Source organism: Amborella trichopoda, chromosome 1, assembly GCF_054954075.1.
Source record: "Amborella trichopoda isolate Santa Cruz 75 chromosome 1, AtrichopodaSantaCruz75HAP2 v2.0, whole genome shotgun sequence".
Taxonomy (NCBI): Eukaryota; Viridiplantae; Streptophyta; class Magnoliopsida; order Amborellales; family Amborellaceae; genus Amborella; species Amborella trichopoda.
In genome coordinates this window covers 6,335,343-6,407,431 of record NC_142336.1, presented here as the reverse complement: position 1 = coordinate 6,407,431, position 72,089 = coordinate 6,335,343, and the positions used below count along the sequence as shown (strand labels likewise).

The following is a 72,089-nucleotide window of genomic DNA, read 5'->3' as shown; positions in this document are numbered from 1 at the left end:
ATCTTGAGAGAAATGGAGCAGCAAAATATCTGACTAAACAAAGTACAATGCAAGTGATGTGATTATTATTGGCCCTTCTGCCACCGTCCCCTCTGCCACCGTCCCCTCCTTTGTATTCTTCTCCTTTTTTATCTTTTTGTCCTTTTATTATCTCTTCTTTTTTTTCTTTTTGTCCTTTTATTGTCTCTTCTTTTGCGCTTTTCCTACCCTCTTCTTTTAGTCTCGTTGTACTTTTCATTTCTCATCAATGAAAAGCTCACTAACTATTCAAAAAAAAAAAAAAAATTCCATAAGTGATATTTAAATGGAATATATCAAAAGTACCCAAAAAATGATCTCTTTAACATTTCATTTATTTTTTTTGAGATAATTTTTAAAAAAAATTAATCAAAAGATATATTGTTATGAGCCATGATACTTTAAGTGTATTTTGATAAATTAGCAAATTACTAAATCATATTCTATATGTGGATAAATTTTCCTATCCTTTTTGAGGCATGGAACATGAACATACTGGCTCTTAGATTTTGTAAGGTCCTAAACTCTATCTCTGCTCTCAAACATTTATCATCAAACACCAATATCCATTTTAATTTTGTTGTTTGGTGTTTTAAAAGGGGCAATTTCATTCATTACCTCTCTAAAAACCAAATGGAGTAAGCTCAGATATCCGGTCTTTCAAAAAATTCAAAAATATCTAGTCTTTAAGAAGGTTTTATACAAGGACACAGTCTTTATGAATCCATGAAGAAAAAAAGTCCCCTCTTAAAAATCTATTTTTGAGATGGATTATTTGTAATAATCCTAAAATTTCAAAAAAAAAAAGAGAGAAAAGAAATTTTTAATAAAAAATGGCCCATATGAGCATGATGGTCCCTAGGGACCATCACTACTTTTAAAAGCTTTTAATTTAACCTTTTTCCTTTCTCTTACCACGTCCTTAGTGACGTGGGCCTTAATCGTCTCTCGCATAATATTAAAGTAAGACCTTAGGTCGTCCTTAGTTGACGTGGGCCTTAATCGTCTCTCGCATAATATTAAAGTAACACCTTAAGTATGAGGTGGAGCCTAATAAAATAATATAATAATATGTTATAAAAATTTAAATTCGGAGTGGTGAGGATTCCTATCTTAGAAAGTTTTGAGATCTTTTTCTAGTCGAAACGCAGTGAGCTCTTTCTCTCTTTAACAGAATTTTTATCGGAAGCTCCCTCTCAAATATTTTAGGTAAGTGACTTCATTATCTTGAAAAATAATCCGTTTTTTTTTTAAATGAAATGAAATAATTATTTCTGCTTGTTATATCATGAATTTTAGGCGCGATAAATTTTATGCGGAAGCGACCTCATTATTTTGAAAAATAATATTTTTAATAAAATTATGATATTAGAAATTTTAAATGCTGTACATTCTTAGAAATAAATTTATTTATTTATTTTTCTTGTCTATTGTTAGAAAATTTTTGAAATAAAATTATTAGAAATAAATATGATAGTTCTGCTTTTACTAAAATTGTGAGATTTCTTTCTACTATTTTTGAATATTTAGACATTGTAAAATTCATGTGCAAATGACTGCCTTATTATCTGAAAACTGATATTTTTGCAATTGATCATAGCATTGTCTGTGAAATGTTTATTTGCGAATTGACATCCTATAAATTGTGATAATTCCGTATTTTTTAATTTCTATAAGAGTTTTTCTATACATTGGCAATTATGCTAGAATGTCTTTACGAACTGCTACCTTTCTAAATTTGAGCCCAAAATATTTGATTGGTTATTTTTGAAATGTTATTGAAAGTGACTGTTATTAATGGTTTCAGTGAAATTCATATTAATGATTTCTGTGATATGTTGAGTACATGATATTGTTGCTTTCGAACGTTTAAAGAGATTTAGAAATACTTTAAGTATGCAAGTGGACTCATCCGGTTCGTCGGTGAAGTATAAGTGGAACTATCTGGGACGCCGGTAAGAATTAAGTGGACTCATCCGGTACGCCGGTGAGGTATAAGTAGACCTACAGGGATTAAGTGGACTTATCTAGGACGCCGATAGGGATTAAGTGGACTCATCAGGACGCTGATGGGGTATATAGGTGACCTATTTGGGACGCCAGTAGGGTATTTTGTGAAATCCTTTGAATTATGCACTGTCGTTAAAACATTATATGCATTTCAATTATTCAGATTATACTTAATTATTTATTTTTTTTAAAGTGAAACTGTTAATGCATTTATGTTAATAGATCTCCTTTTTGAAAATATTGATATCTTTAAATCATGATTATTTTTAGGATTATGATTATCACTTATTGAGTAGCTAAACTCATCAAATTATGGTAAACATTTTTTCAGGATACCTGCGGTTTCATTTTGAGTGCTCGTCAGGATCAACTTTGGAAGATACTGTAGTTGTGCTTAAACTTTCTTTTGTTACTTTGTAAGAATTCGCCACTGTAAATTTGTCCTATCAATGAGATGTATAAATGTTTTGACTATCACATCTCAAGAATACCAGTATTGTAAATTCTTGGGGCGTGACATTATTGGACTTAATTTTTAGGGACATATGATATGTAACGTGGAGATCATAAATATGAAAAAATAAACAAATTTTAAAAAATAATTTGTGTAAATATTTGGACCGTTAATTTCCTCCATTTTAGATGGGCCACCCATTTGCATCCATATTTAAGGTGGATGCTTTATACCTTGGTGTACACAAATGCTTAAATTCTTCCCCTGACGCTTGGAATAATTTTCCTGACGTGCGCGAGAGAGAGAGAGAGAGAGAGAGAGAGAGAGAGAGAGATTTGTGAGCTTTTTGGCCTACAGAATATTATAGGTCTAATGATCTAGATTCAATCTCCATGATTTAAATTCTTCTCCTGACGAGAGAGAGAGAGAGAGAGAGAGAGAGAGAGAGAGAGAGAGAGAGAGAGAGAGAGAGAGAGAGAGAGAGAGAGAGAGAGAGAGAGAGAGAGAGAGATTTGTGAGCCTTTCGGCCTACAGAATATTATAGGTCTAACGATCTAGATTCAATCTCCATGATTTAGATAGCCAACATGTATGTACACTACTTCACTTTCAAATTTTTCTACAAATCAATTTGACTTGAAATTTTGAGAGATTCATATGGCCCAGTATGCAAAAAATAATATAAAAGAATTAAAGTACTTAAAATTTTTAACTAAAATGTCCATGCACCTATTGGTGAAAGAAAGTTGTTTGATGGTTAAGTTTTGATTGTCTTACTCATAACTATTCTATAGGGCCCTTCTGCTTTCTCTCTCTTTAGCATGTGCGCGCACACACACACAAACACAAATATAGGGTTTGTCTAAAGTTAACAACCATTTAAAATACAAAGGTTAATTTCAATAGGGGTTGTGATGGGTGTATTTATAATTTGAAATTTTTATGAAAGTATGATCACATTTTAGAAGATACTGTTATCGAATTTTATTTGTGAAATGCCTTTGTCTTTTAGTGAAAATATCAATTTTACCCCTTATAGAGAGGACAAAAGTATCCATTGCTTTGTAGTGATATTTACAAAAGTACTTTTACTTAATGATGAAGATATAAGTAACTTTTTTAAAAAAAATAAACCACAAAGCTTCTAAATCCATTCTTCATAACTCACTATATCATTAATCTTTGTAATTTGAAAAGTTGTGGACTTTAAATTATCCCACACACATATATATATATATATATATATATATATATATATATATATATATATATATATATATATATATATATATATATATATATATATATATATAAGAGATTATTTAGGTTGAAAAGTCAAAGATAACCAATAGTTACAATTTACAACATAAAGGGGATTGGTTGGCAACTTATAGTGAAAGTGCTCCAGCTCAAAGTGAGTTTTATTTATAAGATGCATGTTGGCATACGTATGCATTCGTATGTGTAGAGGTAAGGCGCACCTTCAAATTTTATCATGGTATATAATTTTAATGTAAAATATTTTTAGGATTATCTCAAAATCTATTTTTATTTTTAATTATAAAATTTAAATTTAAAAAATGATTAAAATCAAGTAGATCTATAAACATATTAAAATCTTGAAAATAGATCTATAAACATATTATCTTAAAATCCATTTTACAAATGGATGTTGTAAAATGTACTATTTCTGAAACTTAAAATCTTTTTATTTTTATAGTCATACACCTCGATATCGAGATAATCAAGATATCGAGATGATCAATTAAGGGGTTTTTCAACATTAAAACTACCTTTTTTAATGGATTTTTGAGGGATATGTAGTTCTACATTATAAAGTAGCATCCTTATATAAACTTTTTCCTTATTTATAAGAGGATAACTTGGTAGAGAGAGAAAGATGAGAGATCCTTTCCTTGAAGAGAGAGATCAGTAAGTCATATTTGCCATAATATATAAGGGGGCAAGACTGGCATGTCAGGAAGGAAAGATTGATAAGGAGGGGGATGGACAAGTGACATGACTTAATCTCTTTTTGGGTGGTCTCGCAAATTGACAATAACAAGAGGACTACCAATTACCATAAGGTCCAGCATGGTAAAAGTTGATTGGGTGGTCTCGCAAATTGACAATATCAAGAGGACTACAAAGTACTGAAGATCCAGCATGATAAAAGTTGACAAAAGCCTTGAACCAGACTGAGATAGCACGTGATCTGTACTCCCCATTTTTGGCCGTAGTAACATGCAAGAAGCCAACCATACGGCATAGTTTTTTGGCCATGAATATACAGATCCGGGTCCACCAAAATCCATCTCATTTAAGTTTCCTATTTAACATAAGGGTGCGGTTTCTATAAGGTTGCAATTTAAACAATCCAATTAAGGTTGACCTCTAATTTTATCATAATATGTAATTTTGTTGTAAAAAACTCTTAAGATTATCTTAAAATCTATTTTTATATCTAATTAGAAAATTTTAAATTCTAAAAATGGTTAAAATGAAGGAGATCTATAAACATATAAAAATCTTGAATATGGACGGTCTAGATAATGTGTTGCAAAATGCACTATTTCTAAGACTCAATTTTTTTATTTATTTATATTTATACATCTTAATGTCAAGATGATCAAATAGAGGGTTTTCTAATATTAAAACAACCATTCCGGTAGAGTTTTAAGGTGCATTTGTAAGTCTACATTTTAAGGTTGCAACCACACAAACTTTTCCCTTAACATAATACAAAAAAAAAAAAAAATGATTGTATATTACTGCAGAGTACATTATCCATTTACCCCATGAATAAAATGCATATAGTAGTGATTTTAGGACCCTAAATTTTCGGGGATGTCTTCATCCAAACTAATAGAAAAAATTCTAAATTGAATTCTCTATGTACCGGAAAAAGATAATGTCTCAGATTAAACAGATATTGTCCAATTTTTGAAAAGTGAGATTTAAGAGTAAAAGACTCTAGCTTCAAAATTTCTTTTGAAAATAATCATATTCTCGAGTGGTTCCGAAAATTTCATGTTAATAAATCGTCCCAAATAGGTTTTTTAACTCGGGGATTAGCTAGGAAAAATCGGATGGTTCAAATTTTAGTTTCAGCTGGTTTTGGTGAACGAATAGGATTATTTAAAAAAAATAAAAAAATTATTTAAAATCTCAAAAATAAAAGATTTTATTTGTAATACATTTTTTAAAGCTTTTCATCATTTTGACAAAGAATAGAAATTATTTTGGCCCCATATCCGATTAACCATTCGGAATCGATTTCCCTATATGGGATAGATACATAACATGCTTACATGAGAGCCTAGCATAGATGCTCAAAATAAAAATGGAAATTTTACTACAAGATTTCTAGTTTTCTATTAATTTCTCCTCTTGTATATGACAATAATGCCCTTGCTACAATTTTGTTTCTTTTTATTTGTCTTTTTGGGGTGAGGAAATAAATTCCCTTCTTCAGTTGGAATGACAATAAATATTAAAGCATGGAGAAAAGGTTTGAGGATTGTGTTTGGATACGTCTCGACATGCATTTTATCCCTCAGAAATTTGTTTTACATTTATTGTTAAAAAAAAAAAAAAAATAGAGTTAAAATAAGACTAAACAATTTTATTAATCTGTAATTTTTTTTTTTTGACAAATGTTTCTACTAACTAAAAAAAATAAAATTACATCATTACAAACAAAAAGAAATGGTAAAGAAAGTCCACCTTCAACTAATAAGTTAGTTACATTATTAGCTTCACAATAAACATGAGAAAAAAAGACCGATTTTAAACTTGAAAATTAAATTACATAAAAAGACAAATACCCTTGGTATTTTGGAAATGAGAACAAAGATTAAAGCGAGGAGAAAAGGTGTAGGGTTTGGTTTTGATAAGTCAGCTGACACACTTATTCAAATGCCGTCCCTTAATAAATTTATTTTCCAGAATTTTAGACAAAAAAAGAATTTGTATATCAATAATCTCAATTACGATGATTATTCAATCTAAAATAAAAATAGATTTTAAACCTTAAAAATAGGCAACTTAGATTTTAAATTTTTTTACTACTCTTTTTTATTTTCGTGTATCATTACGCTATTTTATTTGAGCTACAAATCATGATCTTAAGGGGAGATGCACCTAGAGTGACTCAAAATATTTTTCGTATCCCAAATACGTCTCAAACTCAAATTCACTAGATCCGCACCCAGACGAGGATCCGACCGGACCCGACCTAAAAATTAAAATATCTATTATGCATTTAACTTTAGTTAACTATATTTCATATATTCAGACTCAAAAAATAATACCAAACCCGGATCTGAACCCAAACCCGAATAGTTTTCGGTCCAAGATTTGGACTCGAACCCAATCGACTGGCTTCAATTTTTGGACCCGTACCTGGACCCAGATTGGGTGTTCCCCTCGATCCCTAGTCAAGTCGGGTCCATTGCAACCTCGACATCTTTAGAAGAAGAATATATAATATGCCATTTTCATGAAACGCAAAAGTAAAAGAATGATATTTATGATCCATGTGACCACATGAAATATGTGGTCCTAAGTGGGTCATGCGTTCGAATCAATGGCTCGGAGCCTTGGAGGGTAGGAGACAAAGAGTGAGAGTCAAAAAATGGCATTAATGTTATTTTGTCGTGGAAATCTTTATCCATCTACATTCAAACCCATTAATTGGGCGGTGATTAAGACCGCAAGTTTCATGAGATAGAAAGGATCATGTTTTCTTGGTACGAATTGTATAGCATTTATGTGAGGGAGTTGTCATTTGGAAACCATTCCAACAAAAAATTCTTAGGCTTTGATGGTTTCTAGACTGTTTTACGCATATTTAATGCGTTCGTCTTTATGCACCTTAAAAATCCATCAGAAAAAATCTGACATTACGAAAAGAAAAAATTATTCTGACATTTCGAAAACCTAGCAATTGATATACAAGTCTCCTCTCTTTATGTGGAAAGAAATAAAGACTCGTGGCATTATGCAAGCATCTCAATTTGTTTATAGAGCCATGGCAAACCATGTAATTTTCTAAAAAATAAGGGTCAAAATCCACTTCTACTCACTTAAAAAAGGGAGAAATACTCAAATTTTATTATGGACATTAAAATATGGCCTAGGCTTTATGAATAAATAAATTAAGCATTTATAGCTTTAGAAATAAAATTTATATATATATATATTTTGAAGATACTGTAAAACATTTATAAGCGAAAATGTATAGTGATTTCGCCTATCCTCATCACCATCTAAAGTCTGGTAGTATTTTATTTTTCATTGTTTTTCTACGAATCAGAATCAGTTGAAATCTGGAGTGTGTGTTCATAAAAAATAGGCTAATCTGTAAAAAATATCAAAAAAATATTTTACATTAAAAAATTGATCAAAATACCCCTGAAAATTTTTGGAAGTATTTTGGTCAATTTTGTTTTCGGGATTTATTATTTATATATATTTATTAGGTGCTCCTCACTAAGATGTCAATATGCTCCAAATTTCAGATTATTCCGATTTGTAGAAAAAACATGAAAAATAAAATACTACCGGACTATCGTGGCCGTACGATGAACTTTGGACGGTGATGAGAGTAGGCAAAATCACTATTCATTTTCGTCAATAGGCATTGGGAAGACTTTTCCTATATATATATATATATATATATATATATATATATATATATATATATATATATATATATATATAGCCTAAAATTTCAAATGATTTGGATTTGTAAAAAAAAAAAAAAAAAAATTTAAACACTACCAAACATCCGTGTTTGTCAGATCGGCCCAGATTCAATCTGAACCGTTAGGCTTATACTATTCTATGAGCTAGTAGGCTTACCCAAGCTTTTTTCTATATATATATATATATATATATATATATATATATATATATATATATATATATATATATATATATATATATATATTGTAACACATTATCTAGACTTACTATCTCAAATGTTCATCAATCTCCTAGTTGTGTACCATTTTTTAAGCTACAAAATTTATAATCAATGATGAAATGAGATTTTAGAATTATCAAAAAGATTTCCTATGCCTAAATCGCTTTGTTTTAAGATCATGCTTTACTCATTTCCATAAGGCCTAGGCTTAGGCCTCATAAAAAATGCATCATTTTATTAAACATGTAACCCTTATTTTCTCATCAAGAAGAAGAAGAAGGATGAGGAATACAAGGAGGAGGAGGAGAAAGGAAAAGAAGGAGAAAATTTTTATCCACCTCACATAAATCTCAAATGGACGATCAAGATACCTCGAGGAAGCTCGCCGTCCTAGTTCTGGAATATCCATCGAAAACAAAGACTAAATCTGAACCATCGATTCACGGTCAACTTGTACATGACACATGCCGCTTTCATCCACCTCACATAAATCGCAAATGGATGATCATGATACCTTGAGGGAGCTTGCCTTCCTAGCTCTGGACTGTCTATCGAAAACAAAGACTAATCTGAACCGTCGATTCACCGCCAACCTGTAGATCACACATGCCGCTTTCTTTTATCATGTTTGCTTTGTATTGTTTCAATTAAAAATTTGCAATAAGTCACAATAAGCCAAACAAATCAATGTTTGCTTTGTATTGTTTCAATTAAAAATTTGCAATAACTCACAATAAGCCAAACAAAACAATGTACCTTTGAGATAAACGAGAATCATAAAATCCATTACGCCCTGTGATAGATGGAGTGACATGTAATTTTGAAAAATGTTTTGCATTTTGTAAACCCTCTCTTCATAATAACTACGTTCGCGTGCGTTTTTTGTTACCTTATTGCAGATTAAGAAAATATTCTCTTGTAAACCCTCTCTTCATAATAACTAGCATATAGATGATCCCTCCCTTTTTAATGATCCCTCCCTTTTTAATCTCGTCTCCTCATCTGAAAGCATCAGCTGTCATATAAAAATAAAAATAATAAAAATAAAAATCAATAATTAAAGATAAATTATACAACACAATCATAATAAAAAATTTCACATAACATAATCCTCATGAGAGATTACTAAAATCTCAATTGAAATAACATACCTCTTTAATCTTCTCCAATACCTCAAAATTTTATAATGCAATTACAAAACCATCTACTTTACTAATCAAACTTCTTCTTTTTTTTAACTCATACCATAGAGATTTTGAATTTAGTATCATAAATTTAGGGAGACATTGGAAAGACTTCTATAATAAATAAATAAAAATAAGGCTTATCATGGTAAAATTATGTTATTCCAATCATATTGTTCTAATGACTTATCATGTTGAAACCAATGTCATGTTAGAAGACATGTGATCCCATGTAAGTGCTAAAGGCATGTAAAGTAAGTAGGAAATTGTGTCATGATGATTGTAAAATGATACAAGTTATTATTAGAAAATCTTTTTGAATGGTGATGATGTTATTATTAGAAATCCTTTTATAATGGTGTGATGACGATTTTAATTCCATATTTTAGTAGAATTTTGTAACAAAAAAGAAAGAAATGATAATTCTGCATTTTAGTTTGTGAACAAAAAGAAAGAAATGATAGTTCATAGGCACGTGCTGGTAAACAATTAGTAATGCATTTCCTATATTTCTTCCAGACATAGCCAAACGATAACAATGCATTTCTCAGGTTGCATCTAAATACTACTCAAACAGCAACAATTCATTTACAGGAAATGTATTACGCAGTAATGTATTACGCAGTAATGTATTACGCCAGTAATATATTTCACAGATAATATATTTCCAGGTATCCAAATGGCCCCCAAATAAAGTTGAAAATTAATGAGAAAATTGGATATTAAATAATCGATTTGTGCCTAGAGGTATTTTTTTAAAAAATAAAAATAAAAATTATAAAAATTAGTATTAATAGCCAAAACAATTTCCAATCTTTGTCAAAAATGATGAAAAACATTTTTAAAAAAAGCATTAAAAACAAAATCCCTTATTTTTGGGATTTTATATAACGTTTTAAATACCCAACCGGTTCACCAAAATTGACCAAAACTAGAACTGGCTAGTGATCGGTTTCGATTTAACCGGGCAACTAGAATTTTAACGGCTCGATTTTTCTTGCATGGGTGAGATATACATATAAAAGTTCAAATGATTTTTGTGAGGATCATGGCATCGTCAGATTTCGTTGCTCAGAATACCTTTTTTTTTTTCTAGTGTCTTCTCCCCAATAGTTTTTTATTTGGTATTTCTTTTTGAAATATATTTTTAGATAAATGCATTGGCAAAGCTTGATTATTTGTCTTCGGTATAACAAAGTCACAATCATTTTGTAGTTTTAAGATTAAGCTGTACCACGTATTATGCAAAGTCATAATTTATTCCGAAGAAATAATATATTCAATTTTATATTTGACAACTTGAGGTGTTTGTACTTATAAGATCTGCATGCTAAAAGCAACATTCTCATTGTAAATTTATAATTACATAAAATGTTTCTTAAAATTTTGAACTTTTCTATATCTTGCTTAGTAGACCGACATAAGGATCTCATTCCTAGAAATTAAGGTTTTGAGGTAAGATCTTGTTGATATTCTTAAAATGCAGCTGGGGCATTTTTGTCTTTCTAGGAAACTACAACATATTTATAGCGCATTTATGTGCAATTTTCTCCATATGCTATCAATAATTTATTGTGGTGTTATTTTCGCCGTATGGATTGGTATTTTGGTTTTCATTAAGCCCAAGAATTTATTGTGGGGTTCTTTTGGTCGTGTGGATTGATACGTTGGTTTTCATGAAGCCCAAACATGTGTATGTAAAGAGTAGGCTTGATGCCTTACTTATGATGAGCATTGTGCACTTGAGCACCGCACCCTTGAGAGTTGGTGGGCCTTAAACTCAAAGCCCACCCAATGGTTCCATGAGGAGCTTGAATCCAAATTTTTTGATGATGCAATTTCCATAAGGTTTAGGTTTCATGGAAAAAGTAAATCCGTACTTCAAAATCTCACTGGAAAAATGTAATTCTCACATTTGAAGCCCTATGATAGCTAGGAAATCTATTTCTACTTTTGATTTATAAAATTTGAAGTTAAAACAATAGTATAAATCTTGTAGATGTGGGCACTAGAAAATAGACGGTCTAGATAATTCATTACAAGATACAATTTTGTTAGAGTTTAAAATACTTATTTTTTCTCAAATCCATGATGGTTAAGCTTGAGATGATTAACTTGAGGGCTTTCCACCACTGGAGCTATAAATTTCGGTGGGGTTTATAGTATGATTTTACCTTCTTTTTTTTTTTAGAAAATTATTGTTAATATACTTTAATTTTAAGAAAAGCACAAAAAAATCCCAAACTTTCTAAAACCTCGCCCGCACCCTTTTTTCTAATTTTCGGCATTTTTTGGATGAACAGTAGTCTTTATACCATAATGCATTGCGACCATTAAGGTAATTAAAATACCGTTATAAATAGAGATAGAATTACGATACTAGAAGTACGGTAATAACATAAACATCTTATACTTTAATTACTGTAATATTGACCAACTCAACATGAAAGATTTTTCACCCTCTCGAGCCTACTATTTATTTACTCCCTCGATAAAAATCTACACTAACTGTACTTTTTTAAATCTCAAATTTTTATGATATAATATCTACTTAATTTTTATATGGTTCTCAAAATTTTAAAACGAAAACATGCTTAAATAAGTGTTTTTGAGTAAGAGAGTAGATCCACATCGTGGTTGCATGGGAACATAGAGTTTTTAAAAAGGGTAGCCCTGATATTAGGTTTGGTTGGAAGCTATTAAAGTATTACGGTACTTCTGTTACAATAATACTTTAAAAGCTTCAAACCAAAGCTAATATCAGGGCTACCATTTTCAAAAAATCGATATTCCCATGAGAGCACGATGTTGATCTATTCCCTTGCTCAAAAACACCTATTTAAGTGTTTTTTCGTTCTAAAATTTGGAGAACCATATAAAAATTAAGTAAAGATTATATCCTCAAAATTTGAGATTTGAAAAATTACAACTAGTGTGGATTTTTATCGAGCGAGTAAATAAATAGTAGGCTCGAGAGAGTAAAAAATATTTCGTGTTGAGTTAGGCAATATTAGAGTACTTAAATTCCCGTAATACTACTTTAAAGTATTACGGTATTTTAATTACCGTGATACTCTATGTTATTACGGTAATTAAAGTACTGTAATAGATGTTTACGTTATTAGGGTACTAAATTTTATTTCTATTTACAACGGTATTTTAATTACCGTAATTGTCAGTAGAAAGATTACTGTAAAAGGTATTTTCGTCTAGAAAATGCAGAAAATTAGAAAAAAAGTTGTGGGCGAGGTTTTGGGAAGGTTTTTTTTTTTAATCATGTGATGGTATGTCATGTCTTAATACTAACGCCAGACCTACGAGTTAAGCTAACAAGCCTCAGCAACGGCTTGATAGGCCCCAAGTATAGGCTATGTAGGGTGCTCACACACTATATATATATATATATATATATATATATATATATATATATATATATATATATATATGGATTATGCTAGGGTGTTTATACTATAAGACATCGTATAATTGTATTCTATAAATTTTAGACATTTATAATTATGTATAAAAATATATAATATAAAAATTTTTGGATACACCTTTTAAATAAGTTTAAAATTTAGATTTATTATTATTATTTTTATGTATAATCCGTATGGTTCTGTGTGTGTTCCTCCATATAAATCCCGGGACCAAGTTTGGTCGCCGTCCGGGTCCCGGGAAGAAAAAGACCCACAAAAAAAAGCATGAAAGATTTGGATATGGATAATTAACAAGACGTTAGAAGAAATCATGATTTTTTGCCGGCCTACCAAAAGAGAATAATTTTGTTTATTTATTATTTTGAAAGGAAACATTGGGCGTAGTTTTGAAATTTCTACAAAATGAGAGGTACATAAAGTGTACGGCACTATAGACAAATGACGAATATTGCAAAACGTAAGCATATTCCAGATATGTGCGCACAAATGACGAAAACACCCTGGACTTAATCAACCAAACCGACGAAGGAAAAGTTTATATAGAGACTCTAAACAATTAAATTAGAGCCTATATAAAAAATTTCGGTTATTTTGATGTTTAAATGTAAACATCAAGATATATGGACATGAGAAAAAAATAGATTTCAAGTTTTGAAAATAGTGTATTTTGTAACATATTTTTGAACCGTCAATTTTAAAGATTTTCAAGTTTTCATAAATCTGTCAATCTATACTATTTTTGAAGCTTTGAAATTTTTTTAAAAAATAAAAATATATTTTAAAGCTATCACAAAGATTTCCAATATTAAAACCACATTTCTCGATACTATTTGAAGGTAGGTTCTAATTTGATTGCTTAGAACCTGAGCTTTATACAAACCGCACCCTTTTATGAAAGCATTCTCAGCCCCTGGATTCCCTCCGGCTCATTTGTGGAAGAAGTATTCAGCCCTTTTGATCGACCCTGAATTCTTAAGATCTTAAATATGACAGAGGATACTTTTTGAAAAATAAAAATAAAACAAGAGGCCTTAACATAACAAAAAGCAAGTTTCAATTATATGGTTATTGTCCAACCTACATATTCATGTCAGCACACCTCTAAAAAACTAATAAAAAATAATTTTTTTAAAAATAGAAGGTTTATTTTTTTTAGAGGTACTATTTTCTATCTTGAATTAGTTTGGTCCCCGCTAATTCCTGGTCCTATTGATGATTTTCCAATCCAGATTGTTGTGTTTCCCAAGACCATGATAAATTAACTAATTTTAATGATATATCAGTATTCTATCTAAGTACTTTTTCAATTGTTTTTAAAAAAGAGCAAGCTTTCTGTACTTTTTTCATTGTGTAAAATTTATATACTTCCCTCTATCCAACCGTCTATTCTTAATGGACGGCTAAGATGTTGTCAATCACATTTTCATGCCTCTATACTATTTTACTTTAAATTTTTTTGACATAATATTTTGACACTAGGTGTCCACTCCTATTTTAAACTCGTACCTATAAAAAATATAAAACAAATATTCTCAATGAAATAAAATGATAAGGATTTCCTTGAAAATTTCATAGGTAATTTAATCATTGTATTTTATCAAAATATTTTTGAAAAATTATTAAAAATGTACATTTATTTTTACATAATTGCGAAAAAATCCTAAACTTTCATAAACCTTATCCACATACTTTTTTTGACATTTTTTTGACCAAAATAAACATTCACAGTAATAGTATTATCGTGAAACTTTAGCATTACGGTAATTTAAGTGATGTAATGACTACCCTATTTTATACGGCATTTTAAATGCGTGATAATTCGAAGTATTTTAAATACCAAAATCGAGGAAAAAAGATGTGGACGAGGCTCATGAGAGTTGAGGTTTTTTTTTTTTTTAATTTGTCAAAAATTAAAGTATATTTCTAATAATTTTCTAATTTTTTTTTAATATTTTATTAGATGTGGCCCATTGAGATGATAACATGTACCAAATTTGACATTCATATAATATGGAAAAAAAAATGAAAATAAAAAAACTCAAAAGCATCATATCTAAATCCAAGAGTCAGTGGCTCACTTGATCTAAATTGAATGGCTGTATCGCAAGAAGTATATATATTCTATACAATAAGGGAAGCATAAAAACTTTTCCCTCTAAAAAATACCCAAATCACATGTCATTTTAGTGTCGTAGTCAAATGATGTTAATGCCTTTACGAGTTTAAATGATGTTAATGCCTTTTACGAAGTTTAAAAAACTTTACACATATCAAGTTAAAATATCTCTCCTTGAGGATTACTAATTTGCTTTTACGAGGTTTAAAAAACTTTACACAAAGTTAAAATATCTCTCCTTGTTGAGGATTACTATCGTGAATCATGGAATCATTTGCTCAAAACTTTTAAGTTTCCAAATAAAAGATTTTCTAAATTAAGTAATCTACAACTAAAAATTATTAAATTTACAACAAAAAATTATTAATTTAGCCACCTCATTGTTGAAAAATTGTGGTTAAGATTTTCTAAATTAAGTGCTCTACAACTAAAAATTATTAACTTTACAACTAAAAATTATTAATTTAGCCACCTTATTGTGGAAAATAATTTGACCAGAAGAGTCAAAATATCTACACTGCCGTATCAGGCCTATACCAAACTCGTACGAAATCAAAGTCAAATTTGTCCTCCATAAATTAATAAAATATGCGTCATTCTCGCAAATACACCTAATATTAGGGTCATTACAGTAATTTTGATTTCGAGGGCAAATTAGCCAATGTCAGTGTTATTCATACTAATTTCAAGGGGCAGATTAGTCTTTCATAGAAAACTAAATGAGGAATTAGTTCATGGGAACACACTCGAAAATTTCATCCAATATTGGGGGCAATATGGTAAATTTAACCTTTGGACAGGTGACTGATAGCGCCAATTCTGCAGTGCATTGCTCATTTCTGGGGGCGCCATGTGCATGAAAACGATCAGTGTACAGTCGAAATGACGATCTTGCCCCCTGCACCGAACAGATGGACCAGATTCTCCGACTACTGTTTTGCACCATGCATGGTTGATTGTCCTTTCTCGCTCTTTTTACACAGTGGCCCCCTTAAAATCCCCTCCGTTTTACCTTCTTGGCCAAGCCTTGCATCAGGAGCCACAGAAGAGAGGGGGAGGTTCAGTATATTATCAGGTTTTACAGTGCTATCTGGTGGTCTCAGTTTCTGATCATTTGGTTTGATTTTGAGTGGTGTTGATGGTGTTTTGAGAGTTATAAGGTGGAGTTTTGAGTTGGCTTTTTGTTTACATTGAGGATTTTTCAGAGTTTAGAGCGTTTTGAGTGTTACAAGGTGGAGCTTTGAGTGGGGTTTTTGTTTACATTGAGGTTTTTTCAGAGTTTAGAGCGCTGGGCCTGCAATTCCTTCGGGTTAAGGTGATTGGGCCGTGTTCTAAGGTGCTTTTATCTAATTTGAGAGTGATAGGAGTGAGATTTGGGGTTGAGATTGTTTTTTAAGTCAGGAATTCTTCGATTTTGCACCACTGAAGTTACACTTCTCTAGTTCTGGTAATTTTTTTTAATTTCAGGGATTTTCATTGGGATTTTATGATTTTAAGGTGGATTGTGATTGGGTTTCGGGTCCATTTTGGTGATTTTTATTGGGATTTTAAATATGTTTGAGGAACGTCGAAATTGGAGATTTCTCATGGTTTAATGCAATCAAGAATCAAGACCTCTCAGTTTTTTGTTCTTGGTTTGATATTACTGTTTTTTGCTGGGTTTATATTCAGTTCATGATTTAAATTTGGCTGTTTTTTTTTTTTTGGTGGGGATTTTTCCAAAGGGTTCCAAATTCAAAGCATTCCATTTCTACAATCCCTGGTAATTTGGTTTAAGTTTTTGGAAAAATGCATTGTGTTTATGAGTTATTAAGATGGTTTTAACTTGTTTTTGGTTTTATAATGGAGATTTCTAATGAGTTGAAGCATTCCACTCCTGGCGCTATGGTATTTTCGTTGAGTTTTTCCTGAATTGTTTTGGCTTTGATTGCTCGCTTTGGGTTTGATTGCTCGCTTTGGGTTTGATTGCTATATTTATAAAGAGAAATGCGAAGTCTTGCTGTTTGTTTCCAAATGAGAGTTTCTCAGTATTTGAATCATTCCAGTTCTTTCAGTATCTAGTTAATGACTTTAATTGGTATTCTTATTTTTTTAGTAGGTCTTTTTTTTACTGTTTTTGTTTTTTGTGGGTGTGGGCGGTTGGGGTGGGGGGTTGTGGTTAGTGTTAAACCAGAGGGTTGAGCTTGGCTTCTTGTTTTAATCATGCATTCTCAAGGCTGGTTATAACTGTTTTTCCCAAATTTTCATTTCAGTTGGATATTCTCAGGGTTCAAAGCTTTCCAGCTAGCTATATCCGCTTCTGGTAAGTGTTCTTTATTTTGACTATATTCGTTAGGTGTTTATATTAGATCTTATATTTATTTTTTACTTTGTTTTATTTTTTTAGATTGGCTTTGTTGTTCTTTATATTTCATCAAATTTTTGTATGTAATGGATCACAAAGTACAAATCTTGATTTGGTTTGTTTTAAAATGGGTCCTCACAGAATTACCTCAAAAAAAACAAAAAAAACAAAAAAATAGGTAGGTTTTACTTATTTTTCTTTACTTTTCTGGAGGAATATGTGGAAATGATTGTCTGCCTTAGCTTGCTTATAAATTTTCCGAGGGAGGATCTTTACTAAGGACTATGGAGAATTGGAAATTTTTTTCCCCTTCTTTTGTGTGTTATGTAGTCAAATCTGATATTTTCTGAGGGCAAACTGAAGGAATGATTTTTCTGTGTATTACTCTATGCTGGAGGATTTGCTATTGTTCAGATTTTAAAAAAGGAAAAAAAAAACTGTCTTTTTTCTAACTGTAGTCTTTCTGGGGCCTTTATAGGTAAGGACTTTGGTAGTATGGGGGTTCTTTCTGTACAAAATTTTCATCTTAACTTGTGCATATACTTGCTTTTTGAAACTAAACTCTATGGGATTTGGGTTGTTGAAATTCTTGTCATATGTTGTGAACCATGATTCTGAAATCTCTCTCTCTTTCCCTTTGTGTGTATGTGCATGGCCAGGCACCTAAGAAGTTTGTGAGGCAACGATGAGTATGCCTAAGGCAAAGCGGAGAGTAGGTAAATATGAATTGGGAAGGACCATTGGAGAGGGAACCTTTGCTAAGGTTAAGTTTGCGAGGAATTCTGAGACTGGGGAAGCAGTGGCCATCAAAATTCTTGATAAAGAGAAGGTTCTCAAGCACAAAATGGTTGAGCAGGTCTTATTCCGAGCACCGTTCGGTTTTTGTTGAATGTCACTTCTCGTTGAAATATACCATATTCTAAGGGAGTGAGGTATATGATAGATACCCCATAGGGGTAGCCACTGTCTATTCCTGATGATGGTTGGTGGAGATTAACTATACTCAGTGAATGTCCTTGTGTGGCTCACTATGCTTAATCTTCACCTTTCATTATCAGGAATGAAATTTTGGAGCCCCTTACCGGGATGGAAACCACACTCCAGTGAAATATGATATCCTTTTCCTTCTCTGAATCCCATTGTTCATTTCTTCTCTAGAATTTATGTACAATGTTTGTTTGTTAGAATAATCATCCTAGAAGGAAAAGCAACAAACGTACGCACACACACACACATGTCCTCTGTCCATTCCCTCAAAGAGATGGTGGAGATGCAGTGTACCTGTTAATGTCCATCATTGGGAACTACGTTTCATCTTAATCATCCATTGAAGGGAATGAATGGTGGTTGTCCAGTTTTTGTACCATAATTATAGATCAATGGCGCCTGGTTTATACTTTTGTTTAACTTTTTCCTTTTTATTGGGTGATCAGTATTTCAGTGTAGTAGGAGCCTTTTCTCTATGCAGCATTCTATGGAATTGCCTCCCAATTGGCTTTTTAGATACCAATCTGTGATCTTTTCCTTGATATTTAGATTTTAATGGGTTTTCATATTGGGATGGATTTGTTCTTATTTCCTGTATTAGGTCTTAATAACGTGATATTATTAGTTCAGTTGTGCTCCTGAAGTGCGTAATATTTTTTTGTTGTTGAAGTATTACGTACAAAGACTAAGTCTGATAATGTTATGCTAAATGGAGCAATACAATGCAATTCGGACGAGCACTATGTTGATCGCTTAGACCAACTCCGCCTTCCATAAATATCCTTGGTCAGTGAAGTTGTTGTCCACTTTTGAAGTTGGCCCTTTTTTATGTGGGAAGGGTTTCTCAACTACACCTCCAAGGATGAATTTGGAAAGTGGATGTTGGGTATGGGCAACCAAAACAATACTTTTACGAAGTATAGTATCTGATCCCGTTCTAAATTGCAGATCATTTTTGATATGCATGGGTAAGTCTTGTGGATTCTCAATGTTATTTTGTCAACTTGCTTGTGGACTTCGGTGTTACTTCAAAATTTCGTCCATATGTTACTCGTTTCCAGTGTTCAAAACTTGCCAAGTCAGACTTCGCTCAGCCAGGTCACTTGGACCCTACGAGGTGCCGAGTCATAGCAAAAATTCCTCGTGGACCAGCCGATTCTCACCGGTTCCCGGGGGTTATTTGTATTTTTTTAAAGACTTGACCGGGGCTGATTTAGACTCGGACCCTGCCCCTGAGCCCGAGTTTTACAAATATTGCTTGTTTCTTTCATCCGCATTATTTATGCTACCATCATTACTATACCTTATTGTCTGAAGGGTTTTACAAATATTGCTTGTTTCTTTACATCTGCATTATTTATTCTACCAGCATTACTATACCTTATTGTCTGAAGTGTTTCAAATACTTGTGCAGATAAAACGGGAAGTTGCGACAATGAAATTGATAAAGCATCCCAATGTTGTCTGCCTGTATGAGGTGAGTCCATTTGAAATTTCTAGAAATGTTGGCATATCTTGGAAGAAAGTAATTGCTATAAGGTCTCTTCCCAGCGGACAGTATAAATTGTTGACTGAGTGTCTAGATTATATGGTTCAATCTACATGAGTAGTGTGTTCTTTGCTGCTCGCGTCCTCCCATAGTTTTCCCTTTGTCATTGCAGCTGCCGATTGTTTTTCATAATTGTCAGATGGACATTTCCATCTGAAACATGATGACTCAACCATGTGACTTGAGCTTTTCATATAATCAATTGTCTAGGAATTTACCTTAATTAATGGTTTTCCAATAAATAACTTTTTATTCATGGTATAAACTTGTGCAATTTGATTAAAAGAGTAAAAGACCAAATATTTGTGTGGGTGTTGGGATCTATTAGTTGGTTTAACGGTTGCTGCTAAGTATTGGTGTAAACAAAAATTAGTTGGCTCAGTAATTGCTGCTAAGGATCCTTGTAAAATGCAGTGACTTTCTATGGAGCAGTAATCCAAGTTGAAGAACGAATTATTGAAAATGGAATTTAGTCATTAAATGCAGGTTTGTGCGGTGTTCTCGAGTTTGTATAGCATTCTCTTTGATCAGATGGGCATTGGCCATTCTTAACTTAATTGCTAAATATTGATGTAAAATGAACTGCTTTCTGTATGCATGTAATCACTATTGAGAGAACTTTTCAACTTAAAAAAAAAAGAATCTTTAATTACCATCTATGATTGGGCCTTCTGTGGCATCTCTTTTGTACATATGTGATTGGACCATTCAGGATATACTTATTTCCATGTTAATTCTTCGTTTTACAAGCATATAGAGGGTGTTTAACTAGTAATAAGACCCTTGGTGCAGAAAAGACTCAACATATAAGAACAAACTAAGAATTACAAATATAGCTTTCAGCATTTTCATCATGTAAATTTTCATTTTAGCAATTTAGTTTTCTAATTACTTATTTATTTTTCTTTGTGATCAACTTCTGTGCATTCAGGTTATGGGAAGCAAAACCAAAATTTTTATTGTTCTTGAGTTTGTCAATGGTGGAGAGCTTTTTGACAAAATTGTAAGTGACAGAATTTTCCCAACTTTATTCATATTATGTACATTCTCATAAAAAAAATAAAAACAGAATACACATTATGTGTTTTGATAGTGAGGCTGTACGTGCTACTCTTCTCATTATGTGGTTTGATGCTTTTAACTACCAATACATTAGGGAAGTAGACCGTAAAACCTTGCCTTTCATCTAAATGATGGATGGTGATGATGTGAGAGGGTGGGCTTGTGATTGGGTTCATGTCTTGTTCTGCATGATCTCCAACCATTACACACTCTCTCCCTCTCCCCCGAAATGAAATAATTCTCTGGACTATAGTTACTCTTCCAATGAAATGATAGTTGATGATATATGAACATGAATCTTTTGATTTGGAAGGTCAATCATGGGCGTATGAGAGAGGATGAAGCAAGAAGATACTTTCAGCAACTTATCAATGCTGTAGATTATTGCCACAGCAGAGGGGTATATCATAGAGACTTGAAGGTACATGAATTGAGTTTTTATCACGTAAATGTTCTGTGGAGGAAATATAACATCAATGGTTAGTGCATTTGGATAATCCTTGCAAGTGCTCTAGAAACTCGAATTTTTGAAATCCTTCTCTAACAACTTTCCAAAATGATTATTTTACCCTCATTTAGTACTTCAGAAAAACACTTATCTGGTAATTATTGTACTGAGGTTAAAAGTATCCAAAAGAAAAAAAAAAGGAATTATTTAGGCAGGTCTTTATGTAAAGCATCGGGAGATGCTTTCTCTGCTGTGTGTTTGGTAATTTCTTTTATATTTCTCAAAGACTATTATAATTGTCTTTGTGCTATTTGCAGCCAGAAAATTTACTTCTCGACACATATGGGAACCTCAAGGTGTCTGATTTTGGATTGAGTGCTCTTTCACGACAAGTCCGGGTAAGTATGTTTAACTTAATACATAGTATTCTGATGTTTAATATAAATGAACTTATGACTGTAAACATTTTTCTCATTGTCAATTTATTGATATGGCATTGATCCTAAGGTCATATAGGAATTATGACCTGCATGCACCACTTCCATGAAGTTCTTAAAATTCTAAGAATCTATGGAAAATGGCTGTATATAGAATACATAAAAATAGAGAACAGAAAAGGAACGAAAAAAGAAGAAGACAAAAAGCAAGTAAGTGAATCCGAGAAACAAAAAAGTGAAACAAAACTAACATAACAATGCAAACCTAGAAACAAAATAATAAAATATACTAGTCTCTCAAAGGGTATAATTTCGGATTAATTTAACTGTGTGCTGCTTCTGTGCAGGACGATGGCTTACTTCACACTACTTGTGGAACTCCAAACTATGTTGCCCCTGAGGTGTGAAGAGTGGCTTGTTTACTCACACATCTATCTGTCTATCTACTTATCCATCTAGCTATCGATATACCTGTCTGACTTTTTATTATATGGAGCATCTATCTCTGCATTTAGATAGTGAGTAGTGTTATGCCCAATGGTGAGTGAACTGAATAAATCCATGTGATTTTGTTTATGTGAACAGGTTCTTAATGATAGAGGTTATGATGGGACAACCGCGGACTTATGGTCTTGTGGGGTCATCCTGTTTGTCTTGCTTGCAGGTTACTTGCCTTTCGATGATTCTAATCTTATGAACCTTTATAAAAAAGTGAGCATTGTACCAATTTCAGTGTGGCATTTCCTTGTAGCATTTTGCTTTTGTTTATTACAAATCCATTTTGTACTCGCAGATCTCCGCTGCTGAATTTACTTGCCCATCTTGGCTTTCTTCGGGTGCGAGGAAATTGTTATGTAGAATCTTGGATCCAAGCCCAATGACTGTAAGCATGAATCCTCTGAGTTTGATGCAAGAATGAATGGTTATATTTTCTAGCCCTAGACCCATTTGTTGCATGTATCAGTAGGGAAATGTGTACTATACTACAGTGGGCCATGAAAAATCATGTTCCGTTAGGTCTCTACTGACTCATAAAATGATAGATTGTGAAGGATAGAAAGTGAGTCCCACCACTGGGAAAATGTCCTGTTCTGGTGTGTCCCATTCTCTGTTGTGGGTGCGTGCATGTGTTTGTGTGGTTGAGGAATGTGGGTTTATTTTCCTTTTCCATCCTTGTAAGTTGTCTGTTGTTTGTCACAGCGTATTACTATTTCAGAGATTTTGGAGAATGAATGGTTCAGGAAGGGGTATAAGCCTCCTGAGTTTCAGGAGGAGAACAAAATAAATTTGGACGATGTTGATGCTGTTTTCAAGGACTCTGAGGTAGGTCGAAGAAAAAGTTCCTTTGTAAGTAAACAAAAACTTCCTGTTCTTGTTTCTCCTTTTTAATTGAATGAAATCATAATTATTGATCTGAGGAAAGTACAATGTAATCTTGTGGACTACGGAAAAATACAACCCATTGGGATCATGTTTATCAATTGAAATGATGATGGAGAGTGGGACCCGAAAATGGGGTCTTGTGGTGTACTGCTAGGCCTAATCACAGTCCAATTATTTATCATTTCATTGATCGTTGATGATCCTAATGGACTATGGTGTTCTATGGTGGATTACAATATACTTATTACATACTTTATAATAATGATGATTAAATATTATATGATTTTCTTCACCAGGAGCACCATGTGACAGAAAAGACGGAATTGGAACCAGCAGCAATAAATGCATTTGAATTGATCTCTATGTCAGAGGGTCTCAATCTTGGAAACTTGTTTGAAATAGAGCAGGTAGGCCAGCCGAATTTTTTTGTCTATTCATAATTGGGTTTGGTAAACCATGCCTTAAGTGGACGACATGGAGAGAGGTAGAGGGAAGTGAGATATGTGGGGTGGGTAAACACATATCTTAAATGATGGTTACCTTAGATGCTATCCACCACCTATTTTATAAGGAAAATGCTTCTCTGTGGCATATGATAAAATTATGATGTTAATTACTCTATTCATTGTTTAGTAATGCTCAAGGCCATTGTTCTCTTCCTTTCTTGCCATTTGTTAAGGATGTGGATGATGCCCATAGTTCCTTCCAATATTTTGGCCCTAAATTTACTGATAAAAAATAATAAATAAATAAACAGAGTTAATTCTAAGTTTTGTTATGAATTTTGATACAAACTACCCATCTACTTTTGAAACACAGTATCAGGAGAGACTTTGCGCCCATTCTTGACTGTAGCTTTTGGAGACTGAGTACACCTGTTTGGGTCAGTTTCCAACTAATTTTCATTCCTTTTATGTTGGCAGGAGTTTAAGAGGGAAACTAGATTCGCGTCAAAATGTCCAGCTAGCGAAATTGTTCGTAAAATTGAAGAAGCTGCAAAGCCTCTTGGTTTTGATGTCCACAAGAAAAATTATACGGTCTGTTAATCTGCCATTCCCCCTTTCCCTGCACTCTCTCTCTCTCTCTCTCTTGCTCGCTGCATATTGGCACGTGTTTGTGTGATCTTACGTGCATGATACTTGCATGGATTTCTACACATTGTAAGCTCTTGAATGAAGTACAAACAAAATACATCTGCTGAGGGAGAATATATAAACTGAGAGAAGAAATGATTATTACTGTTGATTGATATATATACTTAAATCACACTATTCTGTGTAATTCAGATGCGACTCGAAAATGTTAAAGCGGGGAGGAAAGGCAACCTAAATGTGGCAACAGAGGTACATCTCTCTCTATCCATGTTTAAATTTTATATAAGAGGATTACTGGGTTGAAGTGTCAGTCAAGATATTTACAGAGAGATCCATTTGCAAAACAAAACTGCACCAGCCATTGTTCTTGGGACCTTTATATAGTCTTTATGCTGACAATGCTACAGTTCTTCATGTGATGTGTGTGCGTGCATGTGTTTATGTGATTTTTTTTTCTTTTTCTGAGAAATTGAAATATTTTGTTGGGTTTTCAGGTCTTCCAGGTGGCACCCTCCCTTCACATGGTGGAGGTTCGGAAGGCGAAAGGTGACACCCTAGAGTTTCACAAGGTTCGTTTCACAAAATCAACCAAAGCACAAAGAAATAAAAATTATTTTACGAGAAAAATCATATTATTTCTAGATTGGAAAATGTACATTACTGATTATTTACATTTCATTGTGTGTGTTTATTTGTTTACAGTTCTATAAGAACCTTTCAGCTGGGTTAAAGGATGTAGTGTGGAAGACAGAGGAGGACACAGAGGAAGATAATCAAGGCTGAATATTAGAGAGTAATTTTTGTCAATTATGAAAATAGAAAAAAGAAAAGAAAAGAAAAAAAAGGTGGTGTTTTTCAAATGTCTGTAATATTATTTTGTGTTTCTTTGTGAAAGCGGGTTGGTGGTCTCTGGACGTCTTTGTTTTTAGTCATGGCGTGGCCGCCTTCTTGCGTTCATGATTTTATTCATTTAATCAAAAGACCCTCTTTTCTTCTCTCATATTTCCGGTCATATAGAAAAATCGCAATCTATGAAATTTCACTTATTTTGTACCCCCTCTCCTCTGCTTTCCTTTATTATGCAACTCTCATCTTTTCATACTTCTCTCTCTTCCATTTATCTTTAAATTGTGCTCTGGTTTTGTTTCAAATCTCTCTCCTCTCTTATGCTGTCCGTTTATCTTTCAAGTGGTCTGGTTTTCTTTCTCTTGAATATTTTTCTTGGACTTTTGTTTTTTTTAAGCAAGAATATTTCTCTTGGACTTTCTCCCCCATTTTCTGACACTTCAACATTTTCTTTTTTTTTTAATTCTCATCATTCCTCATTCTTTTCAATGTATGTGGGATAAGACTTGAGGGAAGAAGATCATATAATCCATCAGTCCATTGTACTTTTTTTTTTTGACGAATGTTATGAGCTTATATTAAGAGAATGCTTAAGCAACATGAGATTACCACGGAGGAATCGAATCAGAATTAATGAAGAGAAACACCAAGCTTGGCGAGACCATCTGGTATAGGTATGGCAATAGGAGACCTGCAAACTCGAAAGAGCAGAAAGATCATAAATATTAACGAGGGTATGTAAGGGCCAAGGGATCTTAGGCCCCTGCCTGCACCATTTAACAACATTTAAAGAGTCACCCTTAATAATAAGGTTTCTAGAGAAAACCCTCTCAACAATACGTTTTAGCCCTGGTAAAAAAAGATGATATTTTAGCTTGATTTGCTGTAGTAACTCCGCAGGGACCGGCATAGGAAAAAAGAACCTGTCCCTCATGACATTTCAACGTTTCAACAGGTTTGGCTGCAGTAGCAGTAGGGATCGGCATAACAAATTAAAAAAAAAGGGGAAAATTATACAAAAACCCGAAGACTACTTTTTTATGTAACTTGTCCGCAATTTAATTTTTTCTCACTTTTTTTTTTTAAATAATTTGTCTATGCAAATACCCAGTCCGACATTAGGGCTCTGTGTCCGAAATGGGGGCTTCGTCACTGTGTAAATGTGGTCCGACATTAGGGCTCTGTATAAACTGTAGTTTGGCAGTAGGGCTTCGAAACTATGTAAAATACAGTTCGGCAGTTGTAAAGTGCAGTTTCGCAGTAGATGTTACAGGATTCGAAGGATTCGGGAAAATATAAAAGGTAGGTGTAAAAGGTAGTCTGACAGTATTCAGTTTCTGTCAGGTAGTTGTCGTCCGGTACTTGTGCGATGTGATGATGCGCTCCAGCAATGTGTTACTCGGTCTAAAAGTAAATGTTGGTCAAAATGATTTTTGTGTACAAAAAGATATTTCCATCTACAAAATAAACTTTTCAATGGGGTAAAAAATGATTTTTTTTTATTAAAGGTATTTACATAGAAAGCTTGTTTTGAAAAAAAAAAAAAAACGTAAGAAAAAGTTAGGTTGCTGTCTTCTACGGAAGGAGTCCACCAAGCCCTGTATAAGCTGACTCTCTCTTTTCACCGACCATCTCTCGCTCACAGAATATTAGAGAATAAAATGGAGGCCACGTGGGTTATTCTCCCATGTAAATCACGTGGGAGTCTAACATAATATGTCCAGACCAAAAATTTTATTCGTAAAAGGACATGGCTCCTGTGAGTTCATGAATCACCTTTTAAAAATCTATTTTTAAAATAGATTTTTTTGCTTAAGTTTTAAGGACATGTAATGTCTAACAAGGAGTTCATGAATATGAATAAATAAGTAAATTTTAAATTAAAAATAATAATTTTATTAAAAAAATATTTGAATCATTAGTTTCAATTGTTTTTATTTAGGCCATCTATTTGTATCCATCTTTAAAGATTGATGCCTTGTACCTTGAGATCGTATGTTATAAAAATGCGATCCAACGCGCATGAAACAATTTTATTTTATAAAATTGTCTCGTCTATGAGAGAGTTAAAAAATGTAGCATCTGTAAAATTGGAGCTATCTTGAGCAGTGGTTCACGTGTTGGGGTTAGAGAGAGAAAGTGTTACTTTTGTAGAGACAGATGTTACCTTTGACCAAAACTATGGAATGAAAATTAGAGATGTTATTCTTGTTTTTCGAAAAATATTAGGCGTTATTTTGAGATAATATTATTTCAAAATTTAAAGTATATCGTTTAGAGAGAGTAGTGGGTTTCTAGTCCTATATTGAAAAATATGGGAAGAATATATTATTTCAAATTTAAAAGTACATTGTTTAGAGATAGTAGTGGTTTCTAGTCCTATATTACAGAATATGGGAAGAAAGGGAAGAGAAAGTGATGTATTTAGGTCCATTTGCATATCTAGATTTTAATATAGTTTCTCTTTCAAAAGTTTTAAGATATTTTCTCTCTCTTTCTATAACTTAAAATTTGAGAAAGTTTGTCTCTAAAAATTTTCAAGTAGTTTTTCTCTCTAAAACTTTGATATAGTTTCTAATCTTTAAAATTTTAATATACTCTCTCTCTCTCTCTAAAACTTAAAATTTGAGATCATTTCTCTCTCCAAAAGTTTTGAGATATTGCTCTATAAAATTTCTTAAGTAGTACGTCTCTTTAAATTTAATGTAGTTTCTCTCTCTAAAACTTAAGATTTGAGATAGTTTCTCTATCTAAAACTTAAAAATGCCTTCTCTAAACCCATAAATTTGAGATAGTTTCTCTCTCTAGAAATTTGAGATAGTTTTTCTCTCTAAAAAATTAATGTATTTTATCTCTCTAATAATTTATGTATTTTATCTCTCTAAAAAAAATTATATACTTTATCTCTCTAAAATTTGATATAGTTTCCCTCTCTAAAATTTTAATATATTTTCTCTCCATAACATTTTAATATATCTTTGTTCTTTAATAGAAAAATAGATGGTTTCTATGAAATGTCAATTTCACCTATTTTGGTGGAATTGAGATTTTCAAAATTTCAGCTTAAAATGAGTATTTATGAATCCTATAGAAACCTTAATTCCAACAGAAATGTCAATTGTAAGCGAGCCAAAAACGATTGCCCGGCTTTTTCCAAAAAAAGTGACTCTTAAAAGTCTGAATCCAAGGATCCAAACGGGCATGTATATGGGAATGTTTGCCTATTGGGAAAAGTTCATATAAGGGTGAGGCTCAAAACAATCAAAATAAGGCACGCCTCAAAAATTTACTAGGAAATGGTGTGTTTGAGTCCTACATTGAAGAAGAGAGAGTTTGTTTAGTTGTATTTAAGAGCATGTATTCCCATGCAATATACTCTAAGCACAAATGAGAGATGAGGTACTTGTACGGCGGAGTACGCGAAGCGCATGGGCACTTGATGGCACACTTCACATTCGTATCACCCCCTCGTAGGGGAATCTAACAGTCATCTAGATTGGATGATGCATATAATCACCGTAACACTAAATGTTATATGGGGGGCCATGTAAGCGCATGTAACAACATGTAACTTGTAGCTCTTGGATATGCATATAACCACCATAACACTAAATGGGCAACCTCTTGGTGCTCTATATCAATAGTCATCTCAACTATTCTCTGCAATTCCAACAAGCAAACTAGTGAACTAATTCTCTCTACTCGATTTTTTTTTCTCTCTAAACTATCAAGACTCTAATGTCTCATGTGTGAGTTCCATGTTCGGGTCCATAGAGCTTAGAAACATCGTAAACGATCTCTTTGTTTTCTGTATCCCGATGACAAATTGTCCTTTTTATGCACGTCAAATACTATATCACATGAAGGTAAGTATCGTATTGTGATAACGCTCCTACATGCCAAAAAATAAAAAGAGTTCGAGCTTTCATTTTTACAAATCGTGTAATTTTTCTACCCCATTTCATCCAACCAAACTCTATCCGTCATAGATGACATTAGAGAGAGAAATAGGTTATGTCGATTGAGAATATTAAATGATTAGCTAAACGAAGGGAATAAGATTACGAAGACAAAGTGGGGTTCGTCTCCCATGCAAACCACGTGGGAGTCCAATAAATTATTTCCACAACAAAAATAAAATTTATAAATTTTGTACACTCTTATAGAAAGAGAAAAAGAGGGGCTAACAAAATGTTGCTTATCTACTATTGAAGCTATCCTGGGTTGTGATTCACGTGTTGGGGTTAGAGAGAGAGAGAAGAGAGAGATGTTACCTTGTAAAAAAAAAAAAAAAAAGTGAGAGAAGAGAAAGAGGGGGGCTATTTAAGTATAAACTATAAAAATATAAAAACTATGGGATCAATATTAGAGACGTCAGTAATCAGTATTGTTGTTTTTTTTTAAAATATTAGGGGTTATTTTGAAATAATATTGTCTCAAACTTTGTAAGTGTATTGTTTAGAGGGAGTAGGTCTCTAGTGCTTATATTGGAGAATATGGAAAGAATATAGGAGAGAAAATTATGTATTTATATGGTATTGTTTGTCTATTGGGAGAAGTTTATATAATGGTGAGGCTCAAAACCACTGTTAGAAAAATCGAGCAATCTAACTGCTAACCAACCGTCTAGTTAGATACTGGTCGGTTCCGATTTTGGTGATTGATTTGTATTTTTTTTTTTAAATGTATATAAATTCTCAAAATTAAACAATTTGGTTTGTAATACATTTGTTAATACTTTACATTATGGTAAAAATTTAAAATTGTTTTGGTCATTAATACTTACTTTAATTAAAAAATCGATTCGCTAAAATCCATTTTTCATTAATTTTCAACTTCATTTGAATGTGTTTTGTTTTAATCATTTATTATATGCTATTCATATTCTAGTAGATTATTTTTTTTTTATTTTTTCAACACTTTTTTGACCGCCTGGGACTTGGCCCGTTAGAACGGTTGAATCAGCCAGTTTATCGGTTAGGCTGGTTAGAATGCTTCTGGGCCCATGTCCGGTTAACCATACCGGTTCGATTTTGCGAACACTGCTCAAATCAATCAAAGTAAGGCATGCCTCAAATATTCACTAGGAGAGGGTGTTTCGAATCCCATAAGTTTTCAAATCGATCATTTCGACCTCAAGATGAATGGATATGAGAAAAAATGGATTTTAAATCTTGGAAATAGTGCATCTTGTAATCCATTTTCTAGACTATCAATTTTCAAGCGTTCATAAATCTACTCGATTTACATTTATTTGAAGCTTTAAAATTTATAATTAAAAATAAAAATAAATTTTTAGGCCATTCCAAAGACCTCCAATATTGAAACAACATCTTTCTACACTATTTGAAGGTGCTCATTATTAGGGCTTCAGCCGCATACAAACCACATTCTTGTCTATTATATTCATCAAATAAGTGGGAGAGTATGCTATTCATGTGGAGCATATAAAGGGTGCCATGCACGTGGGGGCTATTTTCTCACTCTATATATAAGACTTTAATTTTTTATTTTGTATACCACTGTTATTCAATTGCATTAGGCATGCAAGATATAGTATTATCCTTACGTTTTCAGATATTCCAAGGGCAAATTCGGATAAATTTGCAAGCTCCAACCTTCACTTATTTTAATAAGGGAAAATAGTGTCTTGAAATAGAAAAACCATTATTCAATTGTGTTTGACGAGATGGATTTAGACTGATTTCGAATGTGTTTGGCGCTCTAAAACCCTTCAAATCTAGAGCGGCTTGCCAAAACCCTTCTCCTTTGCCAATTAGCTAAGGGTTTGCCAGGATGTTGCTATAAACTGGTTTAGTACTAATATTTTATTCCACTTATTCGTGTATGTGCACCGCGTTCATAAACCTGCTTATATAGAAAACGCGGCGCAAATTTCATGGCAAGGGGGACGGGTGTAGGGGTGGTCGCAATGGACGCGACCAGACCCGCGACCTAATGGGTAGACCCAACCTCAGGTCCGGGTCCACATTTTTTACCTAAATACTATTTGGATCTGGATTCAAGTAGAATAGACACACGCTAAGTGTTCATATTGTCTCAATATTGGCAACATTTACAATTTTACTGACAAGAAAGAAGAAGCCCATAGTTATAAGATATATGATGGAAAAAAAAAGGGCAAAAAACAAAAAAATTCATAGTCATAGGGTGGCAATGGTTTCGATCAGACTTGGGAGCTGATGGGTAGACCCGGGGCCAAATAGGTCCAAGTATGGCTCAAAATTTTAGACAGATACTATTCGGGTCCGGGTCTAGGTCGAGCGGGATCCGACCCGTTGCCACCCCAAGTCAGATGCCTCTACATAATGTCCCACCCTTCATTTCCATGGTTAACTTCTTCTTCTTCTTCTTCTTCTTCGAAAAAAAAAAAAAAAAAAAAAAAAAAAAAAGGCCGATTTCCCTTATATTCTATAACTATAGAAACAATAAACGCCTAGAGAAGGAACCAACCTCAATGTTCGAAAAATTGAACCAGTCCATGGAAACTGGCTAAAGGGGCGGGTCCAATAACCGGTAAACTGCCGATTCAACCACCCTAACTGGGCAGGTCTCGGTTGTTTCAAAATTGTTAATTTTTTTTAAAAAAATACAAAAATATATGAAAAATATATTTAAAGCTTGATTAAATAAAGCGTATCCAAAAGAAGTTAAAAAGTAGTAAAAAAATGAATTTTAAAAAAAATCAATTTGTGCCCCGAGTTATTTTTAAAATTTTTCAAAAAAAAAGAGAAAATATAAAAATAAGTAGTCATGGCCAAAACACTTTCCAATTTCTGGCTAAATGATAAAAACATATTAAAAAACATAGTACAAATAAATTCCTTATTTAAAGAATTTTATATATTTTGTTAATTTTTTTTTAATACCTGGCCGGACTACCAAATCGGCCAAAACCGGATCAACGAGTGCCCAGTTCCAGTTTACCGGCTGGTTCTAAATTGGACCGGCCGAGTTTGCGAATACCGACCAAAATAGCCCTTAAAACTCAAAACCATTGATGGGGAACAAAGTTTATTAGCACTTGCATGTGCCATTACATAAGTCACAGAGCATATATGCAAATAGTGTTCAAAGCAAATGCACAGCTAATTTCTCATGCAGATCCAAGGTAGAGAGAAAGAGAGAGAGAGAGAAGATTTACTCACACTAATTTCTCATGTCAAAGGCAGTTTAGAGAGAGAGATACTGAGACTAACATTCTTCGTTCAGAACAATTTCTTCTCTTACAGTGGGAGGGTCATGTTTCATGGCTTCAACTGCACAGCCCTCGGCCTCGAATTCCTCTTTTGTCGAGGAACAACTCTTAACAACACCTTCAATCCATCCTTTCAGTAGTTCTACAGTTGCCTCATCTGTAAAAATTCCATCCACCATTAAAACCAGAAGAGAGAGAGAGACAAGTGAGAGAAAGAGAGTCATCAGAAACACATTTCATGGAGAGAGAGCCACCAAGACTTACATTTCATAGAGAGAAAAAGAGACTGACACCTAGTCTAGAGAGAGAGAGAGAGAGAGAGAGAGAGAGACTCAAACCTAGTTTAGGAACAGTATGGCCCTGAGGGTGCCTTATGATCAAGGGTTCAATGAAAGCCGAGGCGAATTCCTCATTGGGCTCCTTTAGCCAGTCCTTGGCCCCAATGAAGTGCACAGACTTGACCTTGATGGGCTCTATGTATGCAGCCTCACATATTGTGGGATCTCTGAATTTGCTTCCTGAGATGGAGATGAACATCTTCATGGGTGGATGGTTCTTGAGAATGAGTCCCTGAATTTCCATTCATCTTTATCAACTTACATAATTTGCTATTTGGTTAGAGCAGAGTTAAAAAACTCTGCGGAGTTTAACTTGGACTCCGCTAAGTTACTTCAGGCTCGGGTAAAACGAGTTGTATAAATATAAAAAAAATAAAAAATTACGATAAATTGTAAAATCTATGTAGAAATATTTAAGTCACGGGATATAGATCATTTGCCTTTGGTACAACAAGTGTTAAATCTGGTGGTTGGGAGTCTACCCTTGACGGTGCAAAATACAAGAGAAAATATTGGAGATTGGGGATACATCCCTAGCCATTGAATTTCATATCTAATGGATTAGGTTGATTGTGAACCCTTTGTATTATAAATAATTGGTCTAACAGTATATTGTCATCATTATCATCCGAGTCATCTCAACTATTTTGGATCAACTACATGAATCCTGTTATGGTGTTCTGCTCTATCAAGGGTCATACTTTTAGTCAAATCGTATGTCACCATATATTTTCTCACTACTTCCATCTATGTCATTTGGGGCATTTCTTATGCTCTTTTGGAGTCTTCCACTTGAATAAATCACACCTCTTAACCTGTATTGTTCTAGGTCAATACATCTCATAGTATATAATCCCAATATTCTATATATATGTTAATGTTTGTTACGATAATTTGTGAGTGTTTATTGTCATGTGCCATATTTTTAGATTTATTATATTTTACTTAAATGCCACTAACTCTAAATTATTTTTTCTAAATCCCTGTTATACATTTTTCCATTTTGTTTGAACTTTTAATGTAGTTTACTTTGATTTTTGCTATATTTAATCAGTCCACAAGGATTCGACCGAGTTACTCAGCTCAAGCAAGGCCTAGGACCCAAGCTTGAGCCAAATTCCTAGACATTGATTTAGGGGAAAATTTTCTTCTTGATCCTAGCTAGCTATATCGAATTAAAATTGAAGAATTTAATCATAATTTGGTGAAATTTGAAAAAATCATTTCTTAATTTGGGTAAGTTTAGAGAAATTTTAGGCTAACTTCTTTGTAACTTTGGCCCAAATATTTGCCAAAATTTAGTATTGTGCTATGTTATTTATTTATTGGTAATTTAGTGTGGAATGGGTTCTCCTACCCATAATAAAAATGAAACTCAAGATGTCATTGTTGGGGTTTATGTGGCCTTTAAAGGCCTTATGAGTGCTTCTAAAATGAAATAATATAGTGGAACATGAATTCAGTGGGAGTGTGGTCCCTTATGTACCATACTAAGTAAACAATGTTTCCTGATATTGGACTGTGCTTGACGATCTAGGCTACTCGGTTGGAAAACCAAAAGTATCTAGGCATAGAGAACAAACCGAGAAGGGTTATGGGTTATCCCTTAATGAGGTCGGAGCTTATGTCTGGATGAATGAGTCGAGGGGCTTTGTGACCCTTGTGTGTGATGGTGGGCCTACAGAGACGGGGGGCCAAAACCTCATCCATGAACCACCACATGGCATGCATATCGATAGATTGTTCGGAAAAGCCAGATATCCACCTTTTAGGGTGAAGCGTATGCATGTGCGAGAGATACCCCTATATGCCATAGAACTGTGATCACATAAGGTCTTGGTGACCTTGACTCGTCTCTAGGGAAGGACCTGAAATCCATAGACTAGGATTGTGACTATTTGGTTCATCGGCCAGACTTTAGTAACCCGCTAATGAGCCCCTGCTTGGACTGTGGGTCATGAAAAATACTATGTCGTTCTCATAAAGCAAGTGTGGAACGTAGTCCACAGTTGAAGGTGGAGTGCCTTATGATTATTAATTCAATTCCTAAACCAGATGGATCCATTTCCCTTCATATTAATTTAATTATGTTTTTTTATGATAGAAATTTTTTTATAATTATTATTTGAATTTTTATGAGTCTTTTGATATTTTATTTATAATTTTTGGACTTATAAAAATAGAGTTATTGATTTTATAAAAGTATAAAATTCAAATAATATTTTAAAAATTAATTTATTAAATATCATGAAGGCCCCTAATGCATATGGGCCCACCATGCACCATGTGGGTGAGGCCCACACGTGCCTCACAAGGGTGGCACGCCCCACCTCTTGGTTGTTTGCTTTATTTTCAAGTTATTCAAATTTAGGAAATGTATCTTGCGGCATGTGATCTAATATTAGATATGGAAAAGATTAACCACATCTTATCCTACATATTGAAAGCATATCTTGACTTGACATATCTTTGAATAATATAGGAAAGAATATGCTATTTTATAGAATGAATAATATTTAAATAAGATTCAATTTATTTAAATATATTGATGGGAAAATGGTTTAAGAAAATAGGGATAATGGTCCAAACACCTTCCATAATGTTGATGGCCCATCTATGGAATAGATGACTCATATTTCTCACCCCACAAATTACCTTGATCAACGGTCCATATTTAATCTCAAGAAAGAGACAAACTATGAAAATCCCTAAACCTAATTTTTCTCTATAAATAGGGTTGCACCCTCTCCCTATTCTCTACACTTTTTTCACTCCCACAACTCTCTCTCTCCTACAGGGGCATGCCCCAATCTCTCTCTAAATCTCTCTCTTTAACCCTCTCTCTCTTAAGCTTCTAGAGGGTCACACCTCAACCCTAGGTCTCCCACTTTCTCTCTCATGCTTTAAAAATACTAAGGATTGGGAAATTAGAGATAAGCCAAGAAAATTTTTAGGATTAGAGTTTATAGATATTTTAGAGTGAATACTCAGTTTGACCGAAATTTGTTTTCCCAGTTCGAGATTGAAGCTAAACCGTTGATTTCGCATCATCGGATATTCGTGATTCGGTGTGGGGTGTAATAAGCCCGGTTGAGGTAATCTACGACACTTTTTTTTTTTGTTTCTTGAAATATTTAATTATATTGGTTTTATATTCCCAAGCATAAAAATTGTGGATATTTTTTTTGTTTAAAGAAAATTAGTTTAACATCAAGGTTTTTACATCTTGGATTTGTTAGTTTTATTTTTTTTGAAGCAAGAATTATTGTAATAAGACTATTATAAGTGATTTTTGCCCAAAGAAAAGAAAATGGGTGAAAAGAAAAAAAAAAAAAAAAATTTCCTCGGCAAGATAGCATTAATCTTTCTTTCATTAGTATCAGAGGTATTAATACTTGATGTCATTAGTTATCTTTTTCTTTATACTGAGTTTACATCAAGCTTGGGAATGAGATATATGAAAGCTAATAATCTTTGTGGTCAATTAATACACCCATAGTTAAGAGTTATTGGAATATTCAAACACCTAAAAGGCACTTTGCATACTGGGTTATTTTGGAACAGTGATATGAAGAAAATAATGATGTATTTTTCTATTACATACTTCAGTAATATTGTGTATCTTTGAGAGTAGGATCTACCTACAAAATTCTAGTTGGAGATCCTAAGGGAATTGAAAGTTATGGACTCATCAATGAAGGGTGTCAGTTCTGACCCTGCAAAATCCAGGAACTATCTACTGAGTTCCGTGATTTTTCCTACCAATGATATGATTTTATTTCTCGTTGAAATTTTGTTGTGATTCATAAAATTGAGTCTAATTTCAAACAAAAAATGTTTCATCAAGAAATTCCTTATGATTTGAAGATATGATCGATTTATTGAATGATATGCAAGTGTTGTTTTCTACAACGAAAATTATTTCCATGACTTAGAAGTCAAGATTGTATTTCTACTCTTAACAGAATGTTTTATATGTCACACTAAGTTTTTAAACTTTCATTCTGAGTCTAGTTTCTAATAAAATTTATTTGAAAAAGAACTATTGATGGGAAGAGAAGAATAAAAATTTTGGATTGAAGACAGGTCATCTTGAAATTTCTGCAATTTGGTATGTCTTTCATTGAAGACATAAATAGCTATATTTATCAAGCATATTTAACGGAGTGATATGCTTGTGGAAATATATGTGTTACTATTATATGCCTACTTTCAAACAAAATACTTTCAAACAAAATTGGTTTGAATGGGAAACTCCATGACGGTAGAGAAAAAAAACAATTTTACTAGATAGTGTTCATCTTGGAATTCTGCAGTATGATTTATTTTACGACATGAATGTCACTTATTTATTTCTCTGAAGAAATATATTATTTGGGATTCACACTATGATATTATGATTTGGTTTTGAGTCGAGTTTTCAACATAAAAGATTTCAGAAACATATTCTTTGAGGATCGAGAGAAACAAATATTTTATTGAGAGGTGCTCAACACGATTTTCAACTGAAAAAATTGCATTGTGACGTAAATGTCATTAAAATGAATACTCACTAAAAAGTATGATTAGAGATGGAATTGAGCACTATTTTTATATTTTTTTAGTCTATTTCAATAATCAAAAGGATTCGAAGATTGACTTTTTATGAGTTAAGAGATATCATATTTTTATCATGGGGTGCTCAAGCTCTATTATGCAATAAATTAAAAAGATGTGGCATGTTAAGACACATCTTTGGATTCTTAATTATGGAGACTTTTTTTTAGGGCTTATTTAAAAAGGTTTTATATTGTCCTATGAGTATGATTTATTATAATAAAACTTCAGAGAGAGGTAATACAAAGTTGGCAAGATATGACACTCTATGTGAAGAGTATTCGATCTATGAATAACAGAAAAATGAAAAAACACAATACCTATAAAAACATCTTATTTTTTGCGAAATGAATGGATATATAGAGAGACTTGATGGAAGCATAGAAACGCTAAAGAACAATGAGATAATCGAAATTGTGATATTTGAAATTAGGGGATGAAGAAGTGATTTTCTTCACGGTGTAAGACAGGGGAATCCAAATGCTGAAGAGATGGATACTTCGTGACATGTGAAACCGATGACCAATATATTCTCCATCAGTTGCGTGCACTTCCAAGATCACAAAAGCTTGTCAAACAAATAAAAGTGATGAATCAAGAAAGCCCAGGTACCACACTACATGGTTTTGAGGTATTAAATCTAGCTGACATTACATGCGAATGTCATATAGGGAAAGATGATTCAATAACTTTGTTTAATATGCTTTAGTTATATTTTGGTTAATTGTTTTATGACTATGTATGGAGTGTACAGACATTAAGTGATAAGTGCTAACAAATTTGAAAGAGCCGGTTTTGAATACCTTAGGTTTTTGTGCCTCATTGTGCTTGAGTATGAACTACGTAAGATAGTGATACACATAGAGATGTGATTTGATCAAGGGCTTTGAGCCCTAAGGATGAAACACGAGAGATGAGTGTGACTCATTCAAATATGTAAGCACAAATGGAGTGTTTTGTTGGAACTAAGTCTTGGTGATCATCCTCTTAATAATGTCTACAATATGATGTGTTGCATGTGATGATGATCTCTTGATAAAGTCTCCATAATTGTCAAAAATGAAGTATTTTGTCAAGGCTTTAATAGACATTATTTAGTCATGTTTTATTTTGGATAAAATTATAAGATGATATATATGATTTGTTTTTGTGGCCATGAACTTGACGTGGTAGGAAATTAAAGGTGAATACGGTAAAATGATTTATGAGAGCTAAACATGTATTTTAAAATTAAATTGGATGATTTGATTAAAGCCTAAGTCTATGAATATGGTTTTGAGAAAACTACATAGTCTTGTAAGGTCCATTAAGTCTTTATAAAAATCATTTTAAATTGTCATACTATTATATAACTATTGCTTGTGAATGCATATATATATACCAAGTCAATTTTTTTATTAAAAAGAAAAACATTGTGTCTTGAAGGTATTTATAAAAGTGAGAGAAAAACAATCATGCACTGTTTTTTTTTAAATACCTATATGCCTTGACCCATGTTTTTAGTTATTTAGAATCCTTGATTACCTAAGACTTTGAACCATATGGAATGTTGTAGGAATTCCATCATGCTAGGCTTCTTTGACACATGTTGTGTTGATTGAATAACTTGATTTGTATGAATTTACTACCAAGATGTCTAGTGTGGTTGAACTTTTGTGGTTCATGAAAGTTTTTTCATATTGTGAAACCAACGGGTATTGAATTACATATTGAGTGAGACTTAATATGCTACCTCATAATATATATATAAGAATGTTGAGAATGTATATGTTGTATGTACAATAATTGAGTGGGAACTACTACAGTCCGACGTTTTTTTAGCTACTTGGATAGTCAGATATACAGGTGCAAGCTATTTCACAAATCCAAATGACGCGAAGTCTACATCTAGATTTGTGTTTATGCTTGGAGGGGGTGCAGTTTCTTGAAAATCAAATAAACAGTATATGATGAAATTGTCCAGCATGGAGGCAGAGTACGTGACGTGCTGTTTGGAGATCAAGGAAGTCGTATGGATTAAGAAATTTTTTAATCGCCTTGATTTTCACCTTGTCCATTGTGAGGTAATAAGAATTTTTTGCGACAGCACAATAGTGATATGCGTGTCAAAGGAGCCACGATTCCATAAGAACTCAAAGCATATAAAATCATGTTTTTATCACCTGATGAATGAGGTGAGATTGAGAAAGATCGAGATCTAGATAAACTAAGTATTCCAATGGGAGCACCTGCTAGTATTTGACACGTTAGATGGAACAATAAACTATAATGTTGTTTACCCACGTAACTCAAATGTGCTGTGCCGGTTGTATGGTTACAAAAGGGAGCAACTTATTGAAGAACTCTTTTGAGCCCATGAACATACGACCCCATGCGATGAGGGTACGCGATGATCTTCTGCGACAACATGTCTATGATTCGCGATGCGATGTGAAAGATGAACTACGACTACTTTTGGGATGAGATCCGAACAACAAAGAGAAAAATGTATTGCCTCTATAAATCTTTTTGTGAAAAGATTAATGACGAAAGTCATGATTAATGTATTGAGAGAATAAGTAAAAATACTTGAGAGATATTGTAATTGGGAGAAAGAGATGGGAATGAGAGAAAGTGAGAAAGAGAGAATATAAGGCATTCAAGGGGCAAGTGAGAGATGTTGGGTTTATGTGGCCTTTAATGGCCTTATGAGTGCTTGTAAAATGAAATAATATAGTGAAATATGAACTTAGTGAGAGTGTGGTCTCTTGTAGACCATACTAAACAAATGATGTTTGTTGATACCAGACTATGCTTGACGATCTAGACCAGTCAGTTGGAAAACCCAAGGTATCTGGGCATAAAGAATAAACCAAAAAGGGTTCTGGGTTATCCCTTGATAAGGTTGAAGCTTATGCCTGGATGAATGAGGCGAGGGACTATGTGCCCCTTGTGTGTGATGGTGGGCCTATAGAGACAGGAGCCAAAACCTCATCCATGATCCATCATACGACATGCATATCGATAGATTGTTCGAGAAAGTCAAATATCCATATTTTAGGGTGAAGCGTATGCATGCGCGAGAGATACCCATATATGCCATAGAGTTATCGTCGCATAAGGTCTTGGTGACCTTGACTCATCTCTTGAGGATGACCTGAAATCCACAGACTGGGATTGCGACCCCTTGACTCATCAGCCAGACTTTGGTGACCCGCCAATGAACCCCTGCTTGGACTGTGGGTCATGGGAAGCACTGGGTCGGTTTGATAAAGCAAGTGTGGTCCATAGTTTACAGTTGAAGGTGGAGTGCCTCATGATTTTTAATTCAATTCCTAAACCATATGGATCCATTTCACATTATATTAATTTAATTATATTTTTTTTATGATAGAAATTATTTTAGAATTATTATTTGAATTTTTATGAGTATTTTGATATTTTATTTATAATTTTTAGACTTATAAAAATAAAGTTATTGATTTTACAAAAATATAAAATTCAAACAATATTGTAAAAATTAATTTGTTAAATATCATGGGGCCCTATAGTGCACATGGGCCCATCATGTACCATGTGGGTGGGGCCCACATGTCCCACACATGGGTGGCACGCCCCACCTCTTGGTTGTTTGTTTTATTATCAAGTTATTCAAATTTAAGAAATGTATCTTGTAGCATGTGATCTAATATTAGATATGGAAAAGATTTACCACATCTTATCCTAAATATTGAAAGCATATATTGACTTACATATCTTGGAATAGTATGGAAAAAAATATGTTATTTTATAGAATGAATAATATTTAAATAAGATTCAATTTATTTAAATATATTGATGGGAAAATGGTTTAAGGAAATGGGGATAATGCTCTAAGTACCTTCCATAATGTTGATAGCCCATATATAAAATGTATGGCTCAGATCTCTCACTTCGCAAGTTACCTTGATCAACGATCCATACTCAATATTAAGAAAAAGACAAACTATGAGAAACCCTAAACATAATTTTTGTCTATAAATATGGGTGCACTCTTTCTCTATTCGTTATACTTTCTCTATCCCACAACTCTTTCTCTCCTCTCTCTCTTATAGGGGTGCACCCCATTCTCTCTCCTCTGGGTCTCTCTCTGTACAACTTTCACACTTTAACCCTCTCTCTCCTAAGCCTCTAGAGGGGCATGCCTCAACTCTAGGCCTCCCACTTTTTCTCTTATGCTTTAAAAATACTAAGGGTTGAGAAATTAAGGGTAAGCCAAGAAAATTTTGGGGGTTAGAGTTTGTAGAGATTTAAGGGTGAATACTTAGTTTGGCCAAAATTTTCTTTCTCAGTTCGAGATTGAAGCTCAACTGTTGATCTCGCGCCATCAGATGTTGGTGACTTGGTATAGGGTATAATAAGGCCAACTGAGGTAATCTCTGGCACTCTTTTATTTTTATTTCTTGCTATATTTTATTATATTAATTTTATATTCCCAGGCATAAAAATTTTGGATATTTTCTTTGTTTAAAGAAAATTGGTTTAATGGCATCAAGGTTTTTAAGATATTGGATTTGTTAGTTTTATTTTCTTTGAAGTAAGAATTATTGTAATAAGATTACTTGTAAGTGATCTTTGCCAAAAGAAAAAAAAAAAAAAAAATGGGTGAAAAAAATAAAAATAAAAAAAAAACATATTTCTCGACAAGATCGCATTTGTCTTTCTTTCAGGCATGTTATGATGCTTCACCTCTCTGACCACCAAACCTTGAGGCCCTAACATATATTAGTAAAAGTTATGTTGGCTTTCTATGTATCTAGATTACATGCCCCCTAAAACAGTAATATGTGATATTTGTATGTGTGATTGTCTTCCCTACCCACGAATTTCATAGAATTATCACCCCTATTCTTGTCATATAATGTGTGTGTTTGTTTGGTCAAGAATGACCAAATTAGAAAGCCTTCTAGGTCCAATTTTGCCTACTTGGTGCGTTGAAAGTTGCTGAATTGCAATGCTTACATTTCTTTTTGGGTCTGTACACCATAAGATTATTTTTCTGTCTTTGTTATAAGGCGGTCACAATTGTTCATGACAATTACATGTCAAATCATAAAGCTTAGGTTACGTTGCAAAGTAGGGCTAGCAATGTGCCACTTGGTCCAGTCTTAAAAACACCGGGATTCAGACCACCAAATATGGCCCGTGGATAGATCCAACCCTGGCCTGGCCCATTATTTTCCTTCTTTATTTTATTTGGCCAATCCCACGATAGGCCGGCCTTGTTGAGGGCTCAAGGCTAGGGCCAAACTTGTGTCAGGCCCTCTTCAGCCCGGTATAGGCAGCACCAGGATGGGCTCAGGCCGACCATACTGGGACTAGGGCTAGGGTTGGCCCGGCCCGTTGCCCCCCATCGAAATTTTGTTTTGAACTTCAGTTTGGTCAATGACATATCCCCAACTGTCTATTTTTAAATGTATCAAAGATAAATGGTCTTATTCAATACTTTTTATTTATTTTTTGTTATTTAGGCAATTGTATTGGTAATTGAATTTTGGCATTAAACTAAAGAAACAAACCAAAAAGTGACTTCGAGATCTTGAGGCCGGGGGTGATGGTAAAGTGAAAAGAAAGTGCATAAAGAAATTAGCCTGTTTAGCGTACTTGGGTATGTACTTTGGAGTATCTTCTCAATCTAAAATTTTGAATTCATTTTTAAAAACATCAAAATGGGCATTTAAAAAAGTAAATGAAAGCGTTATGAGTTTTTTAGATCCGACCATCCAAAAATTAGAAAATCTCTACTTAATACTATATATTATTCTTTCATACGCATATAAAATGTATACATATAAAATGTATATTCTTATTTCTTTTGACAATGCCCATTGGTTTGAGGAGGTTACATGCCTCAAATTTAAGCCCCTAACAATACCCCACATTTTTATTTTACGGAACTTGTGGTGCGCATCTTTACCTTGCTTTGGTAGCCCAGTAGATAGCCTCCAATTGCAGCTCCCTAGGGAACAAACAAAAAAGGTATGTAAAGATATAAATGTTGCTAGGCAACTTAAAAAGAGAAGAGAAACATGTATATCTCTTTATATATAGGGATTATATACTATGGGATTATTTATCTTTGTTACAAGGAGGTCAAAATTGCTAGTAGCCATGCGATGTCAGATTAGAAAGCTTGGTGTGTGTCTTAGAGTTCGAAACATTTCTTTTGAGCTTTGTATCTGCTTAAAAACAAACTGACAACTAGTCAATTTGAAATCTAACAGAAAAAAAATGATTGTGACCACCTTGTACTAAAATTAAGGGATCGTTTACAAAGAGACTATTTATCTTTTGTACAAAGAGGTCACAGCCACTCTTGTCCCTAAAATTTCAAAATGAGTGGTTGTTAGAGTGTCATTGAATAGACACAAAGTTTCAAAATTTTTTTATCATACTTCGTGACTTACCTCAAGCCATTTAATTTGAAATATAATGAGTATGAATAGTTGTTAATTCTTTATATAAAAAATAAATAGTCTCTTTATAGACAATCCCTATAAGTAAATGGTCTCTTTTTTATACTTCTGCACACTTATATATTAGTGTATGGAACATACCTGTGAAAATCCAAGAAACCCATCAAATGGTCCATTCTTCTCGATATAATCACACAAATAAGAAATGCAGGAGTCTAGATTTTGATAAGCTGTAAAATCCTGGTGAACATAATAAATTATCAAAAAAAAAAAATTAGATACTTGCCCTTTCTCTATTAGGACTTTTACAGATATGAATAATCCACCACTTAGGACAAATTAAAATAAAAATCATCAAAACACCCATCTAAAATGATTGATTGAATTACGTCCAAATTGCATCATATCAAATAGTGATGCCATTCTCATGTTTGTTCAAGGACTGAAACTAACTCAAAGGGAAAATATCAAAAGATTGCTACAGATCTGGCATCTCTTATTATATTTTGGTATCATTTTTTGGGGGGATGAAGTTGCCCTTATCATAAATATATGAGAAATTTAGTAAATTCCATGTAATGAGTTAAGAGTTGAGACTAATCTAACCAATCAAATATATGAGAAAGTTTATATAGAGCCGAGGCTCTAAACAATCAAATTTAAACCTACCTAAAAAATTTCACTAGAAGAGGTTGTCTTGATGCCCAAATATCCTCAAATCGATCATCTCGATATCAAGATGCACAGACATGAGAAAAAAAATGGATTTCAAGTTTTGAAAATAGTGCATTTTGTAATGCGTTTTTGTACCGTCAGTTTTCATGATTTTCAAGTTTTCATATATGTATCAATCTACACTATTTTTTAAGCTTTAAACTTTATAAATAACGATAAAAATATATTTTGAGGCTATCACAAATATTTTCAGTATTGAAACTACATTTCTCGACACCATTTGAAGGTAGGGTCTAATTTGATTGTTTAGAGCCTAGGCTCCATACAAACCGCACCCAATTTTAAATAGCCCATCATTTTTATATCTAATTTTAAATAGCTCATCAAAGGAGTCAGAAATTGCATGCAATTGTTGGAGAGGTGAAATGTTAAATATTTGATCTCTCACAGGTGTTTTGCTAATTTGCTAAAATATAATAAAGCTTTTGATTATACCTTCTTTGAGAAGGTTTGGCTCTAAGTGGAATAAACACAAGGCATATGCAGTCAGGGTGGTGGGTACCATACCATGATATCTATGACTTCATACTTCTTTGTAGAAGTTGTGATCCCTTCTTTCAGGTGACCATGCGCACGAGAGTGCATAAATCATGAAGTTTGGTAGGTTGCATGGTTGAGAATTGGTTCTCTCTTTTCACATAATAATTGGTATCTTAACTTCTCAAAGAAATAATAATTTGTATCTCAAAAATATTACAGAATTATAATATTAGAACAAAACCAAAAATATTTCGACCCCCTCGTAGCTAAGGATGGCAACAGGTTGGGTCTAAGCCAGTCCAGCCTTGGCTAGGACCGACCCGCCCCAAACCCCCACAGGGCCTACCCAAGCCCAGCCCTAGCCATGTTAGGACTGGGCTGGGCTAAAAACAATAAAAAAATATTTAAGAAAAAGCAAGAAAAAAAGAGGACCGGGCCAGGCCGGACTGGGCTGGCATTTGGCCAGCATGGGAGCTCGGGCCACAGTTTGTGTCTTATGCCCTACTTCTTTAGGGTCAGGCCAGGCAGCCATTGCCCATTGCCAGCTCTATTTGTGGTCACATCCAGGCACGATCTTTACTTAGGGCAATCCCAAAAGTAAGACCTTTTTACTACAGAAGTAGTCATAATCAAGAGGAAAAATATCCAAATTTTGGTAGCATAAAAGCAATGTTTGCTTTTATTATCCTAGAGGCCAAAACATGCATAGTAGACCCTATCCGGGTCCAAATCTTGGATTTGAATACTATTTAGGTTTGGGTCCGATTGGTCCAGGTCTGGGTCTGACCCGTTGCCACCCCTAGAGTACAAAACAGTTCTATTACTGTCACTAAAATAAAAAAAGATGCTCAAATGGGTGCCCTAAAATAATACATAACATGTATATGAATGGATAGCGAAAATAAAGCATTCACCTCATTGAATTGAAACCACTCAAAGTAAGGTGGGGGGAAGATGCCCTCGATCTCTGATTTCCCACTGGCCGGGAATTGTCCATCGAGAAAGACCTTCAAATAAATAAATAAAATTAAAAAAACTTGGAATAAAATCACTTCGAATCAATGTTCTTGAATTTGTTGTGTGGGTCGCAGTCTTCGGATTTTATAGCCGAACTAATGTGAAGCAAATCACTCCTCTCATGTATCAGTATTAATTTCGAAAACGACTTTGATACATTCAAAATTTGGTAAAAGTACCTATATACTATTGGAAGCAATGTTTCAAAACAGGATCAGATCAGTGGGGTAGATTGTCCATCCCCTATATCCCTGTTAGATCGGCAGATTAAAAAATAATAGAAATGATTAAAATAGGGGGTTCGTGTCGGGGGATTTATGGGGGCGAGATAGGAAAAATTAGATTAGCTAAGAAAAAGAAAAAATAATAATAAAAGGGGGTTGTTTTAGGGTGGGGGCACCGGGCTGGTATCGATACCTTCTCAGAACTGGTTTGGTCTGGCCGATTCCAGATCGGGATGGAGTTTTGAAACATTCATTTCAAATTTTTGTATAAGAAACTGTGTGATATTCTAAATTTAGGAAACATACCTTGTATATTAACTTTTTTAAAAAATTCCTAGTAATATCAAGTTTTTAAATTTGTGTCAAAAATACACTCAAAGACTTCTCTCAAAATAATAAAAAAGCCCCTGAAGTGGGTGTGATAATATTAGCAATAAAAAGTAAAAGTGAGTACGATAATATTACTTAAAATACAAAAACAAAAACAAAAAAGAATTAAACCTCATTGGAAGTGATAAAAAGAACACTTACCCAAAAACTTGATACTTTTTAAAATATTTATTAAGTGCCTCCCCAAGAATTTTGTTGAAGATATGATTGCTCTCCTTAGGGCTTTGAGTGAGCAAGAGCTTTTGCTAATTTAACTCATTTGATTCAAATTATTTAAAGGAAAAGTTTCTATACTTCTCCTACTTCATTGAAGAACTATCCTCCCCCTACCATCCAGCCGTCCAATTTTAATCAAGAGAGCTACTCACCGTTTGATGTCTCAAAGTATTTTATTTTTAGTTTTTTTTTTATACAAATTTTATGAATATGAAATTTAGTAAGTGTCATCTTCTCATTGGGGCGCACCTATAAAAATATTAAAAATAACTTTTTGATAAATATAATGACCAAAATACCCCTTGAATCTTTCAAGGATATTTTGGTCATTTTATTTTATTGAAAATATTTTTTTTTTATATATTTTGCTAGTGCAAGTTTAATAGAAGATTGGATGTCCAAAATATGGTGTCAAAATAGTTTATAAAAAAAAATTAAAAATAAAATGGTATAGAGACGTGATATTGTGATTGGGCAATCTTAGGCCTCCATTCAGAATGGACAGTTGGATAAGGGGAAGTATATAAGTTTTATGTTGTAGGAAAAGCACAGAAAGCGTGTCCTTATTTAAATACTCTTTTTTGTTGTGGCTAGCCTAGAACAGATTTTTCATTAAAAAATCTTGTTCTAGAGCCAAGTGGGGGACATTTTTGTAATTTACCCCGACACTAGAGCAAAATGATGTAAATAATTTTATTATTTTAGGTTATAAACCCGAAATAAGATTTTTCAGTAAAAGAACAAACAAGTTTAATTATAGTCATTTGGCTCAAATCCCTCAACAAGATGAAATGGCCTCACTTGTTCAGAGTTACAATACTGGAACCAAGGTAATTTTGACTTTTTAATTGTTGAAGAGGTACTTGAGTAAAGGGATTTCCCTTTTACTAAAGTAAAGGGATTTTTAAAATTGGTGCGGTTTGTATGGAGCCTAGGCTCTAAACAATCAAATTAAAGAGCACATTCAAATGGTGTCGAGAAATGTGGTTTTAATACTGAAAATCATTGTGATAGCCTCAAAATATGTTTTCATCTTTAGTTATAAAATTTAAAGCTTTAAAAATAGTGTAGATCGAGCAGATCTATGAAAACTTGAAAATCTTGAAAATTGACGGTCAAAAAATGCATTACAAGATGCACTACTTTTCAAAACTTGAACTCCATTTTTTTCTCATGTCTGTGCATCTTGATGTCGAGATGTTTAATTTCAGGATATTTGGGCATCAAAACGACCTCCTCTAATGAAATTTTTGAGATGGGCTCTAATTTAATTGTTTAGAGCTTCGGCTCTATATAAACCTTTCCCCTTTTCAAATACACCCCCCTTTACTAGTGTTTATTTAACCAACTTGTTAAACCCCCCTGAACACTACTTTGTTAACACCCTTCCCATCCCCCCCTCAAACAATTTTTTAAAACACTAAAAAAAAACCAGTACTATTTTTTTTTTTTTACTACCCCCAAGTTTAAAACGATATTTTTTAGGTCAAAATACCCCCATTTGACCATGTTAAGAACACCTGCTTCTTCTTTTTTATCTTTTTTTTTTTTTTTTTGTGCCGGATTGAAAAATGACTCCACACTGCTCTAACAATAAAAATGTATCGGACCTAAATGTGCCGGACCAATCTGGCACATTGGTTTCATAGTGCCGGTCAAGCAACCAGACCGAAAAATAAGTTTGCTCCGATACAACAAATGTGTCAGGCCAGTCCAGCACATTGATTTCATAGTACTGGTTTCTCTCATCTTTGATCACTATGTTTCACTAATTTGTTCATAGGCATCGAAATATATTACAGAGAGAGAGAGAGAGAACCAGTTCGAAGCCGGCGACGATTTGAGGATCCCACTTCCCAATTTGCTTCTGCAGAAAGCTCCCACTGGTTCGAAACCCATGGAGGCATAAGATCTTCATTCTCTCTCTGTGTTTTGACAAGCTCTCTCTCTCTTTCTCTGTAATTTTCTGTCTAGTGACTCCAAACTGCCATACCTAATGAAGAGGCCATCACATTCATATCTACCTTTCAAATTCCATTGTGAACTCACCTACCTCCAAGTACAGGGGCGTGGTTTGTATATAGCCCGAGGCTCTAAACAAACAAAATAAAGCGCACCTTTAAATAGTGTTGAGAAATGTGGTTTTAGTACCAGAAATCTTTGTGATAGCCTTACAATATATTTTTATCTTTAATTATAAAATTTAAAGCTTCAAACAAAAATAGCTTAGATCAGATCAGATCTATACAAACTTGAAAGCTTTAAAAATTGGCCGTCCAAAAATGTGTTACAAGATGCATTGTTTCAAAACTTGAAATCAAATTTTTTTTTGGTGTCCATGTATCTTGATGTCGAGATGATCAATTTGATGATATTTAAACATTAAAATAACCTCTTTTAATGAAATTCTTGAGGTGCTCTAATTTGATTGTTTAGAGCCTAGGCTCTATATAAACTTTTTCCCTAAATAAATAATTTATGTAAATTAGTGTGAGAGAGATATTCTCTACCTTCCGGTCTTCGTTAACATTTTAATTCTCTCTCTTTATTTAACAAACCCCTTCTCGATTTGCATGCTTTTTATTTAGAAAAAGTGCTTTGTGAGTCAGCGGACTCACTGGCCCTCACAATAACAAACGCGAATATTTAAAATTGAGGATCCACAACTAAGGATTCCTATCCAATGGATACCAAAATATTCTAATAAAAATATACAAAAATATTTAAAAATTTTATTTTATTGTATTTTATTTTTTATATTCATGAGATCATGGATCACTACAAATTTGCATCCAAGATCGATACAAATAATGGGTGTTCAAGATTACCAAGGTTACCCGCATGAAGATATTATGACTCGTGGGAATGATAAAAATTGGATCCTTTTATTTAAGACCCGTTTGGTTCTCAAAAAATGTGTATTGTTTGGAATTGGTATCACTTGGAATTTACATCTCCTAGAATATAGGTATTTGTTATTTCGATCAGTGTTCGTAAAATCGAATCGGAACGGTTAACCGGACATGGGCCTAGAGGTGGTTTAATCGGCCTAACCGGTAGACTAGTCGTTTCAACCGTTCTAACCGGACAAGTACCGGACGTTCAAAAAATTATTGAAAAAATAAAATAGAAACAAAAAAAAAATCTATTAAAATATAAAAAGCATATAAAGAATGATTAAAACAAAACACATTCAAATGAAGTTGAAAATTAATGGAAAAAAATAGATTTTAACAAATCAATTTTAATTAAAGTGAGTATTAATGACAATTTATTTTTTTTAATCTTTACTATAATGTAAGGAATATTAAAAAAGTATTACAAATCAAATTCTTTATTTTTGGGAATATCTATACTTTTTTTTTAAAAAAATACCGGTCTATCACCAAAACCGCCCAAAACTGAATCTGACCATTGGCCGGTTTCGATCTAACTGGGAGGTTAGCGATTAGATCGCCTAGTTTTTCTAACAATGGTCAAGATAGTATCCAGTAAGAGACCCGGAAGATGCATCTTGACACGTCTCATGAAAATCATATAATAGAATATAAGTAATATATACTATATTGGGTGTGGTTTGTATCGAGCCAAGGCTCTAAACAATCAAAGTAAAAACGTACCTTCAAATAGTATCGAGAAATAGGGTTTCAATATTGGAAATCTTTATGATAGCCTTAAAATATATTTTCATCTATAATTATAAAATTTAAAGCTTAAAAAATAGTGTAGATCGAGCCGATCTATGAAAACTTGAAAAATCTTGAAAATTGATGGTCCAAAAATGCGTTACAAGATGCACTATTTTTAAAAATTGAAATAATTTTTTTTTTCTCATGTCCATGCATCTTGATGTCGAGATGATTAATTTGAAGATATTTGGGCATCAAAACAACTTATTCTAGTGAAAATTTTGAGGTAGGCTCTAATTTGATTGTTTAGAGCCTCAACTCTGTATAAACGTTTTTCTATAATATTATATTATTATATAATTAGTCAATTTAGGTTTTGCAAATTATTTTTCTGATATTTTTATTAGATTCTTCTATTTTTAAAGAATGGACACTCAAAATTTCACGTGATTTGAATTTGTAGAAAAAACAAAAACTAAATTCAAATACGAAATGCAATCGTGACCATCAGATCGACCCATATTCAATTTGGGTCATTGGGCTTACTCTGTTCCTTCTGCTAGTGGGCTGACCTTAGCTTTTTTTTATTGTAATATACAAATTACTAAACAATGAGGTATTTATCTTTGGTACAAGGAGGTCACAATTACTTATAGGAAAGTATAGAATGAGATCATTTATCTTTGACACAAAGTGATCACATTAATCTTGACCATTGGATGTGAAATTAGGTGGCTACAATTATTCTATTGACCAAGCTCAAACTTTGAAAGAAATTTTCTCGAACAGTGACACATCTAAGCTATCAAATTTTACATCTGATGATTGTTAGTAATTGTGACCACCTTGTATCAAAACTAAATGGTCTCATTGTATATAATCCTTTATTTATAACCATCTAATGTGAAATTTGATTACTTGAGTGTATAACAAAGTTTGAGAAATTTTCTCTTAAACTTCAATTTTGATAAATGGAATAAATACAGCCAACCAATTTTACATCCAATAGTTAAGATTAGTTGTGACCACCATGTACAGAGGTAAATGATCTCATTTATACTTTTCCTTATTTATATACAGTATTATAAAATTAATTATAATTATAATAAATATATTACCATAGTTATATATAATTATTTTAAGTATTATAATTTAAAATTATAATATAATATCCTATAGTATTATAATATTACAAAATAATAATAAATTATATCATAGCATTTTAATATTACATATATTATGCAATATTACAATACAATATTTATATTATAAGATTGCAACCTTATATAAACTTTTTTCATATATATATATATATATATATATATATATATTCTATGGTATGCTGACGAGTGTACCTGTAAGAATACACCCAACGGCAAATATTGAATCTGGGCCAGTCAGACGATCACGAGACGGCCACGACCTCATTTCGTATTTGAATTTTAATTTTTTTTTCTGCAAATCTAAATCACTTGAAATTTTAGACGTGTGTTCTTTCCATCAAGGCGCACCTAATAAATATATTACAAAAATAATTCGCAAAAACTAAATTGACCAAAATACCTACAAAAACTTTCGGGGGTATTTTTATCGATTTATTTCATATAAATGTTTTTTTGAAATTTTTATTAGATTCGCCTATTTTTGAAGAATACACACCTAAAATTTCAAGTTATTTGGATTTGTAGAAAAAATTAAACTTCAAATACGAAATGTTGTCGTGACCATCTGACCGGCCTAGATTCAATCTGGGTCGTTAGGCATTTACTGTAGCACTACGCATTTGGGCATACAAGATCTTTTTCCTATATATTTATTTATATATATATATATATATATATATATAAAATTATAGTTATAATATATTCATATAATTATTATAACTATATATAGCTATTGTAATTAATATATATAATATTACATATAATTAATATGTTAATTATATATTATAATATACATTAATTATCTAAAATCTAAAGGCTATAAAATTAACAAGACTAAGACAGAGTCTATGGAAAGCAAATTTAGTAATAATAGGAGTAAAGACAAGGAAATAGTTAAGATAAATAACTAAGAAACGTTAAAAAGAGTGCACTTTTAATATCTTGTGTCGATAATCTAGGAAACTGGAGAGATTGATGAAGATGTCGCATATAGAATTAGAGTTGGATGAGTAAAGTAGAAACATGCAACCAAAGTTTGATGTGATCGTCATATACCAATGAAGCTCAAGGGGTAGTTTTACAAGACAACTGTGAGACCAGCTCTTTTTTATGGAGAGAAATGTTGGGCAGTTAATAAACAATATACACATAAGATAAGTATAGTTGAGATGAAGATGTTGATATGAATGAGTGGCAAGGCAAGAAGTTGTAAATTTGAGATAAATAAATTAGGGAGAACTTAGGTGTGGCTCCAATAGGTAATAAGACGAAAGAAAGTAGCCTTAGGTGAGCTGGCCATATGCAGTGCAGACCCAGTACAACACCTATTAAAAGGTGTGAGTTGGTTCAAGTCGACGGCTCACAAAGGGCAAGAGGTAGGCCAAAAGGACATGGTTGAAAGTAGTGATAAAAGATATAGGGGCTTATAGTCACACTTAGGGTACGGCCGTTGATAGAGTAAACTGGCAGATCCGGATTCATGTAGCCATCTCCAAATAGTTGGGAAAATGCTCTGATGATGATGATGATTAGTTATTATATATATATATATATATATATATATATATATATATATATAGGAAAATACGACGTACACCCTATCGTGTATTGCAAGTTGGTACGCCAACGGCCCGGATGAAAAGGGTGAAGATGGATGGCCGCTATTCAAAAGGGAAAACTCACACTGATTGACTTTTAAAAAGGAGCATGTGTAGCCTTGCAAACTCCCTCCTAGTACACAGAGATGGCATGCCTACCTACTGTCTCAGACCCTTCTCATACTCAATCTCTCTCTCTACCAATGCTACCACTCCCTCTCTCTCTAAACCACACAAATTTAGCTACCACTCCCTCTCTCTCTCTAAACCAAACGACCCATCTCTCCCTTGTGCCGTCTCTCTCTTTAACCATAAATACATAAATCGCTCCCAGTCGCCATTTATGTTCTCTCTCTGCTCCTCTCATACACAACCTCTCTCTCTCTCTCTCCATTTTCCTACCTCACTTTCACATACTACAGTAGGGAAGCCCTACCAAACTGCCATCTCCCTCTCATCCAGGCTTAGTTACGCCTCTCCCTCTCTCAGCGCCTCTCTGACAACAATAAAAGTGAAAGCCCTCTCTTGCTCGCTGTCATAGAAGTACGAATAACTTGTATTAGTACTGTATTTCTGGGTTTTTTTTTTTGAAAACCTTGTGATGGGTTTGTATTTATGGGTTATTGGGTTTGCATATGATAAATATTAGTTTGAAACCCTTGTTATTTGTATTTATGGGTTATTGGGTTTGCATATGAGAAATCTTAGTTTGTATTAGTATTGTATTCCTGGGTTTTTTGCTTTGAAACCCCTATGATGGGTTTGTATTTATGGGTTATTGGGTTTGCATATGAGAAAACTTAGTTTTATTAATACTGCATTTATGTGTTTTTTGCTTTGAACCCCCCGTTATGGGTTTGTATTATGGGTTATTGGGTTTGCATATGAGAAATCTTAGTTTCTATTAGTACTGTATTTCTGGAATTTTTGCTTTGCAACCCCTGTGAAGGGTTTGTATTTATGGGTTATTGAGTTTGCGTATGAGAAATCTTAGTTTCTATTAGTACTGCATTTCTGTGTTTTTTGCTTTGAAACCCCTATGATAAGTTTGTATTTATGGGTTATTGAGTTTGCATATGAGAAATCTTAGTTTGAAACCTCTCTCTCGCTCGATGTCATAGACGCATAACTTGTATTAGTACTATATTTCTGGGTTTTTTTGTGATTGAAAACCTTGTGATGGGTTTGTATTTGTGCGTTATTGGGTTTGCTATGAGAAATTTTAGTTTCTATTAGTACTACATATTTGGATTTTTTGCTTTGAAACCCTTGTGATGGGTTTGTATTTATGGGTTATTGGGTTTGCATATGAGAAATGTTATTAGCTTTGTAGATGTTTGTATTTCGTCAACATTTCATTGCTCATCCTATTTTTCTTTCTTCAAATTTGAAAATGGCTTTTATGTTTTTCTAAGTACTTGAGTATTCTAAATGGAATCAACCTTGTTGTGTCCTGCTATTGATATATTCTTGCCTGCTAATTGTGTCTATCAGATACAATCAAATGCAATTTATAGATCAAATTGGATGTTTTTTTTATGGAAATGAGTCAAACTTATGTTAATGCATGGAATTATTAATTGTTCTTATCAATGGCCTATGTTTCTTATCTGGTAGTTTGGAGCTTGCCTTCTTAAGTCACTTTGTTATTGAGAAAGCATTACATAGAGGTACTACCTATGCTACATAGACATGGTGGCATATATGCTACTTTTTGTTGATTCAAATTATACAAAAGTTCACCATTCAGGTACTTGGGTATTTTAAATGGCTCTTAAAATTTGAAAATGGCTTTTATGCTTTTCTAGGTAGTTGGGTATTTTAAATGGAATCAATATTCCCTTGTCGAATGCTTCTGCTGATGTATTCTTGCCAACTAATTTTCGTGTTTGCATGCATTATTATCCACATGCTATTGCAAGAAAATTTTAATATGTCAAATGTCAGTTGCCTTATTATCCCTGTGGCATTGTACGCACATTTGATGTGTTAAATGTTGTATGTCTTTTTTATGTATTGAGATGTTGATCATGTGTATATAACTATGGATTGTTTATCTCTTTAGAATTTGCATAATGATTAATACTCTTTTCTTGAACACATTACTTTAAGAGTTAAGTTCAAATTAATAAGGATGTCACCCCTGTTGTTTACAATTGCTTTGAATATGGTTGATTCTAATAACGGAAGCAATAAAATTTGAATAGTTAACTAGGATTGTTGTTATGTTTATATAAAGGTTTGAATACATATATTTATATAGTTTGTCTTTTTATGTAGGATCAGTTGAAAAACTTAGATGGATCACAACGTTTCAGATTGTGTGTCATCTCCCACTTGCGCAATTGTAGACAACATAGGTGACACCAATGAGCCCATGAAGCAGGTTTCTTATCATGCAACCCCTCCTAGAAAATTCACAGAAATGCACGATGGAGAACATGACTCCTCAAGCAAATGCCTAGAAACAAATGTACCCTGTGTAGGAATGAAGTTTTCTTTAGAGGAAGATGCAATTGACTACTATAAGGCTTATGCATTGGCTAAAGGCTTTAGTATCTGTAAGGGCACTACCCATAAGAAAAAAGGTCAAAGGATTAATAAAGAAATTCATTGCTCTAAGGAGGGATTTCGCAAAGTGAAAAAGCAAGTCAGTGGAAAGGAACTCCCTGAATCAAGGTATGGGTGTAAGGCTAAGCTAGGGCTCAATAGAAAAGCAGACAAGTGGGTTATGACTAGGTTTATTGATGATCACAATCACGATCTAGTCAGTCCAAGAAAAGCTTGTCTAATTTACAGCCAGCGAACATTGTCTAGTGCCACAAAGTTGATGATAAGTTCAATGAGTTTGGCAATGGTTAGGCCAAGACATATTCATGACATATTCATAGAACAAGCTGGAGGGATTGAAAATGTTACATGTACAGAAAAGGACATCGAAAATGAAATTGCTAGTGTCAGAAGAAAACTAAGAGGAGAAGATGGTAGTTTAATTATGCAATGACTCTATAAAATGAAAGAATTGAACCCATCTTTTTTCTATAGATTGAAATTAGATGAAGACGATCACATTTTTAGTATCTTATGGTTAGATGCCACATGTAACGTTTCCTGTCAATACTTCTCTGATGTGGTTACATTTGATACTACATACAAAACAAAAACTTTTAGTATGTCATTTGCTCCCATACTTGATGTAAATAATCATTTCAATACCACATTCTTTGGATTTGTACTCATATTTGATGAGAAGGTAGAATTATTTGTTTGGTTGAAGCAATGGGTGGAAAACAACCAAGCATTATTATTACTGATCAAGACCATGTAATTTCAACCGCAGTGAGACAAGTTTTTTACCAGAGTGAGCAACATTATTGTAAGTTGCATATACTTTCAAAAGTTATTTTTTACCAGAGTGAGTAACATTACTGTAAGTTGCATATACTTTCAAAAGTTAAAGAAGAAATATGTTATGTCTTGCGCATGCATCCTTCTTTTTCAGATACCTTCAAGAGTTGTATAATTAGCCCAACATAATAAGAATTTGAATTGGGATGGAAATTAATAATTGAGAAATATGAGTTGAAAAGCAATGAATGGCTAAATAGGCTTTATGGTTGTCGCATGCAATGGGTGGGGTCATACTTGACTGGCAAGTTCACAACGGGTATGACTTCTACCCAGTGATTTAAAAGTCGATGAGTCGCAACGAACTCGCTCGAGTCGGCACAGGAATCGGTATGCCCATGTCTATTCTGTTAAAACATGTTGGATCGCCCGGTTCTAGAGAAGAACCAGCGATTCAGCACAGTAGACTACAGTAATCTGGTGGTTTTGCTACAGTAATCTGTGCATGAAAATGGACCAATGATCCTACTGTACTCTAGAAACGGCGATTCAGCACAGTAGACTCGCTATATGACGTCATTAATCGCCCGATTCTGACATGTATGGGCGGTTCTGCTACAGTAATTCGCGCATTAAAATAGACCAATGATCCTACTATACTCTAGAACCGGCGATTCAGCACAGTAGACTCGCTATATGACGTCATTAATCGCCCGATTCTGACGTGTATGGGGGGTTCTGTTATAGTAATCCGGCGGTTCTTCTACAGTAATCCATACGTTAAAATGGACCAATGATCCTATTGTACACCAAACTCGCCATGTAGCGTTGGCCAAGGGACTTCGGCTTGATTCGCACGTGTTACAACATTGGTTCGCGTGTGTTACACGCTAGATGTGCAAGGAACTATTTATTCGCTTGAGTTTACTCCCACCTTTTCGATGCGGGATATTGTGGAGAACAGGTAATAACATGAAACAACAATGTATTATAATAATTTATTTGGGCTATTTACATCACATTTTGGCATGTGGTGTATCGGTTAGCATGAAGGTCACATACATGGAGGTTGGTGGTTTGAGTCTCCACATGGAAGCTTGCTTTTGCAACTTTGGTTTTTTTCTTACCTTGTCAAATTTTCGTTTTTTTATTAAAAAAATGAAAGGTTTTCGTAAAAATAAATAAAATGTTTTTGTGTTTTTATTAAAAAACAACTTTGGTTTTTTTCTTATCTTGTCAAATTTTGATTTTTTTATGAAAAAAATAAAAGGTTTTTGTAAAAAGAAATAAAATGTTTTTGTCAAAACCAAAATGAAAGGTTCTTATCAATTTCTTTTCTTGTCAATTTTCCTTTTTTTGTCAAAAAAAATAAAAGGTTTTTGTCCAAAAAATAAAAGGTAATAAAAAATTCTTCTCCAGAAAAAAAAAGTTCTTATAAAAAAAAAAGGTAATACAATTAGCATTTCTTGTAACATAAAAAAGGTTCTTGTTAAAAAAAAAAAAAGGTAATACGACAAACATTTCATGTCAAGAAATAAATAAAAGGTTTTTACTAAAAATAAATAAAAGATAATACAACAATTATTTATTGTTGCAAAGAAAAAGTTTTTGTCAAAAAAATAAAAGATAATACAATAAGTATTTCTTGTAAAAAATAAAAAATAAAAGGTTCGAAAATTGGTACGCATTCTGATAATTTCTACATCGATAACCAAATCTTTTTATTTTGTTTATTAATTTATTTGTATTATAAATTATATAATGTACTATTTTTCTTACAGTTGTTAATAGTATATTTTACATTAGATGATATTATAAGATATTTTGAATTTGTTATTATTTGTATAATAAAATAATTATAAAATGTAAACCAACAATTTTAATTTCAGTAATTTTGGATTATAGTTAGTTAGGCATTAATATTTTGGGTTTTTTTTTAAATGATTAGGGTTTGGTGGCCATTTTTTCATCAATTTAAATCATTCTTTACTGTAGTCCATGTATAATTATAGAATTCATCCATGAAAATTCTATGATTTTTCTATTATGTGATGTAAGTTTAATGGTTAAAATAAGTTAATACAAGGAAAAAACATCTCAATATTATTATATTGATGAAAAAATAAAAGTTAATAATGTAGTACCCCGGTTTCTTATTGGATTCCAAAAGAACAACATTTATAATGAATTTTAATAATTTTTTTAGATTTTTGTAAGGCTTAATCTTACCGACTTGATCGATTCCCGATCCAGATCGCCAATTCACCGATCTGGATGGGATTTTGGGGTGCCCGATCTGGGGCACCGATCCGTTTTTTAAACCACTGCTTCTACCCAAAGAAGTGAATGGATGAATAAGCATTTCAAGATGTACTTGACATTCAAAACAAATTTACAAAACAAGCTTACGTACATTATGGTAAATATGTGTAAAGGTGCCAGATAAAAAGGAACGAAAAGAAAAAGAACATGACTTAAAAGGCATTACAACTACTCAAATCTTAAGAACAACTTCTTTATTTGAGTCACAGGCATAAAAGATCTATACTCAAAAGATTTTGAAGATATTTGTGGAAGAGGTTGCCAATTGTATGAATTTTATGAGTGAGTTAGTTGATGAAATGGACAGCTTACGACTTTAAGGTGGCAGATATGGGAACTAGATCTAGATCATACTTGGCGGAATTCAATCCCCATGAGAAGATGGATTCTTGCAGTTGTCACTTATATGAGAGGATGGACATTCTTTACAGGCATGTGTTGAAGATTTTTATGATGAAAAATATTTTTGAAATCCCTCCACAATACATAATGAGGTGTTGGTCAAAGAATGTAAAGAGGGAGGGGTTTGTTGATGAAAGTAGCAAACAACTTCATGATACATCTGCACTACCATGCTCCATTCAATATAACGATGTCTTGTAGGCTGTTCAATACCTCACTGAGCATGCGTCAGAAAGTGTGGAGGTTCATGAATTTGTAATATCTTTAATACACGATGATATCATAGAGGTTGACGGTAAATTCGGTTGTAAGCGACGTCCACAAGTTGACACCATGAGCCATGTCAATGATGAGAGGAGTGCCACTAGTTGTAGTGACACACCAAATGGAAGTTACAACTGGCAAAATGTCCTTGATCCTCCACGAGCACAGGCAAAGGGATGGCCGACAAATGCAAGAAAAAAAGCTCGGTCAAATGGATGGAAGCCAATGGAAAAGTCTAGGAAATGAGCAGTTTGCCAGGGTAATGGGCATGACAGAAGAAATTGTCCATCATTCGTTCGTGAAAAGTAGTTATCCATACGTTTAGGTTCTTTCGGATTTTAATTGTATAAGCTTTTCAATCTAGATGTTTTAGCATTTCCATATGATATTACTCATTGTGAATACATTATGAAATTCTAATATTGCAATTTCTTTTCTTACTACAGGGTTATTTTCAAAGTCAGCCATAAGATTCGATACCATAAGAACATGGGGCATGAACTTTGATGGTAAGCAGCATTATGTATTATGCATCTATGTATGAAATATTTTATGTACTCATGATAGGCAACATTATGGTAAGCAGCATTATGTATTATGCTTGTAACCAGCTATGGATTGCTCTTTCAGGATGTCATTTGTCGGAAAATCAGCTTATATACAATATTAGAATTTGTTGTTACGCAAGGCTCACAGTGGATCTTCATAACTCCGCATGATATCATGTATAAACTAAAATTTGCATATCTCTCATTTTTAAGAATTTTAATCTTTCTGTTTGACCTCTCTCTCTTTCTCTCTAAAGGTTTCTCTCTCATCATGTCTCCCCTGGTGCAACAAATAGTAGCTGAGAATTTAATCATTGTAACCTTTCTCTCTAAAGGTTTCTCTCTCTCTCTCTCTTTCTCTCTCTCTCTCTCTAAATTCCCAATAGGTTCACAAATAGTTAGTGTTCCCTTAAGCCAACAAAGATAATCCTCAATCTCTCTCCATGTGTTCCATGCTTTTATCACTATGCATTTTGGTAAAAGATCAAGACTATTCTCCTCTATTTAAGTGTGTAATAGATCAAGACTATTCTTATTATTGTAGGTCGAAAAGATGCTCAATAAAAGATGCGGTAAATCTTTTGTAAAAGATTCAAGAGCTATTTTTTTTTACACGCTCTTTGCTATAGTTCAAGAGCTATTTTTTGTTACGACCTCTATAGTTGTAGTGAATGAGGTGATTGTGTTGTATGAAAATGGGGCAGTAAAGAGTCATTGTTTTGGTTTTGTAATGGACATGTGTGGTGAATGTGGTGATTGTGTTGTATGGAAATGGGGACAACAAAGAATCATTTTTTTGGTAAAATCCAGTATTGTAATGGACATATGTGTGGTGAATGTGGTGATTGTGTTGTATGGAAATGATTCAAGAGTAAATACATGAATATGTAAGCACAACGTTTGAAGTCCTGATGTTAATTATAGAGGGAATTTGCTGATCTATGTAGTGAATGTGGACTGTTTCATAAAAAGTAGTAATCCACTCTTGTAGTTCTTTTACAATAGGAGTGAGTGGTTTTTGTTTCAGTAAAGAAAAGAAATGAGTATTGCGCCTGTTAAAACAGCCACCACAGAGAGAAAGAGAGAGATGGAGAGAGATAGAGAGATATTCCATTGCATTCGCCTCCCCTGCTTGTGTTAGAAAATTGCATATCAATTACAAAAGAGTTACAATAAATTCTAGTTTCAAAGCAATTGAATGAGACAATTATATAAGTAACAATACCACGTAATGCCCGTTGCCTCAGTTTTACTGGATGAGTGATTATGGATTAGGTAGTTCCTTGATAAATATGTGATGTAACATTGTTTAGATTCAAGCCCTTGCAACATTGTTTCAAACCAAATCACATTTCAAGGTAGTCTTCTACAAGCAGACAAATCATATTGACTTTAATTTACTCTAGTGCAAATCCAATATCAACACTAATAATTGTTTCATGGGTTGTGAGACCAACTATCTTGTCATATCAAAAACTTTTCAATAAAAGTAATACAAACATAATAGCATTCACTATACACAAGAAAAATATAAACTATTGTATACTCCCTAAAGTATCAACAATTTGTTGTTGAATGACCATCAGTTCAGGCTTGACCATAATATTCTTTTGCGATCCTTGTGACTGATTGTTTTGGTGTATATCACAGCGTCTCAACTTTATATTATAATTCATCCCTTCTATTAATTCATCGTACCATTGGAAAAAAGTACAATTTGGACACCAATAGTACATTCTTCCGGGGTTAGTTCGGGAGCTTGATGTACTTAAATTGCATTGTAAGTTGTACCGTGGACAGGTTCGCCGTCGATGTCCTTCAGCACTAGTGGAAACTGATGACACATTGTCTAGTTCAAAGGTCTAGACCTACATCCCAATTTCATAAAAAAGAAATAAAGGAAATGAAATTCTCTTGGAAATTTATTTATTTTAATAAGGTTTTTATATTCTCACACAGAAACAAGCATCCCTTATAGACTCAATAACTTCCTTTAAGGAACAAGTCAAAAAAATATGTATAACATAATCAAACACTAAAGTAACCAATGGAAGAAAGATCTCACACAGTGTGATTTTCTTTCAAATATTTACCTCAGATAGCATGAAACACCGGGACCAAACTAGTCAATCATTGCAGGTTAAACAAATAAGCCTATTCAAATCAGATATGTGCAAGCAAACAATAACAATTTCCATATGATGCGCAAAATACGTACTTTCAGAGAGGCACCATATAATCTGCATAGAGTGAAAGTCAATTAAACTTTCTAAACGGTGAACTTTTGTATAATTTGAATTAGCAAACGTAGCATACATGCCACCTTGTCTATGTAGCATAGGTAGTACCTTTATGTAATGCTTTCTCAATAACAAAATGGCTTAAGAAAATAAGTTCCAAACTACCAAATAAGAAACATAGGCCATTGATAATTTTCTATAAGAATAATTAATAATACCATGCATTAACATAAGTTTGACTCATTTCCATAAAAAAAGGCATCCAATTTGATCTATAAATTGCACTTGATTGTATCTAATAGACACAATTAGCAGTAAAGAATATATAAATAGCAAGATCAACAAGGTTGATTCCATTTAGAACACTCAAGTACCTAAAAAAGCATAAAAGCCATTTTCAAATTTGAGGAAGCAAAATAGGATGAGCAATGAAATGGTGATGAAATACAAAACCTCTACAAAGCCAATCAAAAGCTAATAACATTTCTCATATGCAAACCCAATAACCCATAAATACAAACCCATCACAGGGGTTTCAAAGCAAAAAATAAAAAAATGCAGTGCGAATAGAAACTAAGATTTATCATATCCAAACCCCATAATCATAAATACAAACCCATCGCAGAGAATTTAAAGCAAAAAACCCAGAAATACAACACTAATAAAAAACTAAGATTTCTCAAATGCAAACCCAATAACTCATAAATACAAGCCCATCACAGGGGTTTCAAACTAAGATTTCTCATATGCAAACCCAATAACCCATAAATACAAACCCATCACAGGGGTTTCAAAGTAAAAAACCCAGAAACACAGTACTAATAGAAACTAAGATTTCTCATATGCAAACCCAATAACCAATAAATACAAACCCAATAGCCCATAAATACAAACCCATCTCAAGGGTTTCAAAGCAAAAAAACCCAGAAATGCAGTACTAATAAAAACTAAGATTTCTCATATGCAAACCCAATAACCTATAAATACAAACCCATCACAGGGGTTTCAAACTAAGATTTATCATATGCAAACCCAATAACCCATAAATACAAACCTATCATGGAGGTTTCAAAGCAAAAAACTCAGAAATGCAGTACTAATAGAACTAAGATTTCTCATATTCAAACCCAATAACCCATAAATACAAACTCATCACAGGGGTTTTAAAGCAAAAAACCCAAAAATGAAGTAATAATTCAAGCTAAGATTTATCATATGCAAGCCCAATAACCCATAAATACAAACCCATCACATGGGTTTCAAAGCAAAAAACCCAGAAATGCAGTATTAATAGAAACTAAGATTTCTCATATGCAAACCCAATAACCCATAACTACAAACCCATCACAGGGGTTTGAAAGCAAAAAACTTAGAAATGCAGTACTACTAGAAACTAAGATTTCTCATATGCAAATCCAATAACCCATAAATATAAACCCATCATAGGGGTTTCAAAGCAAAAAACCCTGAAATGCAATACTAATACAAACTAAAAATTATTATATGCATACCCAATAACCCATAAATTCAAATCCATCACAGGGGTTTCAAAGCAAAAAACCCAGAAATACAGTACTAATACAAACTAAGATTTCTCATATACAAACCCAATAACCCATAAATACAAACCAATCACAGGGGTTTCAAATCCAAAAACACAGAAATGCAGTACTAAAACAAACTTAGATTTCTCATATGCAAACCCAATAACCCATAAATGCAAATCACAGGGGTTTCAAACTAAGATTTATCATATACAAACCCAATAACCCATAAATACAAACCCATCACCGGGGTTTCAAACTAAGATTTCTCATATGCAAATCCAATAACCCATAAATACAAACCCATCACAGGGGTTTCAAAGCAAAAAAATATAGAAATGCAGTACCAATAGAAACTAAGATTTCTCCTCTACAAACCCAATAACCCATAAATACAAACCCACCACAGGGGTTTGAAATCCTGAAATTAGAAATTAGAAATAAATCCTGAAATTAGGTGTAAATGACCAAAATGTCAATGAGATCTTTTGCATGAATGACAAAACCATCTCTGCATGCAGGTTGCTCTACCATGGCAAAACCTTGGAAGCTTATTTTGCAACTTATGGCAATGATTCAGGTGTTTCAACAGTTTATCTTCAATGTTCTCTCGATTGTGAGCATTTTGATGCCCTTGAATCATGTTGTAGTGGCCTTTCCCATCGGGGTGAAAGTTCGGCCAGATTTGTGGACTTCATTTGCCAATGTTTCTTCGAGTTGCGCTATTCTGGTTCCTGGCTCTGCTTGGAAGTCAGAGAGGAGGTTGTCGCAATCGTTTTACACCAAGTTTGGGCTGATTTGGTCATGGTTTGCGCATTTACCTAATTTGGGAGGTTACAAGAAAAAGAGATTCCGGCAACCGATATGATTTACTTCTTTGGTGACCTGGGGACTTGCATTCATCGGATATTGGATTGAATGCAAGAGTTGTACTAATGTTTAGCTCTTTGCGAGGCGGTTGCATTGAACTCGACTTCGCGGTGATCTAAAGTTTAGATGTCGAGTTATGCTTCACGGAATCCGAGGCTTCTTCTCCTTGAACCCTGGTTTTTTCTCTGGTTCTGTGAGCACATTCTTCCTTGGAGCAATGCGATTCTCAGTCACGCCACAGTGTGTGCCGTAGGTCAAAATGACGGGGCTGGCGTGATCCATAACATATTAACTTTTGAGCTCTCTCCGTTTTCAGAGGAAGGCGCCATGGGCTGACAAAGCTGCTGTTGGAAAGGGTTGTTGCAGTCCCCATTTTTGGGGATTGGTTTGGTGAAGCCGCACCGCGCTAGTATGAAACCCACCAGTTGCGAGGCTACATGGGCATAGACCCCTTTGAGAAGATTCGATTGAGCCCAAATTTGGCCCTTGGGGGACGTCTTGACTGTAATGGAGGAGGTCTAGTACACTTCTGCAGCCGCTAGCATAGGGCTACAATTGAAGGACTCTTCTTCGATGCGATGGCACAACCCCCAGGTCACATGGCCCCAAGCTTTATTTTTTGGCACAACATTGGTCCTCGGGTGTCTGATGAACAGCTCTCTCCTTATTCATATGGGCTTCAGAAGTACGTCAAAAATGACGTACAATACTTGTACCAAAAGTAAATGGTCTCTTTGTATAGTTTTGACTCTCTCAATCCATTTCTTGCTCTGGTAATGTGCACAACTTAAACCTCTAAATGAGAAAAAGAGAAATTTATGTATAAAACCAAAATAAATTTTAGTAATAAAGAAGAGAAAACATTCTATATGCCTCAAGGTATAGGGAATTTATACATACCACTCTCTCCTAGTTGTTGAATCTGAATGAATGGTCGGGATACCTTCTGTCAAGTGAGCCTTGACCTCTTGATCTGGATCAGATGGCTCAAAGTATTTTATTTTTAATGTTTTTTCTATAAATTAGAGGAAAATTAGTGAGTGTAATCATCTCAATGGGGTGTACCTAAAAATAACATTAAACAAACATTTTCATAAAAAAATGACCAAATTTCCATTGAAAGTTTTAGGCGTAGTTTGGTGATTTTATTTTTTTAAAAATATTTTTAAATATTTTTAGTTGGTGCAAGCCTATAAGAGGATTAGACGCCCCAAATTTGGTGTCAATAAGATTTGTAGAAAAATTTAAAATAAAATAGTCTTCTTTATTACTAAAATTTAGAGAAAACTAGTAAAACTATAAAAATATTTTTTAGCTCCCCATTATAAATCACCTAAAATTGTAACCATCAGATCTGGATTGGACGGTCTAGAGTATTTCAATTTTTTGTTTTTTGTATATATTTAGTCTGAAATTTTGAGCATCTATACATCTAAATGACTATTTTTTTTAAAAAAAAAAAACCAAATAACATATTTGCCCTTGAAAATTTGAGGCGGGCATCGTTCGGTCCTCTTACTTTATATATATTATTTTTGATATTTTCATAAAAAGTACTCCAATTGCCAAACTAGGTAATACTACCAACTTAAAGAAATTTCATGTCTAGAAACCAAATTTGTGGTTGCTAAACAAGAGAAAAAGAAAATCAATGATCTATGATTCCAAGTACCACAAGACTACTGCATTTTTGGAAAGTCAAAACATTGCTTTCTATGAAGCATTTGGAGAGAAAGAGAGAGTAGTACATGGTTGGAAAGGGGCACTGATAAAATTCTTGAAGAGAGAGGGAGGTTAGGGAGAGTTGAGAGGGAGAATAGAGATAAGCAAAAAGAGACATTAAAGAGAGAGGATAGGAAGAAAAAGGAAGAGAAAGAGAAAGATGCAACCGGGGCCCCACATTTTGACATTGAGAAAGTAAATTAAAATCTGCATTGTCCATCTTATTGGACGGTGCCAAGATCTGGTCTCCCACTTGCTGATACAGTCGTACCGAAAATTTATCATGGAACTTTTGAAGTTATCTTAAACTTTATCGGTAAAAACTCAAATTTTTCCATGTATATTAAAAAATAGGAAAATATGGAATGAGACTATATATTTTTGGTACAAGGTGGTCACAATAATCTTGGCCATTAGATGTGAAATTGAGTGGCTACAATTATTCCATAGACAAACACATTTATAACTATTTAATTTTATATGTAAAAGCTAAAAGTGGTTGTCACATCCTTATACTAAAGAAAAATAGTAGCGTACATGATTTTTAATTAAATCAAAAAAATTATTGTACCAATTTGTAGCCCTATCCACCAATTGTATGTGGGGCCCAACAATGTGATTTTACAAATGCGCAGAAACATATCACGCAAATTGTGCATGTTTTTAGGCTCGTTTTTTGTTAAAAGTAATTTTGTCATTTGATACATGCCAAATAGGCTTGGCCTTTGGCAAAAAAACACAAATGAGATGCGTAATTTTTGGCCTCTATCCTCCAAAAGTTGAATGAAACCTCAATCAAGTGGTATAGGGAGTACCTTAAATCACTCACTTATTTCATAGTGGGCGGATTGACTTTACTCCATTCTTGCCCCCTAGGTTCTAGATTCAAAAGTAGAGTGTGATCAATCAAAAACTCTTTTTTTTTTTGGGTAATGCAATGGGAAAGATAGGTCCTATTCGTTTTTTTAAGTAGATTAGGAGTTAGATTTTTTAAAGTGTTCGTGGGGTGGTGTCATTGATAAGAATGAAAACCACAATGCGGTGACTAGTTGTAGGGATGCTATCATTATGACCCAACCTTGTTATCTTTAAGGGCTAGAAGATCACAATCACCCTTAGTCATCTAATGGCGAAGGCCACAGCCACCCCTAGCCATCTAATGGCGAAGGCCACAATCACCCCTAATCATCTAATGGCGAAATCAAATAGGTTGGTGGTATATCATTAAACATTTTCAAAGTTCAAAAAAATGTATATCTTGTGCAGGAGCCAAAAAGCTAATTGGAATAAATATTTCAATACTATGTTCCATGATACACTTAAGAATCACCAAATTATTATATTTACAAAAGTAAAATTTTGACATTGAGTTCTTAACACTTATATCACCCTCCAAAAATTAGAGGATCATTGTTTAATCTTAGGAGATTACCATTTAGGCACATACAAATTGCAAATTGATATATTTTTTTTCTTCTTTTGAGATTAGTCACAATATTGAAGATGATACAACCCCGTCATCTGGGGTCCTAAAAGTACTTCTAGATTGGATTTTACCCAAGATAGAAAATCCGTGGGACCCTCAAATATTTGATAAATTACTTTGAACTTGGTGACATACTTTTTAAGGAATAAAGTGACGCCCTTATTAACAAATTTAACAATTCAATGGTAATACATTCCAATTAAAAAACTATCATGCAATCTTTCGTCTAATGGTGAAACGCCAAGAGACAAAGCCCATATATCTCCCCAATTTTTCTCTTTTCCAATAAAAACCTTTATTTGCAATTCAATTATCCATATTCAAAACCTTATTAACAAAAATTCATCCCAAAAATCATCTTATTCCAGATATGTTTTTTGAACAAATTTATGTTTATAAATTTTGTTTTGAAACTTCGAACCTACCACATAAAAAATAAAAAAACTATCAATTAAATTTGGGAAAAGTTTATATAAGGTTGCAACCTTAAAATGTAGAACTACGGATGCACCTCAAAAATCCATCAGTAAAGGTTGTTTTAATGTTAAAAACCTTCCAATTAATCATCTCGACATCGAGATGTATGACCATGAAAAAAAAAGATTTTGAGTCTTAGAAATGGTGCATCTTACAACACATTATCTAGACTGTCCATTTTCAAGAGTTTCATATGTTTACAGATCCACTTGATTTTAATTATTTTTAGAGTTTAAAATTTTATAATTAGATTTGAAAATAGATTTTGAGATAATCTTTAGAATATTTTACATCAAAATTATATATTATGATAAAATTTGAACGTTAAATGTATTGTTTAAGATTGCAACCTTATGAAAACCACACCCATTAAATTTTGTTTTGAAACTTTGAACCAACCACAGAAAATAAAAATACTATCAATTAAAAGGAAAGAAAGATTAAAGGGGAGAAAAGGGGCCCATAGATTCTCTCTCATGAATTATTTGGCCTTTAGGACCCACCCTCATTTCCTCTTTCCCTTAAGTTATACATTTTTATTACAAAAATTCGAACCTCCACTTTAAATTATACATTTTATTTCAAAAATTCGAACCTCCACTTTGCGCAAATCTCAGCCGTTCATCCGCAACGTTCATGTGAAACCATTAACGGCTACCTGAGCCCCCGCCTTTGACGTTCTCCAACGTTCACTTCTAACCGTAACCATACCATTTAACCATGGTTAAGTTAAATCCTAACCCTGAAACGGACTTACGGCCCTAATAAACCCAATTCAATACAGTGTGTCGGTTCCGGAAACCTAAATGGTCTGGATTCCTAAAATGACCCCAACATTTTCTTCTAATTACGATCGTGCCATCTCCCAGCCGACAGTCCAGAGACACTTGTACGGCTCGATTCAGCTAAAATATAGCATCTTGACCGTTCAATTAACACATTGGTTCCTTAAAGACGAGGAAGGCCAAGGGTATTTAAGTCATACAATAATTTTGAGGGCAAAATGGGCAAGTTTGTATTTGAGGTACAAAATTGAAATTTAATGGAAAACCATGGGCGTTTTTCTCTTCGATGTACGGCTGAGCCAGCAAACACACCTGCCACTTCAGAGTTGGAATTAATTATAAAAAAATTATTTAATTAAATAAATAAATTTTCTCTCCGTCTCGTTCTCTCTCTAAATATTATTTTCTCGCTTTCTCTCTCTATAGATCAGTCTCTTTCTCTCTCTAAATATTGTTTTCTGGCTGTTTTCTCTGTCTAAATATGGGTTTCTCCTTGTTTTCGCTTTATATATCTTTCTTCTCTCTCTAAATATTATATTCTCGTTATTTTCTCTCTCTAAAAATTAGATCGTTTTTCTCTCTTGTTTTCTCGCTGCTCTCTTTCTAACTCATTCCTTACCTCCCTCTGTCTCTCTCTACATTTCTTTCACGCTTCACTCTCTCTATGTTCTCTCGCTACCTTATTTTTCCTCTCTCTCTCTCATTTTCGCTTCACGCTCTGTACTCTCTCTCTCTTTCTCTCTCTCTCACACTAAATATATAGGAGCAGAGCACATGATTTTGCGTCAATAATGCCATTTCGCTTTCTGTAAAGGCTTGTGATCGCAGTGAAGAGAGAGAGAGACCGATAGAGAAATCTGGAACATGCTAAGGTTAGTCAATTTTATCCATTCTTTTCGGATCGAGACTTTCTGTTTAGGGTTAATGCTTTCGGTTTTTCTTGTTGAAAATGGTGAATGATTTGCTTGATCATGTACTCTTTTTAGCTATTTGTATGAAAGAGAGGTTATCCTGTTTCACTTTGGGGCCGTGTAGTGTTTGCATGCAAAATGGCATGCTCAGTATCTGGTAATTGCTTTCTTTGTGGAATAAAATGGTGAAAATTTTGAATTTTTATGTATATTCTCGTTCCTCATTTTGTTGCGAAAGGGATTATGGACTGCAATTGATTATCACTGTAAATTCAGACATATGGGTCGTCCATATTGGTTTTCTTTTTGGGGAAGTAGGCCCTTTTTGGGTTGACTTGGGTTCTATATTAGGGTTCTTTATGGTGGAGTAGGGTGGTTTTTGGTATTTTAGGGTGGTAAAGGTTCCTGTTTTTGTCTGGTTCGCTAGTTTATTGTGTTTTTATTTTATCTTTTTTCGAGTTTAAAAGATGTTTCTTTGGCTAGAATCGTGAACAATGCGGTAACGATGCACTTTGTAATTGCATATTGAGAGTTTGGTTCCTTTCTTTTTGTCAATTTGGTGTTTTTTATGTTTTTGTTATGATCAGGTGGTTCTGATGGATTGGATCATTTGTTGAATTTATCATTTCTATGCGGTGCACTTTGGTTTCATTCTTATGGTTTTTTTTGTAAGATATGAGAAGAAACATTAGATCCTCCCTGTGAGTTATTTGTTGAGGTGATGGATCTTGGTGCCAACACTCAAAAAAAGAAATAGATCATGGATCTTTGTTCATTTTTATTTTTTGAATTTGGCTATCATTCTTGAATAGGTGAATAAATTTGATATAGTCCTCTCTTTGTGGATTCATCTGTTTATGTTATGGTTGGTCTTTGTTCTGGTGAACCTGGGTTTCTTTGGCTTATTAAATATTTAATATGTTTGAAGCATTTATATCATTGTTTTTATGCTAGTGGTCTCAATGCTTTCATCATTATAGAGCCACATAAATTTGTTAATGAAGTTTTTGGGAGATTGGTCTTTTTCTGTGTCTACTTGCGGAATTTGAAAGAAACTTGTTCAAATGGAAGAGAATCACAAAAAGAAAAAGATGGTTTGATTGATTCACATGCTCGTAGGTTCCTAATTCTGTTCTGTGTAATGACCTTTGGTTGGTGGATAGGTTTTCTTTCATTGTTTGGTATATGTCTTTGGTTTTTTATCACGGGGTAAATTAAAGGTTTAAAAGAAACGAGTGATTTTCTCATTGATTCTGGTGTCCATTTATAGCAAAAAATGAGTTTAATTGGACATGAGTAATGAATATTTGGTGTTTTTATTGTGTATGTCTTTGGAGGAAAGAGTTTAAGCATCTCAGGCAAGGTAGAGCAATTCTGATGTAGCGTGGTCAATAACCATGTCACTTGTTAAGGTTGTGACTGTTTTTTCTTTTTTTAAACCTCCTATTTGTCTAAATCTTATTTGCTAGTAAACTTTTCAGCTTTAGTTTCATGCTCCAATGGAGCTACTGCTTTCATTTCTCATCCCTGCCATTTGTATCTCCTCTCTTTATTTCCTCCATCCTTTCTTGAAGGTTCTTTTGCCTTATCCTTGTGCTCCATATATTTCTTTTGGTGTGTCATTCTTTGAATTCCCCTCTGAGAATTCCCTTCTCTCTTCAGAGTCTCATCCTCTGCATTTCCTTATGACTTCCGTCATCCCAAGTGTACATGATTCCTCAATTGCAGTATTGGTAGATGGAGAACATGAGATTGGTTGAACTGTACTTCTTTATAACAAGGGATTCACAAGTGGATCCATAGATATATGAAATAATAATAATATATCAT

General features: G+C 33.4%; 3 protein-coding genes and 1 long non-coding RNA gene across 36 annotated transcripts in view; 3 read left to right on the top strand and 1 right to left on the bottom strand.

The window, feature by feature from the left end:
• Positions 1-16,156: 16,156 nt before the first annotated feature.
• On the top strand, positions 16,157-25,455 carry LOC18426174 (CBL-interacting protein kinase 32). 30 transcript variants are annotated; one of them, XM_088859349.1, is made up of 16 exons: positions 16,157-16,226; positions 17,404-17,453; positions 18,155-18,351; positions 19,897-19,959; positions 20,963-21,034; positions 21,407-21,514; positions 21,859-21,939; positions 22,326-22,379; positions 22,564-22,642; positions 22,772-22,861; positions 23,179-23,301; positions 23,658-23,768; positions 24,285-24,398; positions 24,648-24,704; positions 24,950-25,024; positions 25,158-25,455. In XM_088859349.1, the coding sequence occupies exons 8-16, from the start codon at positions 22,330-22,332 to the stop codon at positions 25,236-25,238; spliced, it is 780 nt and encodes a 259-aa protein (XP_088715475.1). In that variant the 5' UTR covers positions 16,157-16,226; positions 17,404-17,453; positions 18,155-18,351; positions 19,897-19,959; positions 20,963-21,034; positions 21,407-21,514; positions 21,859-21,939; positions 22,326-22,329; the 3' UTR covers positions 25,239-25,455. The 30 variants fall into 30 exon arrangements, with proteins under 30 accessions (XP_088715475.1, XP_088715431.1, XP_088715382.1 ...); XM_088859305.1 differs by having other exon boundaries at positions 23,179-23,325; XM_088859256.1 differs by having other exon boundaries at positions 22,564-22,689.
• A 6,864-nt stretch (positions 25,456-32,319) lies between these two features.
• LOC18426173 (family of serine hydrolases 3) lies at positions 32,320-48,935 on the bottom strand. Of its 2 annotated transcripts, XM_006832831.4 has the most exons (6): positions 48,770-48,935; positions 46,018-46,110; positions 44,030-44,128; positions 43,390-43,431; positions 32,859-33,090; positions 32,320-32,677 (listed from the first exon to the last, which is right to left on the bottom strand). In XM_006832831.4, the coding sequence occupies exons 1-6, from the start codon at positions 48,866-48,868 to the stop codon at positions 32,517-32,519; spliced, it is 726 nt and encodes a 241-aa protein (XP_006832894.1). In that variant the 5' UTR covers positions 48,869-48,935; the 3' UTR covers positions 32,320-32,516. The 2 variants fall into 2 exon arrangements, with proteins under 2 accessions (XP_006832894.1, XP_011620408.1); XM_011622106.3 differs by lacking the exon at positions 46,018-46,110.
• An 11,003-nt stretch (positions 48,936-59,938) lies between these two features.
• Positions 59,939-60,447, top strand: LOC148783500 (uncharacterized). The gene is made up of 3 exons (XR_016049954.1): positions 59,939-60,001; positions 60,123-60,185; positions 60,307-60,447. It is a non-coding gene; the product is annotated as an uncharacterized LOC148783500 (long non-coding RNA).
• A 9,567-nt stretch (positions 60,448-70,014) lies between these two features.
• Positions 70,015-72,089, top strand: part of UBC22 (ubiquitin-conjugating enzyme 22) — a 13,145-nt gene continuing 11,070 nt past the window's right edge. Inside the window, exon 1 of one of the 3 annotated variants that reach the window (XM_006832830.4) lies at positions 70,015-70,220. The gene's annotated coding sequence lies outside the window, so the exon portion shown is untranslated. Of the gene's footprint in view, positions 70,417-70,467; positions 70,791-72,089 lie in introns of those variants that run through there. The other 2 variants (XM_011622105.3, XM_020662343.2) reach the window with 2 other exon arrangements.

Excerpts from the sequence above, each read along its gene's own strand:
- LOC18426173 (XM_006832831.4), bottom strand. The coding sequence starts at position 48,868 with ATGAAGATCTTATGCCTCCATGGGTTTCGAACCAGTGGGAGCTTTCTG. Across the intron at positions 46,111-48,769 it reads TCGTCGCCGGCTTCGAACTG|GTCTTTCTCGATGGACAATT; the intron begins GTTCTCTCTCTC and ends ATTTATTTGAAG. Across the intron at positions 43,432-44,029 it reads GGTTTCTTGGATTTTCACAG|GGAGCTGCAATTGGAGGCTA; the intron begins GTATGTTCCATA and ends TTTGTTCCCTAG.
- LOC18426174 (XM_088859249.1), top strand. The coding sequence starts at position 18,181 with ATGAGTATGCCTAAGGCAAAGCGGAGAGTAGGTAAATATGAATTGGGA. Across the intron at positions 21,940-22,325 it reads CTCTTTCACGACAAGTCCGG|GACGATGGCTTACTTCACAC; the intron begins GTAAGTATGTTT and ends GCTTCTGTGCAG. Across the intron at positions 22,380-22,563 it reads CAAACTATGTTGCCCCTGAG|GTTCTTAATGATAGAGGTTA; the intron begins GTGTGAAGAGTG and ends TTATGTGAACAG.